General features: G+C 45.5%; 1 long non-coding RNA gene, 1 other non-coding gene and 1 pseudogene across 8 annotated transcripts; all 3 read right to left on the reverse strand.

Moving 5' to 3' along the window:
- Positions 1-4668: 4668 nt before the first annotated feature.
- Positions 4669-4768, reverse strand: LOC116270453. Its single transcript, XR_004178487.1, has one exon. It is a non-coding gene; the product is annotated as a small nucleolar RNA U13 (small nucleolar RNA).
- Positions 4769-5888: 1120 nt separating this feature from the next.
- Positions 5889-48190, reverse strand: LOC116270288. Of its 7 annotated transcripts, XR_004178287.1 has the most exons (7): positions 43559-44785; positions 41609-41732; positions 37651-37817; positions 36221-36288; positions 35718-35818; positions 8608-8692; positions 5889-7682 (listed from the first exon to the last, which is right to left on the reverse strand). It is a non-coding gene; the product is annotated as an uncharacterized LOC116270288 (long non-coding RNA). The 7 variants fall into 7 exon arrangements; XR_004178285.1 differs by lacking the exon at positions 5889-7682 and having other exon boundaries at positions 8159-8692; XR_004178288.1 differs by lacking the exons at positions 5889-7682; positions 8608-8692 and adding an exon at positions 14570-14858.
- Positions 48191-56160: 7970 nt separating this feature from the next.
- On the reverse strand, positions 56161-58210 carry LOC100999976 (annotated as a pseudogene).
- Between the last annotated feature and the right edge of the window lie 2738 nt (positions 58211-60948).

A 60948-nucleotide genomic window follows, 5' to 3' on the forward strand; every position in this document is an offset into this window, starting at 1 on the left:
CAGGTGGCCGGGGAGATGGAAGAACATGTAATGCCCCATCAAGTTCAAAGTCTTGATTATGATTTAACACTGGACATTCTCCTGAAAGGAGACAGTGGTTGTAACTCAGAGGGGCAAAGGACTGTAAGACTGCTGTTTCCTGAAGGTAGCAAGACAGGGCATAGTCCCACTGAAGTTTCATCAGGGGCAGGCAGAGTCATTCTTTTTATTGTTATGCATCATGTTTGCTTTAAGTTCCACACACACACTGCATAAGCTTTTTCTCTCCCTCGCTATGCCATGAACTCCCTGATATCATGGCATATAACACCTTTGTGTTCCTTTAGGTGCCTAGCACCATATCTGGCACATACAAGGCTACAGCTGATAGTTGCCCATTTATTCATTGATCCTTGCCTTCAACATGTATTGAGAGCCCATGTTGGGTGGTAGCAAGAGAGCATGAAATGAAATGCATGTGACTTGTGTTCCAGGAGCTTGCTGTCTGTAGGTGAGGTATATGAGAAGTGTCTGCAGAACCTCACCCCACTCCAAGGGGAACAAATTCAAGCCCATGGACACCAGGCAGGAACGTGAATAAGAGAGGCAGTCTCTAACTGTGACACCTTGGGCAAGTCTAAGACAATAGGCATGTTGGCAATTCTGGCAGAACAGGGCACCCACCATGCCCCTCAGAAGGTGGCAGCCGTTCTTTATTACCTTATGAGAATCCAAAACTACTGTTGCCAGATTGCCTGCTCCTCCAAAAAGAGTTCGAAATTGGGAGTTTCATGTAAAATGTCACCAAAAACACCACATCTGTAGGTTCGTTCATTCCAAGGGTCACCATCCGGGGCCACTGTGCTGTTGTTGTCTCTCTCCCTTGGTATTCCTGTTTATGAAGGGGGTGGGGGGTGCCAGTAATTGAGCCACGTGCTGCTTCTTTAGGAATTAATTAGTCAGGGATTTGGAGCCACTTTATACAAAGAACTTAACTTTGTTAAAACACTCCTTGGCCCAAAGAAGAAATATTTTTAAAATCCCAACCCTAAGTGCTTAATCTGCTAAAATGTACAACAGATAAAATGAACACTTGGAAAAGAGCTTGCTTCCTGTTTCAGAAGAGCCTCTGGCCTCTACAATCTGACTACAGGGAAGGGGGCTTTCCCGCCAGTGGTATGACAACAAGCCACAGACTTATCAGACCAAGTCAGAGTTTGAAAGGAACTAGTTGATAAGTTGCATTCACTGCAGCTTTATTACCTGGAAAATAGTTGCATCCGTTGGAGATGTAGTGACAGCTTCTAGGGCTGGTCCCCCATGGTGGGGCTCTCCTTTGAGGCCCTGCTCGGACACTGCTGGGATCCAGAGGCCCAGGAGCCAGACTGTAAATGGAGCTAGAGAAGTCCTGGGAGACAACACAGCAGGCAGCCTAGGACAGTTGGCTACCTGACACACATCTCCATGTTCTGGGTCCTGTTCTGGGGACAGTCCCAGGGGTAGCAATCTATACAAATACAATGTATGACTGCCTTGAGGTAAAACAAGGCCATGTTTCTCATTTTTATCATTAACTCCCATCTACCTTTATTAGCAGGAAATCTGATTCTCTAAACATCCCTTTAAACGTCCTAAGAATCCTAAGCACTTGGTTCCAGGAAGTCAGTACTGCATCTGCAGGCCTGATGGAGAGAACGGCAAAGCTCCCCTGACGATTGTTTCGGTGGCTGCCACAAGGTGTTGTTGTGGGAGACTGTTTTTGTGCAGGCCTGCACACAGCTGCCCTACACTTTGGGCGGAGGCCCTTGCTGGTGCAGGCAGGTCTTTGCCAGCCCACAGTAGTGCCACATGCCTGGCAGTGTGAAGAAAGTGCAGGGCTGTAGGCCAGCACTTATTGTAGCACAAATTGGAATGGGGAGGGGCGAGGGTGTGTCTAACCCGATTTCTCAACTGGCCACTCTGAGATATCAGGTGGGCCACCAGAAATTCTGTTTCCATAAAGATTCCATAACTTTCTAGAAGGGCAGCAAAACTTTGAGACTGGCCTGCGCTAAGAGAAGGCCGTGGGCGTGGTTAAGAGCACAGATTTTGAAATCAGATCTACCTTGGCTCAAATTTTGACCCTTTAATACCTGTGTGATTTGGGGCAAGTTGTTCAGTGTTTCTGGGCGTCAGCTTCCTAGTCTATAAAAATAAGGATAAAAACACCTATTTTATAGGTTGGAGAGCTAAGCCATGTAAAAAGCTCAGCGTGGCGTCTGACCATGCCAGATTCACAATGAAAATGGCCACTGTTGGGGCGAAGGAAAAAACTCCACTGTTGCCCTCTGAAGGTTTGCTGAAAATTCGACTCACAAAAGACAGATTAAGTGGAGAAAGAGCATACAAATTTATTTTATTAGAGCTAACGTGACACGGGAGCCTTTAGGGTGAAGACGCAACCCCCCAGTGGGGTGCAGAGGCTTATATGTTCTACTTCTTTGTTTTCTCTAACTTGCTTCAAAGGAAGATACCCTTCTTCTCAGGGGAAAGGGAGATGGGGAAGTGTGGATGATTTTAGAGAAGTAGTCTTTTTTCCTATAACATGGATTCAGTTAATGAAAACTCAGGGAACGTGCTAAAGGCCATTGTTTTCTTCTTTGGTAGGTGCAGACTTTAGGCAGATAAAGGAGCTTCAGAGAACAGCGTCCTCCTATGCTTTGGGAGAGATGGGTGGGGAAGCAGAGGTCAGAGAGACCTTGAGGCTCCTTTTTCAGTTCAACATGTACAAATGGCCATATTTTGGGGTATTGGTTTCTGAGTCCCAATACCACTCATAGGTGTTTTATTTGGGCATTAATTGTGCCAGTTTAAAAAAAAAAAAAAAAAACCTGTTATAATTTGAAAACTGCCCAGAATGAGTATATTTTAGCTAGGAACTTTGATAAATTGGTTGTATTGAATAAGGCTTTCAACCTGTTTTTTTGTATGTGTATATATATATATACACACACACATATATATATATATATATATTTTTTTTTTTTTTTTTTTTACTGATCAGCACAGCACAGGAGTTTTGACCTGCTCAGTTTCCGACCTGGGCTGGTTTACTCCTCCTTAGGCAACCTGGTGGCCCCTCTGCTCCACTTAGTGCAGACACCTAATGGTCACAGTGAACTACAGCCCAAAGCTTCTGGGCTCCAGCACTGTTCCCACCTCAGCCTCTCCAGCAGCTATGACTGCAGGTGAGCATCCACTGCACCCAGCTATATTCTTATTTTTAATGATCAAAATCATAGAACAAATGTTTACTCTTAAATCCTATTCAGCGATGACCTTGTGTAGTACTTGACATAGAGTTAAGTCATTACAGTGTCTGGTTTTTAGCTCTTGCGCTCTTAGACAACATAAACGCAGACAGTCATGAAAGGGCTGCCCAGCCCACGCTCCCACCTCTGAGCCCTTACATAAGCTCTGCCAGGTTTACCTTCCTGCTCCGGATTGATTTCTCCATAGAGGACCTTGCCTCCTGCTTTGCTGAAAAATCAGAAGCATGAGGCAGGAACTGCCTCAACTTCCCACTGCCAAATCTCAAGTCTCCTGAATCCAGCTTCCCACTATGCCCTTCCCCTCATCCAGGTGGAGCAGTCCCTCAAGGCCAGCCCCCCCAAACCCTTTTACCTCTTTCCTCCTGCCTTCTCAGTACGCTTGCATTAACTCCAGATCACTCTGTATTTTCAACCTCACTTTTTCCCGGATTCTTCCGATTGACATCGGACTATGTTCAAAATTCATTAAAGATAAGAAAGTGAAGATCCTTTTATCCACCACTATTAATGAGGAAGCAGGTTTGACTGCTATAAAGGCCCCAAATAATCGAATCCACTTAAAAAACTTAAACAAGATGGAAGTTTACTTATTTGTCACATAAGCTGGCAGGGCGGTACCTCAGGAGCAGGGACTTCAGCTCCTTAAGGGTCCTCCCTCTGCCATTCCTAGGGGTGGCCTTGTCTCCACAGTTCATGATAACTTTCACTGCTGTAAGCAGCATCGGGAAAGAGGGATGGGGAGATGGAGAGCCCTACCCCATGAGGGTATGACTTCCACTCACCTCCCAACAGGCCAGAATTTAGCAACATGGCCATGCTCAGCTGCAAGGAACGCTGGGGATCAGAGCCATTATTCTGGTACCCAGTTGACATCGTTTGAATATTTGTCCCCGCCCAAATCTCGTGTCGAAATGTAATCCCCAGTGCTGGAGGCGGGGCCTGGTGGGAGGTGTGTGGAGCATGGGGCGGATCCCTCCTGAGTGGCTTGGATCATCTCCTTGGTGATAAGTGAGCTCACACTTCAGTTCACACAAGATCTTTTCTTTATAAATTAGTGAACCAATTAAACCTCTTTTCTTTATAAATTACCCAGTCTCAAGTATTTCTTGACAGCAATACAAGAATGCCCTAATATACTAGTTAAACATAGAGGCTCTATTACTGTACCAGGAGTGAGAATAGGTATAGAGTACAGCAAGCAAGTCTGCTGCCACACACCATATCCCCGCCAAGACAGCCCAATCTCTATTTTCTCCTCACCCCAAGTTTTCAAATGAGTTGTCCACACTCAGCATCTCTACTTCCTCTCTGTGTTTGTTTTCCACATAGATGAGAATTTGCAAAAGTGTTTTGAAGCAAGGGAGAATGTTTTTTCTCATGTCAGGTGGGTAATGTGCTGACATATAACAATGTTTGAGGGAGGCACATCTCACTCATAAGCATGAAAACCCAGTCGTTACACGTAATTGCAAAAAGATCAGAGAGAATATTACACAACTTCATTCTGTGAAGGTGGGACTAGGGGTGGGTTGATCTGCTTAAGAAGACCTGGAAGGTGAGGTCCAAGGAGCTAAGTAAAGCCATGGAAGGAGACGTTGTTGTCCAGGAATGGGCTGAGTCAAGGAGACAACCAGGAGGCAACCCATGCTGGGGACTGAGAGAATTGGATCTTGTGTGAAACTGAAGGAAGGAAGAGAGCACACACATGGTGGGAAGAGGGGATCAGACAAGGGTCGGGGAGGCAGATGGGAGGCAGTGAGGGTGCCTTTAAATTCCTGATCTCATGCTTTGTAAATGTGGTGATGGGGGTGCCTTTCACATGGTACCAACTGTGCTTTCCCAGAATGGGGTAGCTCCTTAAAGGAGACATACAGAGAAGGAAGAATTTTTTTTTTTTTTTTTTTTTTTTTTGAGTCAGAGTCTTGCTGTGTCACCCAGGCTGGAATGCAATGGCACGACCTCGGCTCACTGCAACCTACGCCTCCCGGGTTCGAGTGATTCTCCTCTCTCAGCCTCCCAAGTAGCTGGGATTACAGGCACCCACCACTGTACCCAGTTAATTTTTTTTGTATTTTTAGTAGGGACAGGGTTTCACCATGTTGCCCAGGCTGGTCTTGAACTCCTGACCTCAAGTGATCCACCTGCCTTGGTCTCCCAAAGTGCTGGGATTACAGCTGTGAGCCACCGCACCCGGCCAACAAAATTCTTATGTGCATTAATTTTTCTCCACTTAGATCTGTTCATACTTATGGTGTTTATTAGGTAACTCATGCTTGGAGCATTGCAGATGAAACTTATGAAATCTTGGAAAACATAGCCTTCCATATCAATGCAAAGCACACATAAAGATAAATCTGGGGTCCAGGCGTGGTGGCTCACTCCTGTAATCCCAGCACTTTGGGAGGCTGAGGCGGACGGATCACCTGAGGTCAGGAGATCGAGACCAGCCTGGCTAACAAGGTGAAACCCCGTTTTTACTAAAAATACAAAAAATTAGCCAAGCGTGGTGGCGCGTGCCTGTAATACCAACTACTCAGGAGGCTGAGGCAGGAGAATCGCATGAACCCCAGAGGCGGAGGTTGTAGTGAGCCGAGATTGTACCATTACACTCCAGCTAGGGCAACAAGAGCAAAACTCCATCTCAAAAAAAAAAAAGAAAGAAAGAAAGAAAGAAAGAGAGAGAGAGATCTGGATAATTTCTGAGTCACACTGCCAGGGATCAAATCCTGACTTCTATACGAATTCGCTCTGCGGCTTTGGGCAAGTGACTTCACCCCTCTATTCTTAATTCATAAAGTGGAGATAATAAGAATACATCTAGTTCCAGCAAGGTTGTTGAAACTAACGTAAAACTCAATCCAAATGGGCTTTAACAGGAAAAGGGAAATTACAGGCTTACGTAATTCAAAAGATCTAATGGTAGCCTTCAAGTCTGGTTTGATCAAGGCTCCGGTTCAGTTTCTCTGAGATTTCCTTTGACTTTGATCATAGTAGCAAATTGGGTAGGAACGCAGATTTCCCTTTGCACAGCCTGCCATCTAGGAAAGGATGTTCACACCCAGAATTCCTGGCCGTGCTTCCAAGACTCAGTCTAGCTGGACTGGAATGGTGACCACCCACAGAATCTCACCGTGGGCAGGGTTGATGAGCTGAGCCTAGGGCCATACCCCACTCCTGGAGCCAGGTATGGAATTGGCTTCCCTGGAACCTGCTGGACTCCTTTCAGAAGTCAGAGGCTGCTGGGAAGAAGGAAGGGAAAATACAAGCACAGGAAGCAAGCTAGAGGAATTGTTACTGACCACAGGTTCTTAGGCACCCATGCAATAGAAATCGACAGGAGGCCAAACAGGTTTCCCAGACAAGACTTCATGGGAGCTTGTGCTCCAACACAAGGAAACTAGCCCAGAAGCAAGAGTTCTTGGCTGGCCCCACTTAGGGGAGTGCCTTTCAGTGTCTTAAGGAGGGTGACATACATAATTCATGAGGTGGGTGAGCTTCACTACATGTGTGGGGTGGAGTGCAGGGTATGTAGGCATGGTAAGGAATCATGCCAAGACATACTGTTGCATGAGCAGAAAACAGCAGATAAGCCCTCCCCTGGGCAGGGATTTTAGTATTATAATGAGGCAAGGGGCAAAGATCATTCTTCTGATCTTATGTGCATGCAGGCTGTGGGATTAACTCCCTTGAGTAAGATTTAGGGTGGATGCTGCTTATCTTAGTTTCTTCAAGGTTGCAAGGTCAGCAGGGATGCGCTGGAGTGATGGTGGTGCAAAGTCTGCTAATTGACAGGTGTGGGAGTTGGGGCCTCATCCTGGTGAGGGCCGAGTCCTGTCCCTATGCTGTGTCACAATCTGCTATATCCATGCACATTGTTTTGACCCAGGACTCTTCCCCCAGCAGTTATGGCCTTCTGGTGTCCTAAGTTAACCGTAAAGAAGCAAACATCGAGCTAGTTTGTCATGGGAAATTTTGACAGACTCAGAAAGAAAAAGGCATTCTAGGTCACAGCAATGCCATGTCTACACTCATTTCCAAGAGCCACATTGTAACCCACATGTGTATTGGTTGTGAAACTCTTAAACTCTTTCTCCAGGGCCAGAGTATGACTTCCGTGGGTCTCCATTTTTGCCTTCGTGGTCCCTTTCTTCTACAAAAAGTACTAAAAACTGTATTTTATTACTAAGTTGATACTGACAGAGTTCAAGACATAGTATCCACAAATATAGCACGCTGGCATTTGAGAAAACAGCAGAAGCAGGAAGGTCACTCTCACCTTCTCCGCACTCTCTCCCTGAAGAGGGCCTTAGAGAATTATCTGACCTTCCTCCGAAGAAAACCGTCATTCCAGAGGTGTCCTTCCTACACCCAAGGAAAGGAATGTCCTTTTCTCTGAAGACACAGGAACACAAAAAAGAATCTAAACAGGCCTTGCTAAGTACTTTCCAGTTTAATATCATTAGATCATACTTTTTTATCCTCCAGTCATACTTCTGCATGGCTGTCTATAAAATACACAGTTTTTTCCTGTTTCTTTGGGCCTTCATTTCTGAGTGTTCCCATGTTACATAATTTTTTCTTTTTCTTTTTTATTTCTTTCTTTCTTTTTTTTTTTTTTTGAGAGAGAGACAGGGTCTCACTCTGTCACCCAGGTTGGAGTGCAGTGGCACAATCATAGCTCACTGCAGCCTCAACCTCCTTGGCTCAAGTGATCCTACAGCCTCAGCCGCCAAAGTAGCTGGGACTACAGGTGTGCACCACTGCACCTGGCCAACTTTTAAAATTTTTAGTAGAGACGAGGTCTGGCTATGTTACCTGACTGGCCTTGAACTCCTGGGCTCAAGTGATCCTCCTGCCTTGGCCTCCCAAAGTGCTGGGATTGCAGGCATAAGCCACTTTGCCCAGCCCACATAAAATTTGTATTAAATAAATTTGTGTGCTTTTCTCTTGTTAATCTGTCTTTTATTATAGGTGCCTCAGCCATGAACCTTGTGATGAGTGAGAAGCCTTTCTCCCCTACAGTATGTCTGTATTAACATTATATATTAAAACATTGCCTTCTAGTTAAAAAAAAAAAAAATTGAAACATTTTCATGAGCCACTAAAAGTATCACGAGCTCTGGGCTCTGCTCCAGCTGTGCCCAATAGATGGTTCCGCCCTGCCTTTATTCCCAATGCACCACAAGAGAAAAGTTTCAATGTGCACCTTGCAGAGAATTTCATCTTCTTTATGTTACCCACGGCATTTTCTGAGCAGCTTTCCTGGAGCTCCGTCTGCCATCTTGCTTATGAAAACCCCAAGTTGTGTAACGCTTACCTGACAGAATGGTAATCCAGATCTCCTTCAGGCTACACGCAGATGGAGGCCTGCAGAGATGGCCGGAAAATAAGTAGCTGGAGTCCTAAAAGAGTGGAAAGGAAAGTGTTCTCTGCAGTGTTCAGGCAATGAAGCTGTCCTGTTAGTGAATGAGGAAAGAGGAAGAACCCTAAAATGATCCCAATGGCCTGCACACTTTCCTTCCTTCTGTTAAGTTTCTATAATCTTGAGTAGGTTCATCCTTTTATTAAAAAGTTTAATAAGCCAGGCATGGTGGCTCACGCCTGTAATCCCAGAACTTTGGGAGAAGGCGGGTGGATCCTTTGAGCCTAGGAGTTTCAGATCAGTCTGGGCAACAAAGTGAGACCCTGTCTCTTAAAAAAAAAAAAAAAAGAAGAAGAAGCTGGGCGCGGTGGCTCACGCCTGTAATCCCAGCACTTTGGGAGGCCGAGGCGGGCAGATCACGAGGTCAGGAGATCAAGACCATCCTGGCTAACATGGTGAAACCCCGTCTCTACTAAAAATACCAAAAAAAAAAAAAAAATTGCCAGGCGAGGTGGCGGGCACCTGTAGTCCCAGCTACTTGGGAGGCTGAGGCAGGAAAATGGCGTGAGCCTGGGAGGCAGAGTTTGCAGTGAGCCGAGATTGGGCCACTGCACTACAGCCTGGGTGACCAAGCGAGACTCTGTCTCAAAAAAAAAAAAAAAGTTTAACCAGCCTGGGCAGGCTAGGTTATGCTGTGGTAACAAATGACGCCAAACTCTCAGTGCTTAAAACCACAAAGATTTATTTCGCATCCATTCTACATGTCCTTCTTGGGGTGGCTGGGGGCTGGCCTCCATGTCCTCCTCACTCGGAGACCCTAGCGGATGGAGTGGTGCCATCTGGAACCAGGACAGCAGTAGTGGTAGGAAGAAGGAAAATGTGGCAAATTGCAAATTGGTGGGTGAGCCCGCCACTGGGAAGCAACCTGTGTCACTTCCACTCGCTTTTCTTTGGCCTCCAACACTGATTCAGAAGGCGGGGAATCAGACGATTCCACCATGCTTCCAGAGGGGCAGAATGAGAATACGCGATGGCCAGCCTCAATGATTGCTGCAATAATTTTCATCTTTTTTTTTCTTTTCCTTTCATTCTTACAAACCTTGCACATGGTGACCAATAGCTCCATTCTAGGGTGAAGGAAACAGCCTGAGTCTCTGATGTGGCTGGGGACAGGAAATGCACCCACCTGCCAAGCTGCTGGTGACACCTGGTGGCAGCCCGGAAGCCCCAGACTCCTGAGGGAGGAGCAGTGTCCCTATTCTCCAGCCTCCAGGTGAGAGTTCCCAGCACTGGCCGGGTCTGCTGGGCTGAGCAGGTATCTGGGGGAGAGGACTGAGGAGTATGAAGGCCAAGGGCTCCCTGGGAGGGAAGAGAAGCTTTCTCCAGAGACGTTCACAGGGCGTGGGATCTTTAGTAGTAAAAGGAATGCAACCTGGCTTCTTGCTCCCAGCAGGTGAAGCCAGACGTATTGTGACGTACGGCAATCTAAATGACAAAATACCTTATGGACACGGTTGGGAAGTACAGATAATGACATTACATCATGTCCATTACATAAACTAAGTGAAAAAAGGTAGATACAAAAATTAGACTACAACGGACAGTTTGAAAAGAACGGGGTGTGTGTGTGTGTGGAGCAGATGTGAATCAGTCCACAAACTATATGAGCAAGACGTATTTGATTCCTTTATTTCCTTTTAATCAATTTAGTCCTGCCTCTGAGCTCTCATTCATCCCGATGAAAATTTGTCCCCAGTTATTTTTAGGGTTTCCCACTGCCATGGTTGTGGTGGGGTCTCTCGTCCATAGCTGCAAAACACCGGCATTGTCCTGTGATTTTTGAGTCCACGGATACAGCCTTCTTCCACTCCACACAGTCCCCGGAAGCCCCGCATCTGGCTGGGGTACACGAATCAACCTTGGTGGGCCCAGAGACTCAATTCCTCAGAGGCACGCTCTGCAGATGTCACCCCTGAAGTCTTGCCACCCACCCCGCCCATTCTCACCTTTCCTTTCTCCCTTCTTCCCTAACTCTCTCCCACGTGCCCCTCAGGACACATACTCTTGAATGAGTTTAAGTTTTTCGAGAGGAATTAGTACATCAGCCTTGCTGAAATAATCAAATAAGGGGATACCAGCAACATGGAAACCAGAAACTGGAAAATTCCCCCACTGGAACTCTTAGAAATGCTGAGCTTTCAAGAAATAAACAGGAAAAGGAAAAGAAGCCACCAGGTACCGAGTCCAGAGCTAAGACTTTATCCTGCTTAGGGATACAAGAAGCACTGGTGAGTAATGACACAGGTAGGCCAGGGGGTAAATCTTGAAAAACATTATTTCTAAAACTAATTTTGCATATATACAAATGAGATGGGACTAAAATACTGGATAACAATAATATGTAAGATGGGAGAATAATGGCCTGGTTCAATATTTTAATGCCATTGAATCATTTAGGAGAGGAATAAAGACGTTAATTCACTTTATATTTCATAATATCAAATATGCATGTTCAAAACTTAGGATAATTATTAAAATAATAAACATTGGCTGGGTGCGGTGGCTCACGCCTGTAATCATAGCACTTTGGGAGGCTGAGGCAGGCAGATCACTCCAGGCCAGGAGTTCGAGACCAGCCTGGACAACATGGTGAAACCCTGACTCTACTAAAAACAAACAAACAAACAAACAAAAAACCTACAAAAATTAGCCAAGTGTGGTGATGTGTGCCCATAGTCCCAGCTACTCAGGAGGCTGAAGCACGAAAATTGCTTTAACCTAGGAAGCGGAGGTTGCAGTGAGTTGAGATCGCACCACTGCACTCCAGCCTGGGCAACAGAGCAAGTCTTTGTCTCAAAGTAATAATAATAATAATAAACATTGAGTGTACCTCTTCCACAGGGAAAGGAGCTTAAATAAAGCCGGATTTCCATCTGAAAAGGGAGATAGAGGGAAAATATGGGCAATAACATATGAAGTAAGAGTCAGAAAAAAATCTGTACATATAAATAGATGTATATGGAATCACCTCATAATGTTACAGTGGTTATTTATGGAGAGTGAGGTTGCAGGTGAGTTTTATTTTCGACCCCACCTCTGGTACTCACGACCTTTGTGTGGCATTCTCCCACACTGTAACAGGGCAAGTTTGGGTGACCTAAAGAATACAGCAGAAGTGAAGGTTCGTCACTCCCCATTGAAGCTATAAAGGGCTGTGGTTTCCGTCTTGGACACTGTCTCTCTTGCTTTTTCTCTCACATCATTTATTCTTAAGGGAAATTTTGTCCTGAGAAGTCCTATAGAGGGGCCCAGCCCTGGCCTCCTGCCAACAGCCACATGAGTGAGCTTAAAACCAGATCCTAGCAGACCATTGGTGCCATCCATCTGTAGTCCCAGCTAGTTGGGAGGCTGAGGCTAGAGGATTACTTGAGCCCAAGAGTTCAAGGCAGCCGTGAGCTATGATCACAACGCTGAAAAAGCAGCAGATCCTGCAATCTGCCAAGCCTTCACATGAGAATAGCCCTGACAACATCTGGTCTGCAACCCCCTGACAATCCCTGAGTCAGAACGACCGGGCATATTTCAGACGAAACCATAAAAGGGGAAGGAAAGAAAGAACCACCCGGCTGAGCTGCTCTCAGTGATTGTGAGATAACAGATGTTTGATATTTTAAGCTGCTAGGTTTTGGAGATAACCTGTTACATAGCAACAAATAACCAACACAGTATTTTCCCCGCAATTTTCAACTTCTATATAATGTACATACATTGCCTTACAACCAGAAAAAAATGTTTTAAAGATCAAGTAAATCCTTCATTCCAGTGTGATACAGGACAACCTGTTCAGTTGTCTGATTACCATCACTGCTTTGCACATCTGTACCCACTGAAGTCCATGTGGTAAGACACCAGCTACACACCAGGGAGGCCTGAAGAGGGTTTGGTCTTAACTTGGTTTTGCCAGAGACCTTGGTGTTGCAAAACATCCCATAAAAAGGGATGATTCTTTTCATGTGTTGCAGGTCTTGCAAATGTAGCTAAAAATTAGTTAATTCCCTCAGGAAATTGGATAACTTTTAAACTTGGTTAACTGCCTCAAATGTCATATAAAGTAATAAATACCATATGACTATTACCAATAGCTACACTTTGTTTATAGAGGATTTTCTTTTTCTTTTTCCTTTTTTTTTTTTTTTTTTTAGAGACAAGGTCTCCTTCTGTCACCCAGGCTGGAGTGCAGTGGTGCAATCATGGCTCACTGCAACCTCAACCTCCCCAGCTCAAATGATCCTCCCAGCTCAGCTTTTTGGGCACCTGGAACTACAGGCACGTGCCACCACACCCAGCTTGGATTTCACAAAATTGGAAACATTTTTCTTTTGAAGGTCAGTGGGCCTAGAACAAAATGTGGCATGGTAAGAGAATGCTGTCCTTGAACCTGAAGCCTTCCCTCTGCCAGGAACAGCTCTGTGGCTCTGCAACAAGTCACTTTGCCTCTCTGGTCAGTTTCCTCAGATGTAAAACAGTAGTGTTGAATATACTATCTCTAAGGACTCCAAAAATTTGTTACCCTATAATCTTGCTTTAACCTACCATGGTATTTTGGCTCTTGAATGACAAGCCTGAGCCCCCACTCATGATGGACGTTGCACGATCCAGTATGGAGGACACTACATGCATGTGGCTATTTAAATTCAAATTAACTTAAATGAACTAAAATTAAAATTTATTTCTCTGTTGCAGTAGCCACGATTCAGGTGCCCCATAGCACCTGCAGCCAGTGACAATGTATAACACAGCGCAGAGTTAGAGCACTTCCACTATCACAGAAAGTTCTACTGGACAGCTGCTCTAGGGCCTCACCTCTCCAAGTGTGGTCCACGAACCAGCAGCACCACATTATCTGGGAGCCCTTAGAAATAAAAGTAGACTCTCAGGTCGGGCACGGTGTCTCATGTCTGTAATCCCAGCACTTTGGGAGGCCGAGGCAGGCGGATCACCTGAGGTCAAGAGTTCAAGACCAGCCTGGTCAACATGGTGAAACCCGTCTCTACTAAAAATACAAAAATTAGCCAGTCGTGGTGGCAGGTGCCTGTAGTCTCAGCTACTTGGGAGACTGAGGCAGGAGAATCGCTTGAATTCAGGAGGCAGTGAGCTGAGACTGTGCCATTGCACTCCAGCCAGGGCAACAAGAGTGAAACTCTGTCAAAAAAAAAAAGAAAGAAAGAAAAAGAAAGAAAGAAAGAAAGAGAAAGAAAAGAGAAAAGAAAAGAGAAATGTAGACTCACAGGCCCTACCCCAGCTCAGCTGAATCAGAATCTGGATTTTAACAAGATCCCCAGTGCCTCCTGCAGGTGTGAGTTTGAGAAGCCCTGCTATAGGCAATGTTCTCCACTGAGCAGGTGACTGGAAGGACAGAGTGGTGGTTAGAGGTGTGTCCTCGGCTGGATGCAGTGGTTCATGCCTGCAATCCCAGCACTTTGGGAGGCAGAGGCTGGAGGATCACTCGAGCCCAGGAGTTCGAGACCAACCTGGGCAACATGGGAGACCTCGTCTTTACAAAAAAAAATAAACAAAATTAGCTGGGCATGGTAGTGCATGCCTGTGGTCCCAGCTATTTGGGAGGCAGGAGGATTGCTTGAGTCTGGGAGGTCAAGGATGCAGTAAGCCAAGATCATGCCACTGCACTCCAGCCTGGGCAACAGAGTAAGACCCTGTCTCAAAAAAAAAAAAAAAAAAAAAAAAAAAATGTGGCCTCTGTGGCCACACTCTGTGGATGTGTAGCCTGGCTATCTCTTAGCTGTGCAACCTTAGGCAAATGTCTTAACCCTTCTGGGCCCCAGTTTCCTTATTCGGAAAATAGTATCCATCTCATGGGAAACTCTGAGGCCATAACAATATAAAACAATTATCACAGTGCCTCTCTAACACACAGTAAGTGCTCTTTAAATGACAGTTTTGTTATTTTGGGGTTCTGTGAGGTTTCAGGTTTCTGCCAGCCCCAAGCCTTGAGATCCAATGCAGACAACAGGCCAAGAACGGCTCTTCTTTCTGCCACAGGGTGGCGCTGTGTCACAACGTCCTTTCCTCTCCCGCAGACTTCGAGCTGGCTCCCCGGCAGGAAACCAGAATTTGAGATTTCCGCCATCTCTGTTTCCGATTACTAAGCACGACCGGGCAGCCTGGACACCGATCCAAGTATTCATCTGGCAGATAATAGGAAAACAGGCCTCAGCTTTGTATCCAGTTGGAATACGAAAGTAAGGGTCGAACCAAGAGTTCAATAAGGACTGTGTGAAAGTGGTCGTGGAAGCCAGAGACTCCTGATGGAGGGCTGGGGGCAGGGACGTTTCGGATTTTCTAGATCAGCTGTGCAAAGACTTGTGTTCCTTGTCCCACGTGTGCAAACTACAGCCCTTTGCTGGCCAAGCATATGGGTGTATGTAGGGGGGTGTGTATGGGAGGTGTGGGTGTGAGACGGAGAGAGAGAGGATTTTTAATTTTTTGAAACACAGTCTCACTCTGTTGCTCAGGCTGGAGTGCGGTGGTGCAATCACAGCTCACTGCAGCCTCAACCTCCCTGGCTCAAGCAATCCTCCCATCTTAGCCTCCTGAGTAACGGGCCAAAGGCGTATGCCACCATGCCCGGCTAATTTTTTATTTTGGGTAGAGATGGGAGTCTCCCTGTGTTGTCCAGGCTGGTCTCAAACTCCTGGGCTCAAGGGATCCTCCTATCTCAGTCTCCCAAAGTGCTGGGATTACAGGTATGACCCACTGTGCCTGGCTGGGATTTTTTAAAGGAGTCAATTTCTAAAGTTTCTCAAACTCGAGCCTACATCATTGTCACCTGGGGGGCTTGATTGCTGGGCCCTAGTCTCAGTATTTTCAATTCAGTGGGAGGTCTGGCCTGAATAATTTGCATTCCAAACAAGTTCCCAGGTGATGCTGAGGCTTCTGATCCAGGGACCGCCCTTAACTATGCTAAACTGAAAAGCTCACCTGGACCAAATTAGATACTCCTAGTTCAAGAGAAGGACATGGCTCCAGAGGAAATTCCTTTAACCCCCCCCCACCCGTGGTGACACCCTCAGCACTCTCAGGAACCTCTTAAGGCCCCCTTGGGCCATGTCAGGGGACTTGTCAGCCCAAAACCCCATGTGGACAGGAAAGGTGGCTGCAGGGCCAGGAGCCAGGTCATTCCCGAGTTATACTCCCCCCTTCCCTCCAGGCTCTTAATTCATAACTCTTGCTCTGTCCTGAGAAGGTTGATTAAGACCCTCAAAACCCTGCTTAGTCCCACTTTTGGCACCAAACCTGCAGAGAGCACCCTTTTTGCCTGATGCCACCAGTCCAAAGCAGGGTCATTTCCCCTAGAAATAGGAGGAAACAGCAGAGGTCTGGATGATTCTGAAGGGGGCGTTGGACATTTCAGAGGGAGGGTAGACAACTCAGATGGGACCCCCACTGGTTGATATGGGCTGATTGGAACACTCATGACCAGAGAGAGAGTCCTGGGAGCGAGCCTTGGTCCTCCTCTGAGTTCCTCAGGTACCAGGGCCTCTGCATGTATGGCACTGATCACATACTGCCTGGTCATGAGTCGTGAGCTTTGCCATTCTTTCAAAAAGAGTATGTGACCCACTCAGGATGTGCCAGGCTCAGCACCAAGCTTGAATGGGAGCCTACATCCTCACAATGGGGAAAACATGCAGATGTCGAAGCACATCTCACATATGTGTAGTGGGCCTGTGTATGCAGCTGCCAGGCTCTGGGCCATCTTTGAGTTCCCCTAAAACCTGGTTTTAGGTCCAAGGTTTAGGTCCAAGCAGTGCAGTGAGGCCCATTGGTGGGCCATGAGATGAGTAAGGGAGGCCAGAAGCTAACGTTTTAAGTCTAAATAGTTTTAAGGAATAGCTATCTTTTTAAGGTTGAGATGAAGATGAAATAAATTTGATAAAAGTAAGATGAGTTGCTTTAGAGAACAATAATAGGCTATAGGGTCAGTGCTTATCTGAAGTTTGGGAAACACTGGCCCACAGAATTCACACATGCAAAAGTGTGGGTGAGTAACAGAGACTTCACTGGAGACTTCATGGTAGAAATTGAGGAGGGGTCTTCATGTAGCACAGCCCCCATCCCACACAGCCACAGGATCCCACAGGAGTCATTTTCATTCTTCCCAAGTCCATTCATGGCCACACGGTCACTGGATCTTTTTGTGTTTTTGTTTTGTTTTGAGACAGGGTCTTACTTGTTCCCCAGGCTGGAGTGTAGTGATGCTGTCTCGGCTCACTACAGCCTTAACCTCCCTGGGCTCAGGTGATCCTCCCACCTCAGCCTCCCAAGTAGCTGAGAACACAGGCATGCACCACCATGCCTGGCTAATTTTTTGTATAGACGGGGTTTTGCCATGTTGCCCAGGCTGGTCTCAAACTCTTGAGCTCAAGCCATCCTCCCCCCTCAGCCTCCCAAAGTGCTGAGATTACGGGTGTGAGCCACTGTGCCCAGCCCACTGGGTCTTGTCTTCTCTTTTTTTTTTTTTTTTTTTTTTTTTTGAGACAGAGTCTTGCTCTGTTGCCCAGGCTAGAGTGCAGTGGCACAATCTCAGCTCACTGCAAGCTCCAACTCCCCGGTTAAAGAGATTCTCCTGCCTCAGCCTCCCAAGCAGCTGGGACTACAGGTGCCTGCCACCACGACCGGCTAATTTTTTGTATTTTTAGTAGAGACGGGGTTTCACTGTATTAGCCAGGATGGTCTCGATTTGACCTCATGATCCGCCCGCCTTGGCTTCCGCAAGTGCTTGGATTACAGGCGTGAGCCACCGCGCCCCACCTGGGTCTTTTTTTTGTCTGTGTTTCTGCCACTTGGGTCCAGATTCCTGGCTCCAAACAAGGGCCAGACCCTACATCACCAACTTCAGTTCTTTCCCTTTATTATGAAGAAGATTCAGCTGTCTCCCAAATTCCACCCCAAACTCTGGAACTGGGGAAAGCTTATCCATTTTTTTAAAAATGCTTTATTAATGAAGATAGTAATGCAAAATGGTGCAACTACTTTGAAAACAGTTACGCAGTTTCTTAAAATGATAAACATACACCCACTGATAACTCAGCAATTCTACTCCTAGGTATTTACTGTATTCACCCAAGATGATATATGCCCACAGAAAGACTTGTACAATGATGTTCATAACAGCTTTCTTAGCAATGGCTGAAAACTGAAAACAACCCAAATGTCCACCAGCAAGTGAATGGATAAACAAATTGAGCTGTTTCTAGTCGATGAAATACTCTCAGAAATTAAAAAGGAATGAATTATTGGTAATTCAATGATATGGATGAATTGCAGAACAACTATACTGAGTGAAAGCAGGAAGACAAAAGGAATACATACTATATTATTCCATTCAGATAGCATTCTAGAAAGTGGGCCAGGTGTGGTGGCGTGCACCTGTGGCCCCAGCTACTTGAGAGGCCAAAGTAGGAGAATCACTTGAGCCCAGGAGGCAGAGGCTGCGGTAAGCCAAGATCGTGCCACTGCACTCCAGCCTGGGTGACAGAGGGAGACTCTGTCTCTGAAAAAATACGGAATAGAGATAAAGGAAAAAGTGTAAGGGCCCTTTCCACAGATACAGCACAGCCTTAATCCTGCTCCCCAGAGCCGACTACTGTTAGCAATTTACTGAGCAACCTCTCAGGTTATTTCTTATGAATACACATGAATTTATAGAGATTTTATTTTTACAGAAACAGGATTATACCGTACATACAGTTATGCAACTGCTTTTTTATGAAATGATGTGAGGGCCTTGGAGAAATAAAGTTTAACTCCAATGTACACTTTGACATGATTATGCTCTCCCCTTGCCACAGGCCTAGGGAGAAATTAGACTAAGCCAAATCAGGTAGCCACTCTTGAGAAAAGTGTACAGCTAGGCTGGACGTGGTGGCTCACACCTGTAATCCCAGCACCTTGGGAGGCTGAGGCAGGAGGATCACTTGAGCCCAGGAGTTCAAGACCATCCTGGGCAATACAGTGAGATTCCATCTCTCGCTGAAGAATTAAAATTACTAAAAATTTAAAAATTAGTTTTAATTTTTTAAATTAAAATTACTAAAAATTAATTTTTAAAATTTTACTAAAATTAAAAATGACTACTAAAAATTAAAAAATTAGCCAGGTATGGTGGTGAGCACCTGTGGTCCCAGCTACTCAGGAGGCTGAGGTGGGAGGATCACTGAGTCCAGGTGTTCAGGGCTGCACTGAGCCATGTTCATGCCGCTGTACTCCAACTTGGGTGACAGAGAAAGACCTTGTCTTAAAAAAAATATATATATATATATATATAAAAGAAAGAAAAATGCATAGCTAAATACTGACTCCAGGATCACTGAGTCCAGGAGTTCAAGGCTGCACTGAGCCATATTCATGCCACTGCACTCCAACCTAGCTGACAGAGAAAGACCCTGTCTCAAAAAATAAATACAAAAAAGAAAAGAAAAGAAAAATGCATAGCTAAATACCCATCTCCTGTTCCATTAGATTCTCCCTAGGGACGCTAGTGGATCTGCTGCAGAGAGGAAGACACAAACCTCCCCCTGGACTTGGGGCTGTGGGAATGTCTTTGGGAAAGCCGTCAGCAGGGGCTGACTGTGGTCGGGGTGAGCAGAGCCGATGCCAATTTTACAAGGTGAGAAAGTAAGTTTTTATTAACACAGGAGAATGTTTCAAGTCTGTTCTCTGGAAACCTAAGATGTACTTACTGTGCCTTCGCATAGAGTCTAGGTCATGTTCTTGTTATCCTTGGGAGTTGGTGGTGTGGTGTGGACAGGGACCGGGCTCTGAAGTGCGGCAAAATGGGTTGGAATCCCAGCTCTCACCCTTGCCAGCTGGGTGACCTCGGGCACGTCACATGACCTTCCCCATTGGCTTCCACTGGCTTGTGGAGGTTCATGCTATAGTCGTATGTGCGGTGCCTGGTAATTCGTAGCCACCAGCAGCCCCTAGGAAGCTAATTTTACTGGTCTCCCATTATCATTACTTCCTATTGAGGTCTTTGACCTCAGGTCTAAGAAAGATTAGATCCCTCTCTTGGTGGCTTCCTTGAGTGACTACTAAACAGGTTTTGCCAACAGCCTTCCCCTCCCGCAAAGGCAACTGGCGCCCCCTCTCAACTCTTTCCAGGTCAGCAGCAGCAAATAGCTAAAACTTGCTGTGAAATCTTGGCTCGCATGGCCCGTATTGATTTTGTTCTCGAAGCCTTTCAAGTAGCCGCTCCCCTGTGATCTCCCTGCAATGCCCTTACAAAACCCAGCAGCTTCCCCAGACGGCTACTGGAGATACATGTGCTTCTGGAAAGCAACCGGGACCCCTGGGCCACTAGAACCAGTCCTGTCTTTATCTCGAAGCCCCAAGGTCTGAGAGCTCAGCATGTTTACCAGGTCATTTAGTGGCTACCCAGGTAATGGGTGAGGAGCATGGGCAGGAGGCTCCTGCCTCATCACCTTCCTCTCAACCATCCACTTACAGATATTGATCACGTCCTGCTACATGCAAGGGAACCACACACAATGCTCCCAGGACCTTTGACGTCCCAGTGCTACTTGTTGGCTAGGGTAGTGGTAAACAAAGGAAAGGCAACCTTAGCTGAGTCCCTGCCTCCATTCTTGCCAAAATTTAAACCAGGTCAATTCTTCCGGCCTAGTGCACCCTTTAACTTTGTTGCTGAACTGTTTGCTAGTCCTGGTGGCTCAGCGAGGACTGGGTAAGGTAGGTGGCCTGGCTGAGACCCTGCAGCTCAGTTCCTGCCACGGACTCAGCACTAGCCAGGTGTGTGGCCTTCAGACAACTCACTTACCTCTCAGTGCTGTTTTCACATATCATTTTCTAAGTTTTGTGGAAATAAGACCACAGGCCAAAATGTCACACTAAACTAACAGAGAAATCTCTTCCGGAAGTTTCTGCAGCAGCCCACACACTAGTGGTGATGGTGAGTGGATGCTCCCTTGTAAACCAGGTGCTTGTGAGGTAAGAGCTGCCTATGTCTAGAGGGGTTTTTTGTTTTTTGTGAGACAGGGTCCCTCTGTTGCCCAGGCTGGAGTGCAGTAGCACAATCTTAGCTCACTGCAACCTCTGCCTCCTGGGTTCAAACGATTCTCCCGCCTCAGCCTCCTGAGTAGCTGGGATAACAGGCACGTGCCACCACACCCGGCCAATTTTTGTGTTTTCAGTAGATACAGAGTTTCACCATATTGGTCAGGCTGGTCTCTAACTCCCGACCTCAGGTGATCTGCCCGCCTTGGCCTCCCAAAGTGCTGGGATTACAGGTGTGAGCCACCATGCCTGGCCTCTAGAAGGGATTTAACACAGATAGTTGGAACAAAAAGGTATTTCCATCCTCCAAGGACCCGTCTAGACATGAAGGCCAACTATGAGAGGAGATATTCAGAAGGGATGGGTCATCCTGGGGGTCAGACCCACGGGTGGGGATGGGGAAGAAGAGGTGACAATTCTTAGTAACCTACATACAACTGCTGCTGGCTGAGTCAGGCAGAAAAGGAACTTAGTGAGAGGATACTGGGTGGCCACACAATGGTGGGAAGACAGAACTGTGTCTGCAAAATGGGGAAGAAGGAGGGAGGTCATGGGACCAGAGCCCACGTCACACCCCTGGAGGTAGCTTGTTATGGTATCACAGGGTCTGGATGAGGTGACTGCCCCTGTTGGCCGCTGTTAAAGTAGATCACCACCAACCTGAAGTCTGAGGTGAGTGCCTCCAACCAGCCAAGCCCCAACCATAAGGGAAGCTTTGAGAGAGTGTGCCTTACCTCAGCAGGAGTCTTTGCCTACCACAAAGTGGACTTTGCCTCTGACCATGTTGAATGGGGTGGTCCCAAACTCAGGAAGTGGGGTCAAGGCTGGGTGGCCAAAAATTCAACAAACGTCCCAGAGTGGAAGGCCAACTGATCAGTCTCCAAAACTGTGCTTACCGATGAGAAGTGGAAGCTATTCATGGGGCAACTGGGGGCTCCAACCCACAGTAACAGGTCTCCAGGAGGCAGCAACAGGGGCTCTCAGAGGAAGCCTCATCTCATGACTCTCCATTGGGAACAGTGTTGGCAATGTCTGAAGACATTCTGGGTTGTCACATCTTGGGGGAGGGGTGCTACTGGCATCCAGTGGGTAGAGGGCAATGGTGCTGCTAAACATTCTGCAATGCCCGGGATTGCCACATGATCCCAATGAATAATTATCCCACTAAAATGTCACCAGTGCTGAGGCTGAGAATCCCTGATTTATTCAGAGGTCCTCACAGGTCAGCTCATCAGGCTTGTCTGCAGAGAGGACAACAGCCTGGACATGCGGCCTGAACTTTTGGGGAGACCCATTCTTGTAGCAGGCACAGGAGAAATGAACTGTGTTTGGAAAGGGCAAGGCAGGAACCCCATCCTAAGTGCCCCGAGCTTCTGGGCAGGTTATGATGACTGAGATTCAGAAACAAGAACTGCATAGATATTTGCTTACAACCTGAACTAGCATTCAAGATACTGGAACAGGCAGATACTAGGGATGCAGCACGAAGGCCCAAGAGTCTGTGGTTGGCTGGGACCAGAGATGGAATGCTGTGGTGGTATGGTTTGACTCTGTGTCCCCACCCAAATCTCATCTCGAATTGCAATCCCCACATGTTGTGGGCGGGGCCTAGTGGGAGTCCGCCCCCATGATTCAATAACCAGTCTCAAGTAGTTCTTCATAGCAGTGCGAGAATAAACTAATACAGAAAATTGGTACTGGGAGTCAGGCACTGCTATAGAAATACCTGAAAATGAGGAAGTGACTTTGGAATTGGGTAACAGGCAAAGGTTGGAACAGTTTGGAGGGTTCAGAAGACAGGAAGATGTGGGAAAGTTTGAAACTTCCTAGAAACTTGTTGAGTGGTTTTGACCAAAATGCTAATAGTGATATGGACTACAAAGTCCGGGCTGAGGTGATCTCAGATGGAGATGAGAAATTTACTGGGAACTGGAATAAAGGTCACTCTTACTACGCTTTAGCAAAGAGACTGGTGGCATTTTGCCCCTACCCTAGAGATCTGTGGGACTTTCAGTTTGGAAGTGATGATTTATGATATCTGGTGCAACAAATTCCTAAGCAGTAAAGCATTCAAGATGTGACCTGGCTGCTTCTAAAAGTGTATGCTCATATGCATAGAGAAAGAGATGGTTTGAAATTGAAACTTACATTTAAAAGTGAAGCAGAGCATAAAAGTTTGGAAAATTTGCAGCCTGACCATACAGTAGAAAAGAAAAAGTTCATTTTCTGGGGAGAAATTCAAGCCAGCTACAGAAAGTTGCGTAAGAGGAGCCAAATTAATTGCCAAGACAATGGGGAAAATGTCTCCAGGGCATGTCATAGACTTCACAGCAGCCCCTTGTATCACAGGCCCAGAGGCCTAGGAGGAAAAAATGGTTTCACGGGCCAGGCCCAGGGCCCAGCTGCTCTGTGCACCTTTGGGACATGGCACATGGAAGCCCACCTCTTACATCAGCATGGCCTGGATGTGAGACATGGAGTCAAAGATTATTTTGGAGCTTTAAGATTTAATCAGCTGGGCACAGTGGCCCACACCTCTAATCCCAGGATTTTGGGAGTCTAAGATGGTGGATCACTTGAGCTCACAAGTTCGAGACCAGCCTGGGCAGCATGGCAAAACCCTGTCTCTATTTAAAAAAAAAAAATTAGCTGGGTGTGGTGGTGTGTACCTGTGGTCCAAGCTACTTGGGAGGCTGAGGTAGGAGAATGGCTTGAGCCCTGGAGGTGGAGGCTGTGAGCCAAGATTGTGCCACTGTACCCCAGCATAGGTGATGGAGCCAGACCTTGTCTTGCAAAAAAAAAAAAGAAGATTTAATGACTGTCCTGATGGGTTTCAAAGTTGCATGGGGCCTACAGCCCCTTTGTTTTGGTCAATTTCTCCCATTTGGAAGGGGCACATTTACCCAATGCCTGTACCCCTCTTTTATCTTGGAAGTAGCTAACTTGTTTTTTATTTTACAGTCTCATAGGCGGATAGGACTGGCCTTGTCTCTGATGAGACTTTGGACTTGGACTTTTGAGTTAATGCTGAAATGAGTTAAGACTTTGGGTTAATGAGTTAAGACTGTTAGTAAGGCCTGGTTGGTTTTGAAATGTGAGAAGGATATGAGATTTGGGAGGGGCCGGGGCAGAATGATGTGGTTTAACTCTGTGTCCCCACCCAAATCTCACGTTGAATTGTAACCACCAGTGTTGGGGGAAAGAACTGGTGGGAGGTGATTGAATCATAGGGGTAGTTTCCCCCTTGCTGTTCTTGTGATGGTGTGTGAGTTCTCATGAGATCTGACGGTTTAAAAATGCATGGCACTACCCTTCGTGCTCACTCTCTCTCTCCCTCTCTCTCCTGTTCTGCCATGGTAAGATGTACCTACTTCCCTTTCACCTTCCACCATGATTGTAAATTTCCTGAGGCCTTCCATCCATGCTTCCTGTCAAACCTGTGGAACTGTGAGTTGATAAACCTCTTTTCTTCGTAAATTACCCAGCCTCAGGTAGTTCTTTATGGCAGTGTGAGAATGGACTAATACATGTGGCTTCAGCTCTGGGGAGGAGAGGCAAAAGGGGTGAGGAGCCAGGAACTGCTGGTTTCCAGTCAGACCTTAAGGCTAACCACAGTTTAGTCCTTGGGTCCAGCCTCCTCAGTTGGGTTGTCATCTCCTTAGTCACATGATAGTGGGTGGGACAAGGGGACAGACAAATCAAGATCTCAAGGGAGGCAGAAATTTGTATAACTGGGAAGCAAGACAAATGTCCTACTTGTTTTCATAATGCAATGGGCTGAAATTAAAGCTTTGCACAATATTCTTGGTTGGTGGGTTTTTTTTTTTTTTTTTTTAATTTTCATAGAGATGAGGTCTCACTATGTTGCTCAGGCTGGTCTCGAATTCCTGGGCTCAAGCAATCCTCCTGCCTTGACCTCCCAAAATTCTGGAATTATAGGCATGAGCCACCCCAACCAGCCCAGGATATTGTTTAAAAAGTATCAACAAGCCTGATATAAACAATGTATCCAAGTTCTGTCTGATTTCCATAGACCCCCCAGATGGTGCTAATTTTCCATGTTGGTAAAATGCTTTGACTTTTGCAAAACACTTTCAGGGCTCTTAGCATCTCAGCAACCCTGTGAGGTGGCTATTAACAATCCCATTTGACAGGCAAGGAAACTGAGGCTTGAAAAGTCCAGGCAGCTCACCCACAGCCACAGTGCTAGCTAGTGCCTCAACTCTTCCGTGCCTTTTTTCTTCTATAGGAAACATTTATGTCAGTTCCAAGGGGCATTTGAAAACTCCTGACCCCAAGTGATCCACCAACCTCAGTCTCCCAAAGTGCTGGGATTACAGGCGTGAGCTACCACGCGTGGCCTCTGTATACATTCCTTTCCCACCACCACCCCCCAGAAACAGGGTCTTGCTCTGTTGCCCAGGGTCTGGATACAGTGGCACAATCATAGCTCACTGCAGCCTCACACTCCTGAGCCGCCACACCTGGCTATTTCTTATATTTAGTTATTTGTTATAGTTATTCCACTTGTCTGATCACCCTACTCCTTCTGGGTTTTAGGTTTTTAATTCTTTAGGGAAATCTGATGCTATTTCCTAGTGAAACACTCCATACATCTTAGGGGATTCTAGCCCAAGATTAGGAAGGAAAATTGGTAGATAGGGGATTGCTGCTGGAGAAAAGTCTTACTGACAGCAGCAAGAAATGACAGTTATTAGTCTGACAGTGAGAGAGGCACTGTGACCTGGGCGCTTTTCCTTTTTTGCTGCTTTACATTGTGGTGAGCCTGCTGTCTTCTTCTTGGCTGCCATCTCCCACTTGGGTTTGGCACAATTTCCCCTTTGGGAAAAACAATGTCTTAGCAGCCGTCTACTTACAATTTCGCTCACATGGTCAGGAGCTCATTGGAGGCTGCTGTTCTCTGGGAAATGCCCTCTTCAGCAGGCTTGATGAACATGGGGAGAAAGCCTCAGGAATTGGCTTCCCTTTAAGGAATATGGACTGTCCTTCTCTTTTACTAACTTGGTGCTAATTGCCATTGTGAACCTTTGCTTGTTTCATTTTATTATCTTTTTGAGATATATTTCTTTTTAGTCCCAGGCTTATAGTTAAACAAATGTGTAATTATTGTTCGGAATTCTTAATAATCCACTCAACCCTGCTCAAGAGGCAAATATTTTAGCACTGGAAAATATTTATATGTGTCTTCATGGTTTCTTATGCTGGATGCAACTATAAAATAATAACCCACAACAAATATCTTCCAAAAAGCAATTATACATGTATTCATATCAGATCCCTTTAAGCTATTTCACTAGTCTGGAGGTGTCTAAGCGTTATGGTGGCATGCATTTCCTATCCAAGTCACCTGGGTTCCCTTTTTGCAGCTGACATTTCTAAGAGCTGAGACTCTTAATCTGCAAAAGTCAGTTTGTAATAGCTTTCTTGAAGCACAACTGGCATACAACAAACTACATATATTTGAGTATGCAATTCAACATGTTTTGACATATTTATATGCCAGTGAAACCATCACCACAATCAAGATAACGTATCTATCACCCCAGAAAGTTTTCTCAAGCCGATTTGTAATTTCTCACTCCTGCCCTTTTTCACCTTCCCCTCCTTGCTTCCCAGGCAATAACTGAACTGCCTACTGTCACCATAAATGAGTTTGCATTTTCTAGAATTTTATATAAATGAAATTAAGCCGTATATCCTATTTTTCCTGGCTTCATTCACTTAGTATAACTGTGTGATTCATCCATGTTGTGTTGTATCGATAGTTCATTCCTTTTTGTTATTGAGGACTATGTCCACTGTATGAATACAATGCAATTTGTTTATCCTTCTATGTCCCTGTTAAGGGACAGTTGGCTTGTTTCCAGCTTGGGGGCCATTATAGATAATGCTGCTGTGAAAATTTGTGTACAAATCTTTGTGTGGACCTATGCTTTCTCGTCTTTTGGGTAAATACCTAGGAGTGGAATAGTTGGATCTTATGGTAGGTGTTTATCTAGCATATTAAGAAAGTGCCAAAAAATGAAAAAGAAAAAAGAAACAGCAAACTGTTTTTCAAATGGTTTCCATTCCCACTAGCAGTGTATGAGAGTTTTAGTTTCTTCACATTCTTGCCAAAATTTGGGATGATCAGTCTTTTTAACCTTAGACATTGTAATATACGCATAGTGGTATGTTGTGGTTTTAATTTGCATTTCCCTTATGACTAATGATATTGAGCATCATCTTTGGTGAAATGTTGAGTTAAATCTTAACAAAAGTAAAATTTTGCACAGTTCGGTGTCCTGTGTATTTGTCAAACATCACAATGCTATGACCTGCTATGGCCTGACACAGATTTAACCCCTCTAAGCGTGCATTCAAAATCCTAGCGTCAGTAAAAGCCAACATTTATGAGGTGCTTATTACCTGCCATTGCCTCTGCTTAGCATTTTATGCATACTAACTTAGTTATTCCTTACAACATCTCACTTTTTGGGTGAGAAAACAGAGACCCAAAGAGATGAAGCAACTTGCCCCAAATCACACAGCTAGTTCAGTGGTAGAGCTGGGGCTCAAAGTTGTGTGGGAAGTGGGAGAGAAGAATATAAGGAAGCATTGGTCTGCAGTTGAGAATTCATCTGCGGTTTTTCTACATCCTTTGTGCAGAAGGTAGATAGATCGTGGAATTTATCTGGAGTACAGAATTTTGCCAAGTGCAGAGGACCACAGGGTATGATATCGACCAAGTTATTTGAAGTGACTGATTAGGTGATCTTGACTAGCTAGAGAAGGAAGACAGAAGAAAGAAAGAGGAGCAATGGAGGGATCAGAGGGCTCCAGGAAGTTGGAGGGCCATGACAGTCAAGAGAGTGCTGCAAACATGGATGATTTTGGCTAAAGTGAGATGTAGGAACTTGGGAATTAATAGGTGACAGGGCTTCTAGTACTGATGGGGTTCAGGCACAAGGAGGTTGGATGCTGGCAATCAGGAAATGGAGGGCAGTATCACTAAATGGCTTGAGTCCCAAAGAGATAGTCATTTATTTTAATTTTTTTCTGGAGAAAAACAGTTTAGATGCATTCAGACTATTTTCTATTTTTTCATTCACATGTTATTTTTTAATGGAATGAAATCTATCAATATCTTCCTTTATGGTTTGGGTGATGTTTCAGGGTGATCAGTCATCCCCGTTTGCATAGAACTGTTCGGTTTTAGTACTGAAAGTCCCACATCCTGGGAAACTCCTCAGTCCCGGACAAATCAGAACAGTTGGTCACCCTAGAAGCCATGGACTCTCTTGCTTCAAAAATTACCAGTAGTCTCACAACCAGTTCTCTCCTTTCGTTTTCATCGGTCCTCTCTTGCTGAATTATTATCCAAAATACAAAAGAACAAACTCACAGACTGGTAGGAACCTACATCTTCAATCCTAACCCCCGTTACCTGCTTCAGGTATCCAACACTCTAACCAAGTGGGCTTAATTAAATGTGATTCCCCAAACACCCCCACTCCAGGTGTCTCAGTCACTCTGTGTTGTTATAAATGACTATACACTGGGTGGCTTAGACAACAGATTTATTTCTCACTGTTCTGGAGGCCGGGAAGTCTGATATCAGGGTGCCGGCATGGTCGGCTCTGGTCAGGGACCTCTTCCTGGTTTGCAGATGACCATTTTCTTGTTGTGTCCTCACATGGCAGTGAGGATAGAAAGCAAGCTCTATCCTGTCTTTTCATTAAGACACTAATCCTGTTCATGAGGAATTCACCCTCATGGCCTAATTACCTTCCAAAGGCCACACCACCTAATGCCATCACACCGGTGACTGGGCTTCAACAAGTCAATTAGGGAGAAGGGGGAGGCACAAGCGTCCAGTCCATAGTACCAGGCTCCACATCTCAGGCCTCTGTTCCTGGTCTTCTCCTTCCCTGAATTTTCTCTGCCTTTGCAGCCTGCCTACCTCCCATTCTTCCTTTCAGACCTTCCTTTGAAGCAACCTTGTCCAGGAAGGCTTTGCAACCTGAAGTCTTCCTCCTTAGATATTTATAACTCTTTGAGCTCCTTTATTAATTATAACAAGGTAGTAAGTGACAGAACATCTGACACCAGATGACTCAAACAAACAAATGAAAAGCACCCTACCTTTGGAAGGTACATCCACATTCTGGCATAGTTGGATTACAGGATCAGAGCAAAGCCATCCAGATTCTGTATCTCTTCCTCCATCTCTTAACTCTAGGTTACCTCTCTCCTCGGGCAGCCCCTACCCACACAGCTGTAACAGCATTGGCAGCTTCTTGGGCTACATTATTTCAGGGTGTGGGAACAGAGGAGGAGTTACTATGTCAACATCCCCAGAGGCTGAAAATGCCCCTGACTAGACCACTTTATTCCATCGCTGTGGTCAGGAGGTTGTGCAGGGCCATGAGGCTGCACAGGTGGTTGTTATGCATTGCATGACACTAAGAAGTGCCATTCACATAGTCTGCAACACAGCTATGGGACTGAGCACACCCCTTCACCTCTCTGGGTCTCGGTTTCATGAGTCAGATAAGAGTGGCAAATCTGAGGTCTCCTTTAGTCCTATAAATCTACCATTCCATCACTCTGTGACCTCCTCTGTTGAAATAGTATTTTAATGGTTTGGCTATCTTTCCATGAAAAGCTCTTAAACTCTCTTTTTATCTATGTTCATCCCCTTTCAGAAGAACAAGTCGGTGGTAAGCTTTTTCAAAAAGAGGAAGCAGAGAAGCCCAAAGAAATTAAGATGTAAAAATAGTACATTGTGAAAATTCTCAGTTCCACGTGACCACTGGTTTTATCTATTTGGGTGGATAAGTTATAATGTGGTCGCCATTTGCTGAGTGTTTGTTACATGCTTGCTTCTAAATGTTCCTTGTGTTACATCTTCTAGTCATTCATTGAGTCTCAACTCGGGGCTCTAGCCCAAGGGAGTAACACACTTGCTGGTTCACAGGAACATGAGTGTTTTTAAAAGGAAGATTCAATTTTAATACAATTAATAATTATAAATAACAATTTTATATTTGGAAATTTTTATTTTCTGACAAAAGTATAGAAAGTAAAATTCAATAAAATACTCTTGGCTGGTCGCAGTGGCTCACGTCTATAATCCCAGCCCTTTGGGAGGCCAAGGCGGGCGGATCATGAGGTCCAGAGATTGAGATCATCCTGGCCAACATGGTGAAACCCCGTCTCTACTAAAAATACAAAAATTAACTGGGCGTGGTGGCACATGCCTATAGTCCCAGCTACTCGAGAGGCTGAGGCAGGGGAATTGCTTGAACCTGAGAGGCAGAAGTTGCAGTGAGCCGAGATTGCACCACTGCACTCCAGCCTGGTGACAGAGCAAGACTCCATCTCAAAAAAAAAAAAAAAAAAATACTCTTGGCAAGTGGGGACACACAGACAAGAGAGGTGTTTCTTCATATATCAGAACTTTGGGTCAGGGATGACCTTTGAGATTTGTATGTTGATCTGATGAAGAAATTGTTTTTAAAAAGCTGAAAAGCACAGATGGATACAATAATTGGCAGGTCTTATTTTAGTCAGTATCTGTCTCAATTCAGCCTCTACTTTGCTGCCCAGGGCTGTGTGTATGCCACTAACCTTTCCCAGGGAGTGCTGGTCAATCAGGAGAGCAGGCTGGATATTGTAGGGGAGCCCTGCCTCTCCAGGCAGCAGCAGGTAGGTCAAGACTCAGGCAGCCTCTCTTCCAAGCCTGGCTTTCTGGATCTTTGTCCAGCCCTAACGTGTGATGGGAGGTACACAATGCAAATATAACCAAAGAGACCTAACTGGGTTGCTGCTGAAAACAAGGGCTTTTTCATATGAAAATATCACATTAAGGAAAGAATACCACGCAAGCTGATAGAATACCACGCCACCTGTTCCCACAGGAAGGTGGAACCAAGGTGGTCCCTGCTTGTCCACGCATGGGGCACCATCTCTTGGTGTTGCTAGAGTAATGAATAAATGTTCTTGTATTCCAGTGAGTTTCCTAGTGGATGGTTCACTGACCTGTTTATTTGCAGGCCTAGATTCTTCTGTGTAAAAATGGAGACTTCATTTTGCCCTTAGCTTGAACCAGTGCTCAGTACCCACAAGTCCTATGTGATTCTGTCTACAAAGTCGGTGGCAGTTGTTGGTGTAGTCCACCAAGTGTTTTTAGTACTTCACCTGGAACATGGAAGGATTATACTTCCTCCCCCTTGAAGTTGGGTGTGGCCACATCATTTGCATTGGTGAGTGAAGGTGAATGGAACTGAGGTGTGTCACTGCCAGGCAGGAACTGCAAGATTCATTCATCTTTCTCATTCTGGCAAAGCAACCAGCAACACCCGAGGCAGGGAAGCTCCATCAGCTTGTGTCTCTGAGTGAGTGGGATAAGCACAGCCCCCGTGTTGGCCCCCAATGGACGTGTAGCATGAGAAATAAATATTTGTTCCTTTAAGCCACTAAAATATTGGGATTATTTGTTACTGATACACAATCTAGTCAATGCTAACTGATAGAAACTCCAGCTCCCTCCAAGAATGCTACCACCCCATACCTCAGTAATTAATAATCCACTGTTTTCCTCTAATTCATCAATATTTCATGCATTTTAGGTTTGTGCCTACAACTGAACTGTCTAAAACCAAGCCTCACATGTTATGCTTCCATATCCTTCACAATGGTAGAGTGTAGTGGCTAAGTGCACTGGCTTTAGAGTCTAGCAGAACTGGGTCCAAATCCCAGACCTATTCAGTGTGACCTTGGCCAAGTGATTTAACCTGGATGAGCCTCAGTTTCCCTATTCCTAAAATGGGGATAACAAGGCAGGCATCCTGGATTGCTGTGAGCTTGGGATTTATTAAATCCCGGGGACTTAGCAAGAAGCCTGGCACACAGTACGAGCCTAATGGTTTAACTTCAACAGTGCTGAACACACAGGAGGTGCTGACTTGCTGTGTGACTGGTGCCTCCTTTTGATGAGCAGGGTCTTCCAACTTTGGGCTCACAACCATAGCAACTTATAAGTCCCCCCTAAGAACTAATAAGCTATCAAATATTTGGAGACAGCTTTCGTGAGTACCATTCAGATGTATTCTTTTAAAATAACGTCATCAATCAAAACTGCAATGAGATACCACTTCATATCTACCAGGACGGCCACAATGAAAAAGACAGACAATAACAATAACAGGTGTTGGCAAGGATATGGAGAAAGCTGAACCGTCATACACTGCTGGCAGAATGTAAAATCATGCAGAAGTTTTGACAAACGTCTGGCAGTTCCTTCAGCAGTTAAGCTTAGAGTTATGATATGATATCGTTTGGATGTTTGTTCCTTGCAAATCTCATGTTGAAATTTGATCCCAGTGTTGGAGGTGGGGCCTGGTGGGAGTCATTTAGGTCATGGGGGCGGATCCCTCATGAATTGCTTGGTACCCTCCCCATGGTAATGGGCAAGTTCTCGCTCTATTAGTTAAGGCAAGATCTGATTGCTAAAAAACAGCCCAGCACCTCCTCATCTCTCCTGCTCACTCTCTCGCCATGTGACATACCTGCTCCCCCTCCACCTTCTGCCATGAGTAAAAGCTTCCTGAGGCCTCACCAGAAGCTGAGCAGATGCCAGCGCCATGCTTGTACAGACTGCAGAACTGTGGGCCAAATAAACCTCTTTTCTTTATAAATTACCCAGCCTCTGGTATTTCTTTATAGCAATGCAAAACAGATTAACATCCCATATAACCCAGCACTTCCACTCCTAAGTATATACCCAAGAGAAATGAAAACATGTTTCCACACAAAAACTCACATATGAAAGTTCATGGAAGAATTATCCATAATAGCCAAACAGCAAAAACAACTCAAATGTCCATCAACTGATGAATGGTTAAACAAAATGTGATATATCCATGCAATGGAATATTATTTGGTCATAAAAAGAATAATACATGCTAGAATATAGGCAAACCTTGAAAACATTATGCTAAGTGAAAGAAGCCAGAAACAAATATTCCCATGTTGCATGACTCCATTTATATGAAACGTCCAGAATAGGCAGGTCCACAGAGACAGAAGGTTGTTTGCTGGGGGCTAGTGCTGTGGGATCAGGAATTAGGGAGTAATGGCCAAAGGGTGTGGGGTTTCTTTATGGGGTAATGAAAATGTTCTGGAATTCATGGTGATAGTTATAGAACTCCATGGATATACTTTTAAAAACCCCTCTGAAATTCGTACATTTTTAAAAGGTGGTTTTACGGTATGTGAATTATATCTCAATTTAAAAATGTATCCTCTTCAACAAAAGCACAGGTGGGTACCTGTCCACATGGAAAGCTTTGCTTGGGGCAGGACAGGAAGACATTCATGCAGCATATATCTTTAGAAACTTACAACAAAAGGTGGCAATGAGTTCTGCCCTCACCCGTGACAGATAAACATCCCTTCTCCAGAAGAGCCTGCCAGCAGGAAGGGCAGCTCGGAGCCTCTCACAAAAAGTCTGCAAGGAGCAGCCCAGTCCTGACTTCTCTGGACACCTGGGAGTTGGATTCAGTGGTCTCTGCAAACACACACTTGGCCAGAAAGTCCTGAAGCCAGTTTCTTGTATGGGCAACAGAGGAAGGTGGGAGGACTGCTGGAAGTGAGAGGGCTGAGGGGCGACAGAGCCAAATAAGATGAGGCTTAGCCACACTGAGATTGCCCCTGTAAGTCAGTGGTGACCACTCTAAGGATAAGCCGGTAAGTCAGTGGCCAGCTTACCCACTCTGCGTATTTCTCTTATGTTCCAGGTGATGTCACCTGGGGTAGCAGACAACGCCAGTTGCCGGTAGTTCTCAGAGAATGGTGCCTGGTCACTGGGAAACTGGTGAGGGAGGAAACTGAGAGGAGGAGCAAAATCTCATTTTGAACAAGCCCTCCAGGTGACTCCAGTGCACGCAAAGTTTGAAAACCACTGGCCTGAGGTGGGCAGATCATTTGAGGTCAGGAGTTAGAGACTAGCCTGGCCAATATGGTGAAACCCCATCTCTACTAAAAATATAAAATAGCTGAGCGTGATGGCTGTAATCCCAGCTACTTGGGGGCTGAGGCAGGAGAATCGCTTGAACCCAGGAGGCAGAGGTTGCAGTGAGCTGAGATAGTGCCACTACACCCCAGCCAGGGTGACAGAGCTAGGCTCCATCGCAAATAAAGAAAAAAAGAAAAACCACTGGCCTACATTCTGGCCATGGTCACCTCTCTTCCTCAGTATCAGAACCCTGGCTTTGCTTGGGAAAAAGGGGATCAGGGCCACACGCTCAGGACAGAGGAGAGGCCGACAGAAGGACTCAGGGCCACTGAGATCACAGAGCTGCTGCACCTGCCCTGACCTGCAAACCTCTAGTCTAGGCTTGCGCGGTTGGGAAAGTTAAACCCCTAATTTGCTGAAGCTGCTGCTTTCAGGTTCCTGCTATTTACAACTGAATCCATTCTCTACCGGTGAACCTGGGGACAGGGAGTTCTGAAAACACCAGGTTTGTCCTGGTTGGAGAAGTGTGAAATTTGTCTCTTGCAGGAACCAAGCACATGGGCTGTCATACAGGCAAGGGGCCAGGGTTCAGAGCTAGATTTCTGGTTTCAGTTTCTCTGCAGGGCTGGGACAGGCCAGCTGGGCCAGGCCATGGGTGAAGTGGGCGGGCTCTGACCAGAGTGCCAGGGGTGCCATCCCGGGTGTCCATGCCTTGCCCCCTGCTTCGGTCTTGGCTGCTTTCTCCCAGGACCTGGCAGTTGACAACTCTCTCCCATGACAAAAAGTTTGGGCCTGGGTGGCTCCAGTGTCAGTTCAGTGACTCAATAACATCACCAAGGACCCTGGCTTTTTATTTTTATTTTTGTATTTTTTTGAGACGGAGTTTCACTCTTGTTGCCCAGGTTGTGGTGCAGTGGCGCAATCTCGGTTCACTGCAAACTCCGCGTCCTGGGTTCAAGCAATTCTCCTGCCTCAGTCTCTCTAGTAGCTGGGATTACAGGCATGCACCACCACGCCCAGCTAATTTTGTATTTTTAGTAGAGATGGGGTTTCACCATGTTGGTGACTCCTGACCTCAGGTGATGTGCTTGCCTTGGCCTCCCAAAGTGCTGGGATTCAAGGCCTGAGCCACCACACCTTGAATGGCTTTTTAATTCATTAATTAATTCAGTAAAGATTTGTTGAATACCTATTAGATGCCAGGTGCTGCTCTAGGTGTTGGGGAAGTGGACCAGGGTGTTGCTCTCTGGAAGTTCATGTTTGTGCGTGTGTGAGTGTGGGTGAGCATGTGAGTGAGACAGTGTGAGTGTGTGCATGTATCAGGGAGCGTGAGTGAGTGCATATGAGTGCGACTGTGTGTGTGTGAGAGTGCATGTGAGCATGAGGAAGTGTAAGAGTGTGTGTGTGAGAATAAACAAGTCCTTAAAGTGTGAAGGGCTAATATGTACTCGGAAAAACAATAAGGCAGGAAAAGGGAATAGAATGGTTAAGAAGGGGGTGCATTAGAAAGAGGGTGGTCAGAGAATGCCTCTCCAAGGTGGTGACATTTACACAGGGAGCTGAAGCAAGTGGGTGAACAGGCCAGGTGTCTGGGCTGAGATCACTCCGGGCTGAGAGCAGCCCAGGTGAAGCAGAACAGCCAGGGCAGAGGCCATGAGGCTGGAGTGTGCTGGAACATTCAAGGATCAGCAAGGAAGCCAGAGGTTGGCTTGGAGGGAGGGAGGGGGAGAGTAAAAGGATGAGATCAAAGAGGCAGTGGGGAGTCAGATCACATGGGGCTTTACGGATTTGGAATTTTATTCGTGGAGAGGGAGGGAGCCACTAGTGGGTTTTGAGGAGAGGAGCAATGAGTTCTGACTTCCGAACAGAGTCATCCTCACTACTGTGCACAGAACATTCTGAGGGACCCTCACCATCCTCTGCTCCGCCATCCTCAGTGTTTTGGCTTTACCTTTAGACTTCTGTCCTCCAGGTCACAGGATGGTTGCCATGGCTCCAAATGTGACATGTACACCTCACTCACGTCCAGGCCGCTGATATCTGCAGATAAAACTAGATCACACCACAGATTTACGTTACTGTGAATTCACTGACCCCAGCCTCACTCGGCTCTCAATATTGCCTGGAAAACCTCCTCTATCTCCCCAGCAAGATTTAGCCCGTTCTCCCCAGCAGCTATTTCCAATTATCATCATTTTCTTCAAACCTGCAATACCACTACTGTCCTCTCAGCAGATGGTCAACCTCTTATTTCACAGAAAAAAACCCAGAAATCATTAGGTGGAAATCCCCTCAGCTGCCACCAAACCTATCATGAGGCTCTTGTCAGCATCTGCGTCATCGCCCTGCTTCCTCCGTGTGAGGCGGCCCTCACAGGTGTAAAGGCAGTCCATCCTGGGCTTCTCCCATGCCACCCCCTCCAGCACATTCTCAGGGATGCATCCTATTGCTCACCTCCTCTTTCCCTCCTGTGTTTTCAACATCTTCCTTCTCTACTGGCTTCTTCCCATCTTTTCCCCAGTCTTAAAAAGAAATAAACAAACAAATGCTAAGTTAGAGACACCAAGCACAAAAGGTCACACACTGTAGGATTCCATTTATTTTCTATTTTCTCTCTCTCTCTCTCTCTATATATATATATATACACATATATATATATATGTAATTTTAGTAGAGACAAGGGCTTGCTTGAACTCCTAAGGTTAAGTCATCCTCCCGCTTCAACCTCCCTAAGTGCTGGGATTACAGGTGTGACCCACCATGCCCAGCCAGGATTCCATTTATATGAAATATTCATTACAGGTAAATTCATAAAGACAGCAGATTAGTGGTTGCCTGGGGCTGAGGGGAGGGGGAATGGGAAGTGACTGCTTATTGTATATGGAATCTTTTTAGCAGATGATGAAACGTTTTGGAACCAGAGAGAAGTGATGGCTGCACAACACTGTGAATGTACTGAATGCCACTGCATGCTTTAAAATGGCTAATTTTGACCGGGCACGGTGGCTCACATCCATAGTCCCAGCACTTTGGGAGGCTGAGGCAGGCTGATCACTTGAGGTCAGGAGTTTGAGACCAGCTTGGCCAACATGGCAAAACCCCATCTCTACTAAACATACAAAAATTACCCAAGTGTGGTGGCGGGCGCCTGTAATCCCAGCTACTCAGGAGGCTGAGGCAGGAGAATCGCTTAAACCTGGGAGGCAGAGGTTGCAGTGAGCAGAGATCAAGCAGTGGCTGTACTCCAGTCTAGGTGACAGAGTAAGACTCTGTCTATAAAATAAAATAAAATAAAATAAAATGGTTAATTTTATGTTATGTGAATATCACCTCAATAGTAATAAGAAACAGACTCAATTTCATATTGTCTTCAGACACCTCAAACCTAATATGGTTAAAATTCAGCTCACCAATTGGCCCCTCGCTCCCTATTTCAGTCAGTGGTGTCTGGTCCACAATGTGTGGCCATACAGGTTGTAGCCGGCACAGAGGCCTCTAGCCAGGAGGAGTGTGGGAGACAGAATCCAGCCCATGTCACTCATAGGCTGTCACCTTGGCAATAGCTACCCCTGCTCAGCGGGCCCTGTTTCTAACTCTCACAAAGGTACCTTATGGACTGGAGGTAGACTAGAAATAGAATTGCATGGCCCACCATTGTCGTGCGAGGCAGACACCTGAGCCTCACTCTTGACCTTTCTTTGAACACACAGAACCATCACCCACACCATCCAGTCAATTACTAAGTCTTGTCAATTCTTCTTTCTGTCCTCCTCCCTCCAATGCCACCAACCTGACCGGGCCACCATTATCTCTCACCTACAAATGTGGAGAACATAGATCTCCCATCCTTGTGCTTCTAGGATTAACGTTTATGGCCAACTCACCTGGGGTGACAGGTGTCCTTGTTTCTCCATTAGATGGAGCTCAGCAATGGAAAGACCATGGTAAGTGCCGGGGCCTCAGCCTCTTCTTCCCCTCCTCATCCTGGCCACAGGAAGGCAGTGATTCTCCAGAGAAGACCCAGATGGATGCCTGCGTGGCTGACCCAGGCCTAGATAGGAGGGAACCATTGGGCAAGGAGTGCTTGGAAACCCATTTGGCACTCACGACAAAGGCATATTTGCCAACTGTTTATACAGGAATAAAGGTGAGGTTTGGCTTCCACAAGGAGGCCACCTTTGTCTATTTCTCAAACTGCTTTCACAGTGAGAATGAAAACCAAAAAAAAAAAGAGCCTGGATTACTAATCTAGAATTTTTATAAGGTTTCGGTTTCCATTTTCTTGCCAAAGTGATCCTTCTGACATGCAAATCCAATCAAATCATTCTGTTTCCCCTGAACAAAACCACACCCTGACATCTCATTGCCCTCATGATAAAATCCAAATCTTTAACAGGGCCTGAAGTACCCTGGGTGATCTGGTCCATGTTTAGCTCTCCAGACGTAACTCTCACCACTTCCTTCCTTGCCCTCTCTGCTTGTTGGGCAGCCATGGAATTGCACCATCGAGGTCCCCTGCTGCAGGGAGCAGTCAAGTGACAGCCACAGCTCCTGCCCTTTGGGATCCCTCACTGCATCCCTCCAAAGCCACATGTCCTCTGAGCTAATTCCAGCCAAAGGCTGAGCATAGCATGGCACTAGCTTCTGCCTGATGGGGAATTCCTCTGAGGGCCAGCTTTGGCTCAGGGACTCCCCATCTGCCTGGCCAAAACCTTCTTAGAACCACGCGCAGTCTGAGACTTTCGTCTCCAATCATCCTTCCTGCCCTGGCTCCTTCCACCGGGTCAGACCCACATCATGATTCAGCAGAAAACTCCTCCTCTCGCCGCCTGCTCCTCCTGCTCTGTTAATGAACATGCCTGTCATACAGAACTACCTCCCATCACGTTCTGCTCTCTTCCCCTGGCTTTGTATGTGCTGCTCCCTCTGCCTGAAAGATTCTTTTCCTGACCCTTTCCCTGGCCAGCCTCTATGCACCCTACAGGATCCAGCTTAGTGGTCACTTCATTCACCAGAGACAGGCATTGATGGCTCACTGAGGCCCAGGCATTGTTCTGGGGGGCACTGGGGATGCAATAAGGAATACAAAATAGGTAAAGCCCCTGCTTTCACCAAGCTTATTTTGTGGTGAGTAAATGGTCAATAAACATATTTTTCAAAACAGATCCACAATCCGCTGGTAGAAAAGATCAGTACTATCAAGAGAATAAAGCAGCATGAGGGCATGGAATGGAATGATAAAGGCGGTGGGGTGGGGGGAGATTGTTTTAGACAGAAAGATTGGAGAAGGCTCCTTGTGGAGGTGACGACTGAGCAGAGTCCTAAATAACATGAATGAGCAAGTCATGGAGTCATCCGGGCAAAGCTCTTTCCAGGCCAGGGGAAGGCATCCAGACAGCAGAGGGCAGCTGCAGGGGCCTGCCGCTCATGGCTCTGGGGTGAGTGCCCTTCCTGTGGGCTCCTGCAGCCCCTCTTGCTTCCCTAGCAGAGGGCACGTGCACTAGTTAAGGGAAACTGTTTGACTGGTCTGCCTCCCCTTCGGACAGCAACTTGGTGAGGACAGGACACTTGCTCGTCAGCCTAACTTGTTAGTACCCTATTCCCTGAGCCTTGCACAGCTCTCGATGTGCAGTAAGTTCTGATGGCTGAATGCATAATTACAATAATAGCTGTCCATTCATACAGTGTGCCTGGTTCTGTGCTAAAGGTTTCACTCATATTTTCTCACTTAGAATTCCTAATAGCAAAGTAGGTAGCATTATCATCCCCAGGTGTACAGCCACAGTAGGCTAGTCACACTTTCTCTGCCAGGCCCAAGGAAACAGGCACAGAGAATTTAAATCACATATCATGGCTCTACAGCTGAAAAGTGTATTTCAAAATGTATAAAGGCTGGGTGTGGTGGCTCACACCTGTAATCCCAGCACTTTGGGAGTCTGAGGTGGAAGGCTTGCTTGAGGCCAGGAATTCAAGACCATCCTGGGCAAGATAGTGGGACTGTCTTTACAAAAAAAAAAAAAAAAAATTTAATTAGCTGGGTGTGGGGGTACACGCCTGTGGTCCCAGCTACTCAGGAGGCTAAGAGAGGAGGTTCAATTGGGCCCAGGAGTTTGAGGCTGCAGTGAGCTTTGATCACAATCAGAGGCAGGGGGTGCCCCCAGCAGGGTGTGATTTCGAAGGTGGAATTCTAACAGAAGGCTCCTAGCATGTTAGGGTCAGAAGGGACGTTTAGAAGATCCTACCCCATCTGTTGCACACAGGGACACTGAGTCAGAAGGCTGAAGTGACTCTGAGGCTGCCTTACTATTTGCTCAAGCTTAAACTTGACAACAAGGATTACAAAAGCCATTTGATAAGAGGCCTGGCACTGCTTAACTGAAATGAGAAAACATGTTGCTGTAAGGATGATTATGTAAAGAAGGGATGCGGTTCACAGACTGGCCTTGCCCGTGTCTGCTGGAGCCCTGCCACAGTGACTCCAACATCCTGCCCACGCTGGCAAGCCCCGGCAGCCTTGGCCTGCTCTTTGCCTTGGCGTTGCCATGCTGCTTGCTGCACTGCCAACTGAACCCATGTGCCGGCCACTCCCTGCCACTTTGGCAGTTCCTCTGGTGCTCCTGGCAGTGCCAGACACTATGCCATGGTTCAGGCTTTCCCCACCCCTGGAGCAAAAGAAACGTGCAAAAGGCCCATCGTTCTTACCACGGGAGAGGATGTATTCAGCCCCATCATTTTACAGCAGTGAAAACTGAGTCCATGAGGGGTGACGTGACTTGCCCAAGGTTCCAAAGCTGGTTGGGGGCAGAGCCTAAGCAAGACTCCTGTTCATGGTTTCTTCCTCCTTTGGGGCTTCTGCCTCCTCTCTGGCTCTCTTCTCTAGTGATCCCCATGCTGCTTCCGTCTCCCTGTCCTCGCCCAAGGCCCCAGCATTAGTCCCGGCCACCATCCCTCATGCCCCATCATCTCCTCTCTCAGCCTCTGCTCTCCTCTTGCCCCTCCAATCTATTCTCAAAAAAATAAGTCAGGTCACATTACTTCCCTACCAAAAGCCCCTGATCACTCTGCCTCACCCAGAGGAGGGATCCTTGGCATGGCATTCTGGTCCTCCCCAGCCCAGTCCCAACTGACCTCTTCAGGTTCATTCCTAAGGCATCCCTACACACCCCTGATATTCCAGCCACACTACTCAACTACCCCATAGACTGCTGCGAGGATTAAATAACGTCTGATAAGCGGACAGCACCTGGAGTGTAGTAAGAGCTGTCACCTGTGTGGGCTGGGCACTTTTCCACCAGACTGACTTCTAGAGCCCACCTGAGCTGGCTAGTGGGCGAGCACTGCTCTGCTGTCTGAGCCCAGACACATGTCCTTAGCTGTGACCCTGGCCAGACCCTCACCTCCCCAGGTCCAGGTTACATGCCCCAAGAAAAAAGGTACAATGAAGAACCCCTCTGCTGTCCACCATTTCTCAGAAACTTTTTCATTTTTTGAGAAAAAAATTGATGTGGTTCCTATGAAATGGCTGCATGGTTTATTATTAGTTCCTGGCCCTCAAGAGCAGCGGGGAGCCACTGTCCCTCTTGGGTCCCCACCGTCATAGCTGCAGGTCTCAACCTGGGGCTGGGGAAAGACCCCTGAATATTCCCCACAGGGGCACAGGGGCGGAATGGGCCGTAGGTGCTCTTTGTGTTCTAGCTACTCATTCGCACAGGAGGCACTTGCAGCCTTACAGGCTAAGGCATAAGAGCCCAGTTTCATGAATGCATCATATCACACCCAGAGGTGAGCTGTGGGCAGTGAGCAGTCCCAGTCGCAGCCTCCATGATGAAGGCAGATTCCTACCTGCTCTGAAAACCTGGCAGCTGTTGGCTCATGAGGTTATCCACCTGTCTGTCTGTCCATCCATCCAATCATCCGTCCATTTCTCCAGGGGACATTAACTTTGCCTCTTTTCCATGTTTATTTGCTGAAAAAAACCCAGTGGAAGAATAAAGAAGATCAGAAAAGCAAACCAGCTCTCCAAAACTCACTTTGATTTTTCCTTTCTCCTCCCTCTTTCTTTTTTTCCTGTCTTATACCTGGGGCACATATGGGGTGTCATGCAAGATAAATTACAAATAAGGATGAATTCAATTATCTCCCCTTTGTTATAGTTCATTCAGTTTCTGAAATATTTCAAACAAATGGACAAGTATGGAGAATAACGTAACAGTCATGAAAGACCCATCGTCCGCTCCAGTGAACATTAGCTTTTCACCATATTTGCTTCGAGGTTTTTGTTTTCTTAGGAAACAAAACGCCATGGGTCCAGTTGAAGTTGCCTTCCTCAACATCACTCTGCCTCCTTTCTCTACAAGCTCTTCCCATCCAGTGTGGTGTCTTCCAGCAGGATTTAGGCTTTTACTAGGCCCCTAGGTTTAGACCCCATAAACAATACATAGGATACCCTATAACAATACGACATATTGTTTATGGCAGTTTTGGATTTTGGATTTTATGGGCATGATATCATACTGTGTCTCCTTTTGCGACTTGCTTTTTAATTTTATTGGATTTTTAAAAGTTGCATGTGTAATACATGCTGGTTATAACAAGTTCAAGCAACACAGAGATAAAGTAAGGAAAAGTTAATCATCTCCACCTGCCTAACTCGAACCCCACTGCTAACAGTTTAACAAACATCTTTCTGCACCTTTTCTGCTGCTCACACAAACATACGCAGAGGCTTCATCATAAAAGCTCATGAAATGCTGAAGAAAGAGCCGGAGAAAGTTCAGGACAGGCCAGAGAGCATCTAGACCGGCAACATGAACAGACATGGCTCTCCTGTGCTACAGTAGTGAGAGGCAGCAGAGGAAGACATGAAACTTCCGCTGCCGTTAGCCCACATCCTGCTGGGTTTCCCCACTCACACCCCCCACGTGACAGGCCCAGTGGTCTGAGAGGTGTCCAGGGTCAGCGGTGAGCAGTGTCCTTTCTATTAAATGTCCTTGGACCTGGCAAATAGGGAGGGTCCAGGCCGTCACTCGCCAGCTGGGTGACCATGGCAAGCCTCTGTAGTAAAGGGGCAACAAGACCCCTGAAGTCCTTCCTGATTGATGATTGTCAATCAGATTGCTCTGACAGAGAGAGGAGCTGCTGGTGGGTCTGAGACGTGGAAGAGCCTTTGGGAAGCTAGACTGTCGAAGCTTACACTCTGGCTTTAGTTGTGCCTGAGAAGGGATTCAAGGATGATATGTGTTTTCTGACTGCTCCATGAACCAGGAATGAGTACACTGGATGCCAAGCAAGTTTCCAAGTGTTGGATTTTGTTTGCTTGTTTGTTTTCTTCTCTTTTTACTTTTTAAAAGTGTAATAGGACCAGGCATGTTATGCCCAGAGCTGGAATGGAATTTTTTTTTTTTTTCGCCCTTGCCAAAAGAAAAAACAGAATCAATCATTAGAGCTTACGTTTTTGTTTTTTTTCTTTTCAAAATTAGTTTCATGTCACTGCAAAGCAGTAAGAGAAACTGAATGCAAGAAGGCTTTGGTCAGCTCCATCTGGGAGGTCTGTTCACTTGTTGACCCTTGAGGCTGTAATGGCTTGGAGAGGAGCATAAACCTTGCTGGGACTTATAAATTGAGATTTGACATGATTTCTAAAGATCTCTCCAGTTGTTACATTCTATAATTCTTCGTTTCTTTTCTTTTTCCACATGTATTCATTCAACAAACTTTTTTTGAGTGCCTAGTATATGTCAATCATTGTTCTAATAGCTGGGGATATCAGTGAAAAATCAGACAAACTCCCACCTCATGGAACGAAGAACTCCTTACACACCATCTCGACACACAAGGACTTCCAGCTTCATCAATATTCCAATAATTCAGCCACGCACCTTTCAGAGTGTATGGATCCCCATAACACCCTCATGACGTGGGTAGGACAGGTATTCCTAGTCCCCTTTTCCAAATGGGCAGACCAGGAACCACTACATGTAAGAATGGAACCTCAGAATGAACGATATTGTAGTCTCCAAGGAGACACAGCAGAGGTGGAATGCCCCAGCTCTCACTTCCTGGAGCCTCTGTCCAGCTCATCTCACAGAACGGGAAAATCCGCTGTGCATGTCTTCCGATTTCATGCCAAGGAGAAGCTTAAGTTTCCAGACCTGACTCAAAAAGCCAGTGGTGAATTCTGAAAAATGATACTGGGTAAGAGAGGCTAGGATTCCTGACTCCTTGAGCAAATAAAGCTCCCTACCCTGCCTCATTTGTCCATAATGTTTAAAACCCCATTTGGTATCCTTAAAGTTGAAAATAGCTCTCTCATTCTTCATTTTTCTCTTTCTTTCCTTTTCCCTGGCCTGGTATTGGCCCCAACAGCAGCAGTCTACAGCCCCTGTGCAGGCCAGGGCACTGACCCCTCCTCAGGCCCCAGTAGAGGGGCAGGTGGCCATTCAATCTCTTCCATCAATGCCTTCCAATACCAGCCCAGGGATTCCCTAAATTGCCCAATGGGGCCTTTCCAGGGCACTTAATAACTTGCCCATAGCCCTGGATCCCCTAGCTCTGGGATCCTGGCCAATATTCTCCAAACTCTTTTCATGAGCAATGAAAGGGCTCTTTAGTGTTGCAGTCAAATGCAGCATCTTTTCTGCCTTTTTCTTGGAGGGCTGTGAACCCCTTTTAGGCTGCTGCTGTCTCTCCAGCATGGCCCATCTATCAGAGAGTTCAGATCCCGAGTGTGGGCCTGCTGGGTAAGAAGGGGGCTTCTGTGGTGACTGGGGAGTTTGGAGCTCCCAACAAACTCTCAGGCAGCCTCAAGTTGGCAGCACAGACATAAGAGATTATCTGAACCGAATCTGCTCCTAAAAATATGCTGCATAGAACACTTTAGTGTGTTCATGAAGATCATGGCAAAAAAAAAAAAAAGGAAAATTTTAGGATAACAAGTGTCTATATTTCATTAAAATAGAGAAACAGGGCGGGGTGTGGTGGCTCACACCTAGCCCATAAAACCCAGCACTTTGGGAGGCCAAGGTGGAAGAACTGCTTTGAGGACAGGAGTTTGAGACCAGCCTGGACAACATATATCTGTATAAATTAAAATTTTAAAAAATGAAAAATAAATAAAATGGAGAAAATGATAATGCATTGCCAACCTATCCCAAAACCTCAATCAATATCCTCTTAATCACTAAGACATTCAAACATTTATGTAAACATCCACCAAGGAGCTCTGAACAATAGAAATCAGTGTTTCCCAGAGTATGAACCTGGACCAGCAGCATTAGTATCACTTGGGAACTTGTAAAAAATGCAAATTATCAAGGGAGGGTATGGTGGCTCACACTTGTAATCCCAGCACTTTGGGAGGCCAAGGTGGGGGGGATCATTTGAGCTCAGGAGTTCGAGATCAGCTTGGGCAACATGGTGAAACTTCATCTTTACAAAAAGTACCAAAAAGTTAGCCAGGCATGGTGGCACATGCCTGTGGTCCCAGCTACTCGGGAGGCTTAGGTGGGAGGATGGCTGGAGCTGGAACCTGGGAGGCAGAGGTTGCAGTGAACCAAGATCTCACCACTGCACTCTAGCATGGGCAACGGAGCCAGACCTTTTCTCAAAAAAAAAAAAAAAAAAAAGCAAATTCTCAGACCCCACTCTAAACCTACTAAAGCAGACTCTGAGATGGGGTTCAGCAATCTGAGTTTTGGCAAAACCTCCAAGAGATTCTGATGCTTGCTGAGGTCTAAGAATCACTGATATAAAGCATTGAACAATTATCTAATTATTTAACATTGGGTTAAATCATCAGTGGGTACCTTTGTGTTCAAGATACTATCATATTGGATTGAGTTATTAGATATGAACTACATTTTACTTCTCCATCACAAAAAAATAAAAATAGTGACATCACTTATTAAGAATCCACAGTTAATGCATAGAGTGCCCAGAAAGAATTGGACATGCACGTGCACGGGACATGTGCATGCCTATGTTCATATCACATATGATTTTGCCTCTCACAATACACTTGATTACTTTTCCCTTCTTTCTTTCCTTCCTTCCTTCCTTCCTTTCGTGTGTGTGTGTGTGTGTGTGTGTGTGTGTGAGATGGAGTGTCACTCTTGTTGCCCAGGCTGGAGTGCAATGGCGCAATCTCTGCTAACTGCAAACTCTGCCTCCCGGGTTCAAGCGATTCTCCTGCCTCAGCCTCCTGAGCAGCTGGGATTATAGGCGCCTGCCACCATGCTCAGCTTATTTTTGTATTTTTAGTAGAGACGGGGTTTCACCATGTTGGTTGGGCTGGTCTCGAACTCCTGACCTCAGGTGATCCACCCACCTTGGCTTCCCAAAGTGCTGGGATTACAGGCATGAGCCACCACACCTGGCCTCAACTTTTCTTCGTCTAATGTGTGGGGGTTGTTGAGGCCTCTTAGGCTCAACAGCTTTATTCATAGGCTTTTCAACTTTCTTACAAGACATCTTCCCAATATGGCAGAACAACATAGACATGAGAGGCACTTCTACCAGGGGGAGAGCTGAAATGTGCCTGTCACACATCCTCTACCCTTCCACTAGGACCTGGAAGGTTGCTGGACAGCAGATTGTAATAGAGTGTTTTGATTTACATAGCACATTTTTTTCTTCTCTTTTTTAAGCTACCAATTCTTGAACCTGCATCACATAGCAAAGTTTAAGTAAAAATGTTGCTAGGTCTCTATAATAAATGTTTGGAGAGTGAAAGTTCAAATGGTGGGTCTCATTCTTGGAGGAAGTGCTGATGAATCAATGGATGCTGGCCTCAGTTCCCAACCTGTCCAGGCACAGCAGGGTGATTCAGGACTGAATTCCCAGTCCCTGCGGGCTAATAGACGGTCCTAGCCTATTTGTTTACACAACCATCCTGGCAGTTGTTTAACTTCAGCCTCATTTCAGATGCAAAATATTACAAGTGCTTTCTCTTTGCAGGTCCAGAAGGAAATGTCAGGCGAAGATTTTATCTGTTATCTTCATGTGAGGGCTTAAATGAACCAGGAATTGAAAGAGATTAATTCGTCAAATTATTATGGAGGCCTGTCATGCCTGGGTGTGAGGAGGACAAGAATGATTAAGACAGGGGATGCCGACCTCTATGGGCTTACAATGTAGAGGAGTTAGAACTTGAGGTTGCAATGGAAACTGAAAATTCAAGTCTTTTATCTCCTGGGGAAGGCTGTACCGAGGGTAATGCTTCTCATTTATTTATGTGTTAAATAATGTATTTTATAAATTGGCCGGCCAGGTGCGGTGGCTCACACCTGTAATCCTAACACTTTGAGAGGCCGAGGCAGGTGGATCATATGAGGTCAGGAGTTTGAAACCAGCCTGGCCAACATGGTGAAACCCCGTCTCTACTAAAAATATAAAAAAAGTTAGCTGGGCGTGGTGGTGTGTGCCTATAATCATAGCTACTTGGCAGGCTGAGGCAGGAGAATTGCCTGAACCTGGGAGGCACAGTTTGCAGTGAGCGGAGGTCGCACCACTGTGCTCCAGCCTGGGTGACAGCAAGATTCTGTCTCAAAAAAAAAAGCGTTTAACAATAATGTATTGTACACTTAAAAATTTTGGGGGGTAGATCTTATGTTAAGTCTTCTTACCACAATAAATTTTTAAAAATAAAATGACTTAGTTAACATTGCATTCTGTTTGTTTAAAAATTCCTGTGCTCACCATTTCCCATAGGAAGCTGCATAGCAAGGGGGTCTTACCCCTGATACTGCTACTGTCAGCACGACTTCTGGGGATGAGGCACTGTGGTGGGGTCTTCCTCTTCTAAGACCATGATGGGGTCTGGGTGGATGCCTTCCTCTCCTTGCTGGGGTGGGAAATTGGGAGGTGTTGCAAATCAGTGGTTGTGGCAGCTGCTGATGAAGAAGTCAGTGGTGTCTGGTTTTCAAGGTCAACGAGGGGAATAAATAGTACCTACCTCTCCTCCCTCATCCACTGTGCTATGTCGTGTTATTAGGAGCTTCACTTGCCTCATGGGAAAATTAATAAATGTTTTTTAAAGCCCAGTCTCAAACGTTGCAGAGGCATGAGGTGAGGCTAAAGATTAAGGGTGGGTATGACCTGTCCAAAGGGGAGACAGGGACTCTAGAGACAGGGGACCTAGGGGAGGAAGAGTGCCACAGAGGCAGAGACCTGCATATACCCTCTGCAGTGCCCCAGGGACTTTGAGGCCCTTGGGGAGGTTCCTTGTGAGCCACGGCAGCAGGGGCTGAGGAGCCACTGCACGGCTGGCAGTTTGCCTGGGCCTAGGATCAGGTTCCTCACAGACTTGTCCCACGGAGATGGAGGCCTGCTCCAGGGATAGGGCTACACTGGGCTTCCCATCAGTTGGCAGGCAGGTGCTCACAGTCGGATGGATTAAATTTTTTTAAAAAGGAGAAATACGACATTTCTCATACCTGAATGTTGTGAAGCAAATTTATACCCGTTAGACTTGACTCTGGATAAACGCATCCCTGCAATCTTCTGGCAAGTGAGAGGCATTGAAGGATGCACCAGAGAGCAGGGACCTGTGGAGGGTTAGAAAACAAAGCCCTTTGAGGGAGCTGAAGAGATTATCTCATTGGCCAAAAACTGACAAACAGGGAGTCGCATATGACAAAGGCAAAACGGAAGGGGCTCCCTTTACCACAAGAAAGTCTTCCAGTACCTTGTGGGTCTGTGGGACCCAGAGAAAGTGGGGCAAGCAGTTGGGCTGTGGGCCAGGGTCTTATCGAGCACTTGTGGTCAAACACAGAGCATGTATTGTGCTCCCTTCAGAGCTGGAGCCTGATGGAGGACTGGGCTGGAGACACAACACTACAGAAAGGCCACCCACATCTCCTGTCACATGAAAATGGAGAATTTGGCCATAGAGGAGGAGAGGAAGGGATCCTGACTTGTCTACCAACCATGCAATTCATTATCACTGTGTATTTCTTATGCTTGTGAAACCGAATGGAACTCTGTGCCAAGAGCTTCAGAGAAGAACATGATCTGGTCGAGTGTGAAAAATATTCTCAAATATTAAGGCACTGTTTGATGTTCATGCCCAGCCACTCCTCTCTCAGAATCCACCATGTTTGTACCCCCAGGGAGGCCAGCTGACCCAGGACATGCCAATCAGCCTCACTTTCCTGGGAATATGCGGTTGGGAGTAAGAGAGCGTGAGTTCTTCTCAACATGGGAGTGTAACATGTTGAGTAAACTTAGAGTTATGGAGAGGAGAAGGCAGAAAGCATTTTCCACCCGGGGGCCAGGAAGAGAGAAACCAGGCTGCAGAGACAATGAAGACGAAGTCAAATCACAGAAAAAACCAAGACACGGAAGAGTCCAAGTGGCCTTCCAGTTCCTAATTCTAGTCCTTCCAGAAACCTCTTAGCCTTCCTGCCCTGGGGTTCTGAGATATAACCCAGGATCCTTACAATTTACCTTTTCTTGTTCAAACTAGTTCTCATTGGTTCTGTAACTTGCAACCAATGAGTCTTAAGTATTAAGTAGCCCATCAGGAATGACACATCAGACAAACAGAGCAAGTGACTCACCATTTTGTGTTTATGTAGTAAAACACACAGAACAGTAACCATTTTTAAGTGTATGCTTCTGTGGCATTAAGTACATTGACATTAGTATGAATCATCACTACCACGCATCTCCAGAACCTTCTTTCTTTCTTTTTTTTTTTTTTTCAGAAACAAGGTCTCACTCTATTGCCCAGGCTGGAGTGCAGTGGTACAATCATGGCTGATTACAATTTTGACTTCCTGGGCTCAAGTAATCCTCCTGCCTCAGTCTCCCAAGTAGCTGGAACTACAGGTGCATGACCAACCATGCCTGGCTAGTATATTTTTTTAAATAAAATGTCTCACTATGTTGCCCAGGCTTTCAGAACTTCTTTACCCATTTTTAAAATCGGGGTCCTTCATGATGCCAGGGTTGGCTCATTGCAGTTTATGAGCATGAGCTATGGCGGAGATATATGCCCGCACTGTGAGATGCTTTCGGAGTTTGTTGGTTTTAGCTGCTGATCTCATTGTTGGGTGATTTGCTTTTTCTCATGGTATTAGGGTTTAGGAAAAATTCATGGTTACTTCAAGGTTCCAGGCAAACCAGTGTTCATTATAAAAAATTTGGCTGCTGTTTGATAAACTTTGTTGACAACCACTTTGACTTAACATTCTGTTGCTATACACCACAAAGAGCTTTACACCTGGATCCACACACGTAAGGTTTCCATTATTACATTTGAGAAGACGAGGAGCTACTTTTCCAAGGCAAGTAGGAGCCTCCCCAAGGGTCTCATGACCTCTGCATGCTAGGCAGCATGTCAGAGAATAATATAGTCAGTCAAGGGCATGCCACAGTCATAAATGCGCCCTCCGCCAGCCTCGCTGACTTACAATAAAGAATCACTTTACACTCATGCTGTCTGTTCATCAAAAGTCAGCTTAGCCCTTTCCCACGTCGTCTTCACTCCAGGATTCAAGATGATGGAGTAACTTTCAATTCAACATTGCCAACCAGATGACAGGAGAAGTGCATCATGTATCATACACCAGCTTTTAAAGACACAAATCACTTCCATTCACAGTTCATTGACCAAAGCAAGTACATGGCCACTCTTGACCACAAAAAAATGTTTTGCAGGGGAGGTGCCATAAGGAGATATGTGCAGATTACTATCTGCAGTATGTGGCAGATAGTAATAAAACCTTTCCATAGCCAGCCTTCCACATTCAAATCAGATCATGCTACCAAAAAGACATCATCTTCATTTCTTTAACAAGAAGTTATTGGGCATCTACTCTGTACCAGGCACTGTTCCAGCCACAGAAGATTCAGCAATGAACTAGACAAATAGCTCCCTTCCCACATGGAGCTTATATTGTAGGGAGGGACATGGGTACTAAATAAGTAAACAAGTAAATACAAAGGATAATTATAGGTTGTAATAGATAAAGATTAAACTTATACCTCAGGAAAGGGAGTATGAAGTTGTGACTAAGAGTACAGGCTCTGAAGTCACACTGCCTGGGTTCTTAACTAGGGTTATCAGATGAAATACAAGACATCCAGTTAAATGCAAAGTTCAGATAAACAATGAATAATGTTTTTGCATAAGTAGCTTCCAAATATTGCATGGGACATATTTATACTAAAAAACTGTTTATCGGGCCAGGTGTGGTGGCTCATGCCTGTAATCCTAGCACTCTGGCAGGCCCAGGCAGGCGGATCATGAAGTCAAGAGATCAAAACCATCCTGGCCAATATGGTGAAACCCCGTCTCAACTAAAAAAAAATACAAAAATTAGCTGGGCGTGATGGCGCACTCCTGTAGTCCCAGCTACTCGGGAGACTGAGGCAGGAGAATTGCTTGAACCTGGGAGGCAGAGGTTGCAGGGAGCCGAGATCGCCCCAGTGCACTCCAGCCTGGTGACAGAGCAAGACTCTGTCTCAAAAAAAACAAAAAAACAACAACAAAAAAAACAAAACTGTTTATTGAAAATGTAAACTTAACTGGACATCTTGTAATTTTTATTTGCTAAGTCTGCCAACTCTATTCCTAACCCAGTTATGCCACTTTCCAGCTGTGTGATCTGGAACAAGTTATAGTTACTTAATCTCTCTGTGCCTCAGTTTCCTTATCTATGATATAGGACAGTAATACTACTTACCTGCCAGGGTTATATTAAAGATTAAAGTTAGCATACATAAAGTACTTAGATTAGTGCCTGGCACGTAGTAAACATGCAATAAATGACAGTTGGTGTTTATTAGGTTGGTACAAAAGTAATTGCAGTGTTTGCTATTCTAATGGCAAAAACTGCAATTACTTTTGCTCCAACCTAATATTATCCAATAGAAAGGTGAGCAATTATATGGAAATTAGAAAAAAATTCAATATTGCCATCTGATGAAAGAATCTCACAGAGAATGAGAGAAAAAAAATCAAATTTTGCTTCTTTTTCTACCTTTTTAATTAATAAATATTTAGTGAGTACCTTCTATTGATAGAAGTTGTATCCTAAGTCCTGAGCAGGCATCAAGGATAAAAGATACATAGGACTATAGCAGACATGATTTGCCATCTATAAAATCTATCTCACTTGTCTCTTCCTTAATAGAATCTTGAGTTTGTTCAAAGCAGTAATGTAGCCAAATAAATACTTGCTTACCCAGCCTCCCTTGCAGCTAGGGTGGCCATGTGACATGGTTCTAGCCCGTGAGATATAAGCATAATCTAGTGAGGTTTTCCCAATAAAATGGAACTGCAGCACTTTCTTCTTCTTTCCTTGAATGTGGATGCAGCCATTATCTTAAAACCTTGGGGGAAAGGCAAAGAGAATCACAGTGGTGTCAGTCCCAACACCACTGAGCTTCTGAACCAATACAAGCAGCCACTTACCTCCAGGCTTCTTATAAAGTGAGAAAATTATGCCTTATTTGTTCAGGTAACTGTTAGTCAGGTATACAGTTGTTTGCTGCCAATCTCATTCCTGTTTTAAAGACGTAACACCTTTCCTCAAGGAGTTTTATAGGCAGTCCCTTAATTTTCTGCTCCTTAAAACTACACTGAAGTATAAAAAAATTGTATATTTCCAAAATAATATCCAAAAGGGGTATATTCCCAGAGATTTTAAAAGTATAATATTGCTTGCCTTTGGAACATCATCTTGAAGCTCTATTTCCACCATGTGTGATGGTTAATTTGTGTGTCAACTTGGCTGGGCCATAGTGCCCAGATATGTATGTGATGGAACATTTTCTACATATTTCTGTGAGGGTGTTTTGGATGAGATTAACATTTAAGTAGTTGGACATTTTTTTTTTTAATGAAATCTCACTCTGTTACTCAGGCTGGAGTGCAGTGGTGCGATCTCAGCTCACTGCAACCTCCACCTCCTGGGTTCAAGTGATTCTCATGCCCCAGCCTCCTGGGTAGCTGGGATTACAGGCATGCACCACCACACCTGGCTAATTTTTGTATTTTCACTAGAAACAGGGTTTCACCATGTTGGCCAGGCTGCTCTCAAACTCCTGACCTCAAATGATCCACCTGCCTTACAGGCTTGAGCCACTATGCCCGGCCAAATCGGTGGACTTTGAGGAAAACAGATTGTCCTGCATGATGTGGGTGAGCCTCATCCAGTCAGCTGAGGCCTGAGTAGAACAAAGCACTGCCCTCCTCTGAATTAGAAGGAATTCTGTCAATAGGCGGCGTTTAGATTTGAACTGTGACACTGGTTCTTTCCTGAGTCTCCAACCTGGTGGCCTTCAGACTGGACTGCAGATTTTGGACTTGCTGGCTCTCACAATCACATGAGCTAATTCCTTAAAATAAGTCTCTGCTACTCTCTCAGGATATACATCTTGTTGGCTCTGATTCTCTGGATAACCCTGACTATACATTATGTTCTATATAATTTGTTCACTTTATTCTTTCTTGTCACAGTTAAACACAAAAGTCACCCCTTATAAATAAAACAAACACCCAAATCGAGGTTCCATCCCTAGCATTCAGCATGCCAAATGATCTCCATCTTTGCCTCAACTGCATCAAGTTTTATGAGGTCTTCATTTTTTTTGTCACGAGCATGAATATTTTCATTTTTCCACTTTACTTCTTTAATAAAACAATCACTGCAAATATAATAAAGTATTTAAATAATTGTCCCCAAACTGCCATACCAACGAAAGTGATGAAACCATAGAACAGAGCAGCTGGCTGGCCAGCAACTCTGTTGTGGGATAGCTGGGAATGTTCGTTTTTGCCAGCTGATGCATGAGAGCCTGAGTTTGACATGTAACACTCAGTTTAGAAGTGTCAGTGTAGAGTGTGAAAAGGGTGCTTAGGTCGTTTTAAAGCACAATCATTAAAGTTGAGGACTACCTATGCGATGCAGTAGTGACCTATGAGAAGTCTACAAATAACTTTAAAGCCAGATTTGACAAGTGACTGAAAAGGAGATAATGAAAGGCAGAGAGAGGCTGGAGCAAAGACAAAGAATTTACATCCTTTTTTCCACCCTCCTGAGTTTTCAGCTATTCTGAGATAGACATAGGAGCTTGGCAGATGGAAATTACAATATCACTTTTATTATCTCTGGAGTTGTTAAAATAACTACAGCCAACTTGGCTTATACAGGCTTAACTTATGAATTAGGCAGTCCCCAGCCCCAGGCCCAGCTGGGCGAATGCTTTATACTGCACAGCAGAGATGTCAACCAGAGCAAAAGAAGGGAGAAAGGGGCTGGGTCGGCATGCCCAGATTGTTCTCTCAGACTCACCTACCAGATGTCACTTCTGAGAAGAAGATTGAGGGAGGCTGGGAGAAAGGCCAGTAGTGGGGTGTCTAGATAAAAGTTTCCACAGGAAACTAAGAAGTGGGGAACTAGCGTCCCCATAACAGCCTCCAGCTGTTTGTTCTCCCAATGCATTGGAGTCCTCTATCAAGTGTGCCACCAGACAAGGATGTGGCAGCCCCCTTCAGGAAAGAAGAAATGGCAAACGACTTAGGAGTTTTTGCTCCCACCTTCTGACACTGAATGGCTTCAGAGTATCCTCCTGGGACTGCTGGCAGGCAGCGTCCACTTTACCTCAAGAAGGCTCTTGAGGTCAGGTGACCATAAAAATGAATGGGTTAGATGAAAACATTAGTTAAATGGGGCTGGGCCTGGTGGCTCATGCCTGTCATTCCAGCACTTTGGGAAGCTGAGGCAGGTGGATCTCTTGATCCCAGGAGTTTGAGACTAGCTTGGGTAACATAGCAAGACCTCATCTCTACAAAAGAAGTTTTAAAAATTAGCCAGGCATGGTGGCACGTGCCTGTAGTTCCAGCTCCTCAGGAGGCTGAAGTGGGAGAGTTGCTTGAGCCCAAGGGATCAAAGCTGCAGTGAAATGTGATTGCACCACTGCACTCTGGGTGATAGAATGGGACCCTGTCTTAAAACAGAAATTAAATGGGCTGTGTTCCAGTTGTCTATTGCTGTATAATAAACTACACCAAATTTAGTGTCAGAAAAAAAAAATCTATGATTATTGTCTCTCACAACTGTGGGGTTGACTGGGCTCGGCAGGCAGTTCTCACTCGGGGTCTCTCTGTCAGCGGCCAGGGCTGTAGTCAGTGTGATGTCTTCCTCATTCGTATGCCTGGCACGTGAACCAGGAAGACTCGCACAACTGGGCTCCTTGGGCAGCTCTCTCTATTGCTATGTGACCGTCCCACATGGTCTCTCCTGCAGGGTGGCTTCAGCTTAGCTCAGGGCTCCAAAGGTCCATATTGAAATGAAGAGAGAACCAGGCAGGAGCCACGTCGTCTTTCATGACTGGGTCTCATAATCCACACAGCATCACTGCTGCTGTCCTCTGTTAGGAAGAGAGACTCTTACTCCTAATGGGAGAGTGGCGAGGTTTTGGAAGAGCATGTGGGACTGGAAATATTGTTGTGGCTATTTTTTTCCTTTTTAAAATTGTGGTGAAATCTTCCTGAAAGTTGCCATTATAACTATTTTTAGATGCACACTGCAGTAGCATTTAGTACATTTGCATTGCTGTGTACTATCACCACTCTCTCTCTCTCTCTCTCTCCAGAATTTCACCTTCCCAAGTTGAACTCTGTACTCATTCAACAGTAACTCCCTAATCCCCACTGGCTCCAGCCCCTGGCAACCCCACTCTACTTTTTGTCTCTAGGAGTTTCGCTATTCTTTTTACCTCATAAAAGTGAAATCATACAGTGCTTGTCCTTTTGTGTCTGGCTTATTTCACTGAAGGCCAATTTCATAAAATACAATTTGCCACATGCTCTAAGGTCAAGTTGTACCAAAGCTTATTCTGTTTTCCATCTAAAGTTACATCCAGCCGCCCTATCTAATGCTGCCCATCATTGGTTCTGCAATGAATTAAATGACAACAAAAAGATGCTCCAATAATAAAATTCTAACAAATAGAGAAGACCCAAATTTGAATATAAACATTTCTGCTGCTATCAAATGCCCAAGAAAAATTCAAGTCCTAAAAATTAACTTTTTAAATTCAGTCCAGTGAACCCAAACTCCAAAATTTTTAAGTTAATGTTTAATGGGAACTAGAGTCCAAAATAAAATTATCGGCCAGGCACGGTGGCTCGCGCCTATAATCTCAGCACTTTGGGATACCAAGACGGGTGGATCACTTGAGCCCAGGAGTTTGCGACCAGCCTGGGTAACATAGCAAAACACCGTCTCTACAAAAAATACAAAAAGAATTAGCCAGGCGTGATGGTGTGTGCCTGTAGTCCCAGCTACTCAGGAGGCTGAGGTGGGAGGATCACTTGAGCCCAGGAGGCTGAGGTTGCAGTGAGCCAAGATTGCATCACTGCACTCCAGCCTGGGTGACAGTGAGATCCTGTATGAAAATTTTATATATATATATATATATATCTTGCCCTGTGAATTAAAGTTTACATTTCTTTTCCTTTCCCCCCACTTCCCCACTGAAAACTTTGTATTGGCCTTTTGGGTAGAAATGGGAACTTATTTACCAGGAAGAATAATCCCATCACACTTCTGCTGGACCCATTGCATGACCTCCTCTTTACTGACTCTGTTTGTCCCCAGTGCAGCCTGTCCCACACTTCTTGTCTGCGATGCTAAAACCTTGCCTATCCAGCACCACATTGAAGTCCAGGTCATAGATACCAGTGCTTGAGTCATATTTGATACCTATATCAGTGTGTTTCTGGATCCCAAAACCAAAGTTTCTAGTGTCTGAGGGGTTATTTGTTTTGTTTTCTTAACTCACATTCCTACACCTTTAGACCTTTCTCCAGGATTGTTTCTGCCTTGGCCCCTCAGAGTGTGCAGTGAACGGCAATCTCTTCGTTTCTCCTGATGCTGAAGCACCTGATGCTGTACTTGGCTTTGGAAAACACGGGGGTCTGGCCTGTGAGCTGCTCAGGTCAGTCTGTCTCTACCCTCCCCACACAGATATTGAGGCGAGTTTGTGGATGTGAAGTTCCCACGTGAGGATCTTCTTTTCACCTTGATCCTGTACCATTGAGGAGGACAGGAAGAGCCAAATTTCTTCAGTAAAATTAAAATTTAAAGAAATCACTCCTCAATGTTAAATTCTGCTCAGAGTCCTTCAGAGAGGTCCTCGATACCTGGATAAAGCTGGGGTTTCTTCAGTACCTTCAAGACCAGACGTCTCTCCTAAGAATAAGTGTGGTTCTTTCAGAACCTCAGAAATTAATAGGACACAGGAGATTATTACACCACCACCTATTAACACTTGGGGCTTTAGAAAATGTTCCCCGGCAAAACAATCTTCTCAGTAACCTGTATTTATAGAATTCAGACTCAACTATTTTGTCAAAGCCTAAAGGAGAAACTCAAGATGTTCTGAGGGAAGGAGTGAAGTGAAGGTCTTCTTGGATCAGGCTTGCCAGAGGACACTCAGTCTGTGCTGGGTGTCTGGAGCCTGCTGTCTGTGAATTTAAACTCAACTGGGAGAATTCTCTCACTGAAAGGTCAATTATGGCACTTTAAAAAAAAAAAAAAAATCCAGTACTTAGAGTAGTTCCAGAGGAGCAGAATCTTAGGATGATTTCTTTGAATTGGTTCTGGCTTATCTAGAATTGATTTTCTGATCTGATTAGATTTACAGGCATTAATGAGCCTATTTCCAGAGATAAAGAGGGCACTGATACTTTATGTCCTGCAATGACAAGACAGTAATGTAAAATTATTACCTTTAGAGACCTGTAATCAAGTTTTACAGAAAGCTAGGTTCTAGGTTACTGAGAATTTGATGTTGTAGATCCTTTTAATGAAAATAAGGAGAACATGCTTCTCATTGGGCTGGAGAACATAAGGAAAGAAAATGATGAGCCCAGGACTTCAAATTTCCAGCTCAAGGTTCACATTAAGAATCTGGAAGCTCCAATGACTGCCCTGAAAGAAAACGTAATTTCCTGCAGGCACAGGGAAACTAAATCCAAAGCCTAATTTTGTGGGTAGCTGAATTGCAAGGCAAATTGAATTTGCAGCCATGGAGTACCCTTTTGTCAAAGTAAGGGTACTGATTGGGAAGGAGAGGGGCCCTGAGAACCAGGAAGGGGATATATGGGGAGATTCCAGTGAAGCTGGAAACTTAAACCCCAAGTTCTGCTGAATCTTCTTTGCTAGTAGGAGCAACCCTTCCATCATCTGAGAAGACTGGTTCCCCCTTGTCTAAAGATCCCGTAATAATCCTCTGCAGGACTCACCCCCACCATCTCTCTCTTTCCTAAATTTGTAACTAGACTGAAGTCCCTGAAAGCCCCAGAAGGTAAGGTACAAATTACTGATCATGAGGAAGTGTATTAGTCAGGGTTCTCTAGAAGGACAGAACTAATAGGATATATCTATATATAAAAAGGAGTTTGTTGGGCTGGGCGCAGTGGCTCACACCTGTAATCTCAGCACTTTGGGAGGCTGAGGGCAGGTGGATCACGAGGTCAGGAGTTTGAGACCAGCCTGGCCAACATGGTGGAACCCTGTCTCTATTAAAAATAGAAAAATTAGGCGGGAGTGGTGGCAGGCACCTGTAATCCCAGCTACTCGGGAGGCTGAGGCAGAAGAATCGCTTAAAACCAGAAGGCAGAGGTTGCAGTGAGCTGAGATCGTGCCATTGCACTCCAGCCTGGGCAACAAGAGCAAAACTCCATCTCAAAAAAAAAAAAAAGAAAAAAAAGACAGAAAAGGAGTTTGTTAAGGAGAATTGACTCACATGATCACAAAGTGAAGTCCCACAATAGGCCATCTGTAAGCTGAGGAGCAAGGAAGCCAGCAGTAGCTCAGTCTGAGTCCCCAAACCTCAAAAGTTGGGAAGCTGACAGTGCAGCCTTCAGTCTGTGGCCTAAGACCTGAGAGCCCCTGGCAAATCATTGGTCTAAGTCCAAGAGTCCAAAAGCCGAAAATCGTGGAGTCTGATGTTCGAGGGCAGGAAGCACCCAGCGTGAAAGATGAAGGCCGGAAGATTCGGCAAGTTAGCTCCTTCCACCTTCTTCTGCCTGCTTTTTCTAGCCGTGCTGGAAGCCTATTGGATGATGCCACCCACATTGAGGGTGAGTCTTCCTCTCCCAGTCCACTGACTCAAATGTTAATCTCCTCTGGCAACACTCAGAAACACTCACATACACCCAGAAACAATACTTTACATCCTTCAATCCAATCAAGTTGACAATATTAACCATCATGAGTCCACCCCTTGTCAACTTGAACCCATAAACACCTGAAATCATACTTATTCTCCAAATAAAGGCAATAATAAGGTCATAATTACATCTAACATAATACAGCTATTCTTTTACAACTGGAAACACACTAATCCTTAAATGCTATTACATAAAGTTAACAACACTTAAATGCAAATATGAAGTCAATAAATTTTATGTCACATGATAAAGGAAAAAGAAAGGAAATAAAATGAAGATATTTTCTTAGTACAAGTGTATACATGCACAAACACATTCTTAACAAAATAAGAAGGAAATACTCATGACAATTACAGTTCTCGTTTCTGCAACTGGTCATGTGGTCGTGGCTGGTATTGATAACTACCTTCTTCTACTACCCATTCTGTATTTCCTTTGCCTTCAGCAAGCACCTCAGTGGGTTGTGGATTTTTACCTGGTGGACTGACCCAAACTTTCATTCCTGAAGGGTCTGGGTCATTTGTAGTCCTGTTTGGATTGGATTGTTGTTGTTTCCCATTGACCTTGATTACAGAGCATGGTAATACTAAGAGATACCCTAAAGATATCCTGTATTCCACACATACTCTTGCTTACCTCCATTGTGGAGTAGTAGACTGATTTTATCTTGATAGTCTGGGTCACTCACCCCAGCAAACACTATAACTCCTTTCCTAGCCTGTTAACTTAGAGGTAGGAGGAGTCCAAAGTGGCCAGGTGGCAATCTTAATTTCCAGTTTAATGGAATCATTGTTGTGTCTCTAGGTGGCAGCATTCCTCCCTCTGGAACTAAAACCTCTAGGCCAGCAGAATATAACGTCACAAGGACAGGAAGCAAAAATTTTGCTAGTGGGTCACTAGGAGGTGATGGTGAGTGGTGCCACTTCCACTTCCACGCCTTGATTCCTGGACCCATGAATCCTGGCTATGGGAGAAACAGTACCACATATTGGATGCTGATTCAGAGCATACACAACCTTCTGGGGAACTTTGCCCCAGGCCTGCAAAGTATTTACCTAGTTGGCATTGTAAATGTGATTTCAAAAGGCCATTCCATTGTTCTATCAATCCAGCTACTTCAGGATGATGGGGAACGTGGTAAGACCAGTGAATTCCATGAGCACGAGCCCACTGCTGTACCTCTTTAGCTCTAAAGTGAGTGCCATGGTCAGAGGCAATGCTGTGTGGAATACCATGACAGTGGATAAGGTATTCTGTGAGTCCACAGATGTTAGTCTTGGCAGAAGTATTGCATGCAGGATAGGCAAACCCATATCCAGAGGAAGCATCTATTCCAGTGACGACAAACTGTGGCCCTTTCCATGATGGAAGAGGTTCAATATAATCAACCTGCCACCAAGTAGCTGGCTGATCACCCAGAGGAATGTGCCATATTGAGGGCTCAGTGTTAGTCTCTGCTGCTGATGAACTGGGCACTCAGCAGTGGCCATAGCCAGGTCAGCCTTGGTGAGTGGAAGTCCATGTTGCTGAGCCCATGGGTAACCTCCACCTGCCACCATGGCCACTATGTTCATGGGCCCACTGGGCGATGACAGGGGTGGCTGGGGAAAGAGGCTGACTGGTGTCCACAGAATGAATCATCCTAAGCACTTGATTATTAAAATCCTCCTCTGCTGAGGTCACCCTCTGGTGAGCATTCACATGGGATACAAGTATCTTCACAGTTTTTGATCACTCAGAGAGGTCCATCCACATACTTCTTCCCCTAATTTCTTTGTCACCAATTTTCCTATCATGCTTCTTACAAGTTCCTGACATCTAGCCAAACCACTGGCTACAGTCCCTGAATCAATACATAATCGCATGTCTGGCTATTTCTCGTTCCAAGCAAAGTATACAACCAGGTGTACTGCTCAAAGTTCTGGCACCGGGAAGATTTCCCTTTGCCACTGTCCTTCAGGGATGTCCTAGAAAAGGGCTGTTGTGCTGTAGT

This window comes from Papio anubis, chromosome 14 (assembly GCF_008728515.1).
Source record: "Papio anubis isolate 15944 chromosome 14, Panubis1.0, whole genome shotgun sequence".
Lineage (NCBI taxonomy): Eukaryota > Metazoa > Chordata > Mammalia > Primates > Cercopithecidae > Papio > Papio anubis.